This window comes from Arachis hypogaea, chromosome 8 (genome assembly GCF_003086295.3).
Source record: "Arachis hypogaea cultivar Tifrunner chromosome 8, arahy.Tifrunner.gnm2.J5K5, whole genome shotgun sequence".
In the NCBI taxonomy this organism is placed as follows: Eukaryota; Viridiplantae; Streptophyta; class Magnoliopsida; order Fabales; family Fabaceae; genus Arachis; species Arachis hypogaea.
In genome coordinates, this window is record NC_092043.1 from 13,271,220 (window position 1) to 13,340,056 (window position 68,837).

Consider the following 68,837-nt stretch of genomic DNA (forward strand, 5'->3'; position numbering starts at 1 on the left):
GATAATTAGAAGCTGAGATGTGATTTTTCTTGAAGACCAAACTATTGAAGATCTTGAGAAGACAGATAAGCCAACAGTAACTGTTAGACGTTCTGCTGATGATGAACCTGGTCCTTCCACTAGATCTCCTGTTGATGGGGGAGATGTACAAGTTGATAATGATGATGATGATTTGCATGATGAATCTACACCTCAACCTGAGGTGCCAGATGTTGTAGTTCCACCTGAACCACCAGTTGAGCCTGAATTGAGAAGATCTACTAGAGAGCGCCATCCTTCTCAGAAATACTCTCCTCATGAGTATGTGATGAACACTGAGACTGGGGAGCCAGAGAGCTACCAGGAAGCTATGTCTGATGAGCATAAAGAAGATTGGTTGAAGGCCATGCAAGAGGAAATGAAATCCTTGCATGAGAATCATACTTTTGAATTGGTGAAGTTAACGAAGGGTAAGAGAGCATTCAAGAATAAATGGGTGTTCAAGTTGAAAGCGGATGAAAATGTCTCACGGCCAAGGTACAAAGCTCGATTGGTTGTGAAAGGCTTTGAGCAAAAGAAAGGTATTGATTTTGAGGAGATTTTCTCTCCAGTTGTGAAGATGTCCTCTATTCGAGTTGTGCTTGGATTGGCGGCTAGCTTGAATTTAGAGGTTGAGCAGCTTGATGTGAAAACTGCATTCCTTCATGGTGACCTAGATAAAGAAATCTATATGGAGCAACCAGAGGGTTTCGAGGTTAAAGGAAAGGAGCACCTTGTATGCAAGTTGAAGAAGAGCTTATATGGGTTGAAGCAAGCGCCAAAGCAGTGGTACACAAAGTTTGATTCCTTTATGGAAGGTCATGGGTATAGTAAGACTTCTTCTAATCATTGTGTCTATGTTAAGAAATTCTCTGATGGTGATTTTATAATTCTCTTGCTATATGTTGATGACATGTTGATTGTTGGTCATGACGCTAAGAAGATTGAAAGTCTTAAGAAAGATTTGAACAGATCCTTTGCCATGAAGGATTTGGGTCCTGCAAAGAAAATCCTTGGCATGAGTATCACTCGTGACAGGAAGAATGTGAAACTGTGGTTGTCGCAGCAGAAGTACATTGAGAAGGTTTTAGAGAGGTTTAGCATGAGTAATTCCAAACCTGTTAGTACTCCACTTGCTAGTCATTTCAAGCTGAGTTCGCAGCAATGTCCTACAAGTGAGAAAGAGAAAGCGGAAATGAAGAAGATTCCATATGCATCTACAGTTGGCAGTTTGATGTATGCTATGGTTTGCACCAGGCCAGATATTGCTCATGTCGTTGGAGTTGTTAGTCGATTTCTCTCTAATCCTGGCAAGGAACACTGGCAAGCAGTGAAGTGGATTCTCAGATACCTTAATGGTACTTCCAGAGTTTGTTTATGCTTTGGGAGTGGGCAACCTGTGTTGGATGGTTACACAGATGCAGATATGGCTGGGATCTTGATTCAAGGAAGTCTACTTCTGGATATATGATGACTTTTGCAGGGAGAGCTGTGTCGTGGCAATCTCGACTTCAGAAATGTGTTGCTTTGTCTACTACAAAGGCAGAATACATTGTTGTTGTTGAAGCTTCTAAGAAACTCTTGTGGATGAAGAAATTCCTACAAGAGTTAGGCATCAATCAAGAGAAGTTTATATTATTTTGTGACAGTCAGAGTGCTATCCATCTCAGCAAGAATCTGACATTTCATTCTAGATCGAAGCATATAGAGGTGAGGTATCATTGGATACGTCAAGCGCTTGAGATGAAGTCATATGCAATTGAGAAGATCCATACTGATGATAATGGTTCAGATATGATGACTAAGAGTTTACCTGCAGTGAAATTTGATTCCTGCAAAGAGAAGGCGGACTTGGTAGAGCAGCCTATCCCCACTTGAGTTGGTGAGGGGGAGATTTGTTGGTGGGTCCCCAACCAAGTGGGGCCCACAAGTTTTAAAAGAAAAAAAAATAGAAAAACAAATAAATAAAAGAAAGTGGCCTAATAGTCACGAGAGAGGGAGAAAGAGTTTGGAAGCCTCTCTTTTCAAAAGAAATGAAAGAAGGAAACAGAAAGCGCGGCGTCGAGAGAAGAAGAAAATTTGGGGGAAAAGAGCATGCTAACCTTGATCACATTGACTTGGTAAACTTGCTCCATTTCTTATGAAATTTTAGTATGTTATTCCTGGTGTAGAGATAAACATTAGGATATAACTTGCTAGTTGTATTGCCTTCTCTTTTGCCTGATTTGAGATACCCACTTTGTGGAGGGTTTATGTTGATTCCACCAGTTTTGGTGATATATTTTGTTGGTTGTTGAGATGTCCTAGTATCACTAGGAAGACTGTTTGTGTACCCATTATTCTGATAGTGGAAGATTTTTCTAGACTAGGTCCCGTGGATTTTTTTTGTCTCTCTTTTGGGGGTTTTTCCATGTTAAAATTCTGGTGTCTGATTATTTAATTTCTGCCATTATATTTGCTGCTTGGAGTATTTTTGGTGTTGCCCATTTAATTGCACAGGTTGTGGGAAAATTATTTATGGTGCTTCCGCTGTTAAACAGGTTCTTGTTTTTGAACCTTTATTGAGTTTTCCCAACAGAAATGGGTTAATTACGATTTGATTCTTAACATTTAGGCAAAAAATTTTATTTGTCTCCAACCATTTTTGTTCAACTTGGTTTTAAAATCGTGATTCGGACTAAAATATCCTTCTCCAACAAACTTCTTCACCAAAATTTCTCTTATTCTTTTTCTTCTTCTTCATCAGCAACAAGAATTTTCACAGCATCAACAACAACAATAAAAATTTTAAAACAAAAACATAAGGAAAAAACAAGAAACACCAGTAGCAGCAACAGAACACAATAACAAGACAGCAAAAAAAATGTAATAAACAAAAAATAAAAGAAGAAATCAGTACTGAAAAATCAACAAATCAGCATCTTAAATATCAAAGAATCAACAAAATAAAAAAAATAGAATTAAAATCCTAATTTTGAAGTGAAATGAACCAGAAGTGAAACACACAGAATCAGATCTGCACTAAAAAGCACAAGCAGGAGGAAGAAACCGTAAAACAACAGGAATGAGAGTGGCAAGTGACGAGGAGCAGAGGCAAGTAGCATGGAACAACGATGAGCACGCGAGGAGCAGCGGGGAGCGAGCAAGGAGCAACGAGACCATGCTCATTGGGAAATAGAAATGGCTTGCGTTAAATCTGCTTGCATCGATGTTGTCTCCACCACGCCTGCTCATGGACGCGTTGGCGTAGGAGCAGAAATGGCGATGGCGACATGCGACATCTCCCTCGCCGACGTCATCGCCACCTTCTTCTTCCCCGTGCTTCTCTTTCGCTCTTTCCGGTGACTGCTTTTCTCTATTTTTCTATTGTTTTTTTATTTTATAATTTTTTAGTAAGGGTAATTTGGTCCAGAATTTTAATATTTAGGTAAAAATGATAATTTTAAAACCAAATTGAACCTTACGAATGAAGTTTTTAAAGAAAAAGTTAGAGGCGAATAAAATTTCAGTTTAAACTATAGGGATCGAAATCGTACTTTACCCTTAAAAAAATAAATGAAACGTATAATCTTTCATGGCATAGGAGCTTAAACTTGGATTTGGTTAATCTCTTTATTGTGCTTATTTGTTTTTTTAACTTTGAAATATTCAAGTTTTAACTCCTATACATATCATCTTGGGTGGCTATATTTTAGATTAACTTTCTCATCATTAAAAGTCTTGATAATAATTCTTTAGATACGAATAAATCAAATGAAGATTTGACTAGGATGATAGTGAGACGTCAAAGAAATCTATTGTCGATGATTCACGACTTCTATATCAAAGATTCGAGTTGAAGAGGTGCAATATTCGAAAAAGTGTTGTTGAAAAGGAGGTTTAACCACTACGAAAGTCAAATAGTTCTTGGTAGAAATAGTTATTGTTGAAGTAATTGTCCGTTGTTGTATATCATCAAGAAATTGGTCGATTTTGTTTATAAATAGGAGTTTCAGCAATAAGTAAAAGGTTAAAATTTCTTACAGAAATACATTTACTTTCTCACATGTCCTAGCACTTTATGTGATTTGTCTACATTAATCTTTTAAGTAAAGTTCCTTTCATAATTTTCTTTCATGTTCTTCACATTTTTATAGTTTACACTCTTACCAAGTTATTGCTTTTATTTTACTTTATCAAGTTCTTTTCTTTTTTACTTGAATCCTTAGAAATTATGTGAAGGTTTGATCCATGTACTAAACACTTTGGTTTTTCTGAGGAGTGTTATTATTATATATTCATATCATTTACAAATGACATTTGTTCATAGTTATTTTATATGCATATTTATGATTTTGTAAAACATTACATTATTATTTATATTTTTTTTTTCATTGTGAAACTAGAGATTTTAACACATTTTAAACAAAATTGGTATTCGTATAAAGGAGTTTGAATATACTTTCACAAATTTGTCTGAAAAAGATTTTAGACGAAATATAAATTAGTAACAAGTGTTTTGGGAAGAAAAAATTTGTCTAAATTTTATCTGAAAAAAAATTGTCTTTAATTCATTCGAAATTTATTTCAATTTCGTTTCAAAATCCATCCAAAAAATACTGATTTTTAGTAGTTTATATTGTTACCCTTATAATTTTACTTCAATTCTCATTATATCTTTTAACCTACCTCATATTAATGTTATTTTTCACTCTCAAACTTTACTACTAAATGATGATCTAGTACTAGTATCGGTAAAAGCGCTAGTTTCTCTAGTCTAAACAAGAGTTATGAAAAGTACAAAGTATTTTGTTGACTGAAATAGATACTAGAAGAATTGCTACAGTGATAATAGTTGAAATGGCAACACAATTGCTATTAGAGTAGACAAGAAGGTAAGCTAGCTAGAGGAATAATTTGGTTCTTCCATACTATGTCTGGAACAATTAGCTGTTAGGCCAGTCTATCATCTTCTAGCTCGATTCTCTTCTTATTTGATATTGTTTGGTCTTTGGTGGTGGTTGAATCAATGTCTGTGGACTTAATTGTTAATAGAGGGTTCAATTATATTCTTCCAATGCCTCTAAAATATTTGTTGTAGTACGATGCACTCTGTCTAAAGTACAAATTATATTCTCCTAATTATATTACTATTCAGTTTTATATTTCTTGTAGTTTAATAAAAAAGAAAAATATAAAAAATGTATACTAAACTTTTTTTTATATTGTTTTAAACTAAACTAGTGAATAAGATAATATTTAGGTTAAGTACGATTTTGATTCCTAAGGTATAGGTTGAAAATTGTTTTCGTCTCTAACTTTTTTTTGCATACAAAATCGTCTTTAAGGTTTAACTTGATTTTAAAATCGTCTTTTTTACTTAAATCTTAAATTTTATTACTAAAATTATTCCTAACAAAAAAAATTATAAAATAAAAAAAAGAGTTCTGGAGTTGAGAGAGAGAAGCAGAAACCCAGGGAAGGGGAGAAGAAAAAGGGGGGAAGGAAGAAGAAGAAGGAGGAAGCACCGTTTTTGCTACTCTTCCTCGCTAGTCGCCAGTTGCTACTGCTCCTCGCCGCTTGCTACTGCTCGCCGCTCATCGTTGCTCCTCGCATGTTGTCGTTGCTCTGCTCCTCGCCGTTGGTCCTTCCTAGGGTTTCGATTCTTCTTTTGATTTATTGATTTTGTTAATTGTAGGGGTGGCAAGCCGGGAAGCACCACCCCGCCCCTGCCAAAAATCCAAAAGGTTGGCCCATCCCGCCCCGCCTAATTGCGGGCTGGCGGGCTAAGCCCACCAAAACTCCTTTTTGTTTACTATTAACTACTAAATAATATATATAATTTGACAACCATCTTAATAAATTTATAATTTCTAAAGACATAAAAAAATTATATTTTTTATATTCACAAACATTAAAGTCTTTGTAATTATAAATATTGTCTCCAAAACAAAATAAACATAATTATAAATATTGTCTTCAAAGCAACATAAACATAATCCAAAACACTCAATTTTCATCTTCATACTCTTGTAAGTTGGATTGAGGGAAGTTAGATTTTGACAAAAAATTACAAAAATACCCCATTAAAAAAAATTAAGGTCGGCAGGGAAGCCCGCCCCCGCCCTGCAAAAACTGCCAAAACCCGTAGTTTAAGCGGTGCAAGTTAGGCGGGCTTTTGCTCTTTGGCGATTCCAATTTTGCAGTCCAACTCGCCTTTTTTAGCGGGTTACGCGGGCTGACCCAGTGGGTTTAGTCCCGTTTGCCACCCCTAGTTAATTGCATGGTTGATTCTTCTGTTTTTATTTTTTTTGTTAATTACATTGTTGATTTATGAATCACATTGTTTTTGATTCTGATTCTATTGTTGTTGATTCTGATTCCATTCTTATTCTATTGTTCTTTTGCTTTTGTTTCTTCTGCTTTTGATTTTGATTCTGTTTTTATTGTTGTTGTACTTCTAGTTCTGATTTTATTTCTTTGATTTCATTATTATTGTGCTTCTAATTTTTTTGTTTTTTTATTATTTTTTGATCTCTTGTATTCTTTTTTTTTTTATTGCACTATTGATGATAAAGAAGGAAAAAAAATATCCTGTTGTAATAGAAAAAAATTGAGTATTTTAGTAAAAAAAAAAGAATATTTTAGTTCAAAAAAAGATTTTAAAATTAAGTTAAATTTTAAAAATAATTTTATATATAAAAAGTTTTGAAAACGAAAAAAAATTTCAGTTCATAGACAAATAATACTTACACCTAATATCTAAGAATTTGCCGTTTTTAACACCCTCTTAATATCGAGGTAATACTGGACCTGTGCTGAACGAGTCTCTTTATTTTTGTGGTCTTAGAAGTTAGCAAAATCCAAAAAAGAAATAAATAAATGGTGCTGATAACGATGCAATTAATATCTGGCTTATTTTTTTCAGGTTGAATTGTTGAAATCGACTCTCAAAGTAAGGCTATTGAAAAAAAAGATTAAGATTAAAAAATAAAATATAAATTAAACTTTTATATTATATTTAATATAAAATATAATAAATTAATTTATATTTTAATATTATATTTAATTTAAAATAAATATAAAAATTAAATAATAAATTTAAAATTTTAAAAATTAAATATAAATATTTTTAAAAATATTATTAAAATTATAATTTTAATCTCTTAAAATATTAGAGTGTATTTCATTTGAATTTTTGGTTTTTATTTTTATTTTTAAATAAAAAATAATAACATTTTATTATTTTTTATAAAATTTTAGAAATAAAAATTATTATAAATAAAAATAAAAATAAAAATACAAACTTTAATTTTTTTTATTTTATAAAAGTATGATTGAAATTTAGAATAAATTCTATGAAATCGGTATAAGACCGGCTATGTTTTATTGTATTGAGTATTGGACGGTTAAAGGGGAGTATGAGCATAAGTTGGATGTGGCACAAATGAAGATGTTGAGATGGATGAGGATTGGATAAAATAAAGAACGAAGATATAAGGGAGAGAGTTGAAGTAGTATCTATTGTGAAAAAAATGGTTGAATCATGTCTCAGGTGGTTTGGATATGTGAGAAGAAGACTGATAGAATATCTAGAAGGGTGGATGAGATGGAAGATGGACAAAAGGCGAAAGGCAGAAAAAGATCTACATATAAATAGTCTCTCAGATATGATACATGATAAAATACAATAACGTCGTTTAATTTATATAGTTGACTCTACTTGGTAGAAGAAGACTTTGTTGTTGTTGTTGTAAGATTGAAATTTAATTTTTTATTTCTGACTATCTAGAGATGTAATTTGCGGTGTGAACAAACGCACCCTAAAAGTGACAAATTAATGTTCTCTCTCTCTCTCTCTTTCAATTTTCTATCTTTCTCTTGATGACAGATACAAATTTGACAGTTTGAGTATTGCAGTAAAACACCACAACCCCACCCCCTCACCCCCTTCCACATTTCTATTTCATCCTCCTGCTACCATTTTTCTTTCCTTCTTCACTTTTGTGTTTGCTAAGCTTCTTCAACCTCTTTCCCTTTTTCTTTCTTTCTTTTTCTTTCTTTCTGTAGCCTTAGCCTACATACACGTACGCCTTTCATTTGTGACCGTGTCTACTATTTCTACTTGCTGCTGATTCTTCCTTCAAGCTCAGAGGCTACCTACCTAACTAGCTGAACCTTTTTTAGTCTTATCTCTTTCTCTCTTCTTCTCTCTCTCTCTCTCTCTCTTCCCCGGTGCATGTGGCGGATCAACCGGTCACTGTTTCCATAATTCAGCTCCTAGAACCCAACACTTTCCACTGGGAAAATCTCACTTCTTTTTCTTGCATGTGAGTCATTTTATTTCTCTCTCTCTCTCTCTCTCTCTATATATATATATATATGTATATCTATATGTTCTTTTTTTTTATATTTTTTATTTTTGGTATATCCCTTTTGTTTATTTACAGAGGAAATTGATGACTACCCAGAAGAGAAAAAAGGGAAGGGGAGGAGGGGGGGATAGGATTTTTCAATCTGGAAAATTTTTAATTGCTCAGATTTGCTCTCTGGAACTAAAAACTTGATTTTTTTTGTCCCTCTTCTTTGCCTACAAGTGATTTTTTTTTTAAAGGAAAAAGTTTGGGATTGTTCTCTCTGCTTTGGGAAATGGCATGGACCTCTTTGGGGTTGTTGGCATTGTCCCACATGATCTCTACCTTCTCTGTTTCTGTTATCAATAAATAATGTTTCTTGAATTTCTAATCTCCCAACTTCAGTTTGGTGGTTCCCTTTTCTGTGAGATGAGCAATGTCTTGTAAAGCCGAAATTTTTCTTGCGAAAATTCAATTTCCCAAGTATAGTATAGTAGTATCTTGCTATTCTAGTGCCCATTGATTCTTCTCAGATGAATCTTTCCTTACCAGTTTTGAAATGAAGCATGTCTAGTTTCAATTTCAATTTTCAACTGTTCATTCTTATGCTTGTGGTAAGATTTTTAATGTGATTCATGGTTTTTGCTATGAGAAGTTGCATTTGTTAATCTTGCTTTCAGTATTCAGTTGCATATTTAGTTCTTGTACCTCAATCACAGACTTCAAAATACAGATTCTTCATCTTTGTTTTGTAGATTGGATGGAAGAAACTTCTGATTTTCGAAATTGGGATGAGTTGATTCCTGATGCATTAGGTGTAATCTTCACCAACCTCTCTCTGCAAGAGAGGGTGACTGTGATCCCAATTGTATGCAAATCATGGGCTAGAGCAGTAGCTGGACCTTACTGCTGGCAAGAGATAGACATCAAAGAATGGAGCAGCCGGTGCCAGCCGGAACAGCTCGACCGGATGCTCGAAATGCTAGTCGAAAGAAGCTGTGGATCGCTCCGAAAACTGTGTGTTTCTGGTCTCCAAAATGAGAGGATCTTCACTGTCATTGCTGAAAAGTAAGCATAGATTTAACAGTTTCAATTAAGGCTAGGCCATTGCTTAAGTTACTGCAATTATTATGTGGATATATGCTTTAGTGATTGTTAATATTATGATGCTAATTGCTTAAATCCTAAATGTAGGACTTCAATTTTACACATTCTCATTGCAATGTTTACTAGGCTGCCTGATGACATTAAAATTCAATTAATTAGTCCTTGTTGTGTCTCTCCTAGGCTACGTTGTTGGTTTTTGTTTCTGGTAATGAGGATGTTTTGTTTGTCCTCTGCTCATTTTGAATATTCTTCTCTTGTTATTAAAATTCCTTCTGATAACAATTTCTATGCACCGAGTGTTAGAAAATTTTACACTTTCAATCAATAGAAAGTTGTAATGATAATAGATACTTACATATCATAATCTGGCACTTTCTTGAACTTCTTTTGGTTGACATGGTAAAACTTTTTACATCAATCAGAGTAAAAAATTTAAACACATTGTTTTTTGTTATTATTCCTTGTTACTTATACAGTTGTTCTTTTATCATTATACAAGTGCCTGCTCCCTCCAGACTTTGCGACTGCCGCGAAGCAGTATGAGTGATTCCATTGTGGAGCAGATTGCTGGAAGGCTTTCCATGATTTCATTCTTGGATGTGAGCTACTGTCTCAAAATGGGTGCGCACGGGCTAGAGATGATCGGCAAGAACTGCAAACTACTAGAAGGATTGTGCAGGAACATGCACCCATTGGACACAGCTGGGAAGCCCTTAAAAGATGATGAGGCAAATGCAATTGCCTCCACAATGCCAAAGCTGAAGCATCTCGAAATGGCTTACCACCTAATCAGCACCTCGGGTGTTCTTCAAATCCTCTCAAACTGCCCTAAGCTCGAGTTCTTGGATCAGAGGGGGTGTTGGGGTGTCACACTTGATAACTTGTTCTTGAAGCAGAAATTTCCAAAGCTGCAGGTCTTGGGGCCACTTGTTCTCGACACCCACGATAGCGATGGATGGGAAGACTTCTCAGATATTTCGGATTCTTCCGAGTATTTGGCATGGGATTTTGTGGCCGGTGGCGAGGGCGAATACTATGTGGATGATGATAGTGATAGTTATGAAGGGATGTGGAATGATGAAGATGAAAGGTTGTTAGATGAGCTTCATTTCAGGTTTTATGAAGGGATAGAAGATGCTGGAATGTATTGGCCTCCATCTCCTTAAGCTAATCTTGTGTTGCATCAAATGTGAATGGCATGCTTTACTAGTTGTAACTTTTTTCATCTGTTCTTGACTCTCCTATATGATGTCCATTTCTATGGACAAATGAAGTTTGGTTTTTGCTTTCCCTGTATCATATAAGTTCATAACCGAGTAGCACCAGAAATCTTAACTAACTTGCATGCTTTGTGACAATATTTAATGGGTGTAAAAAACATTTTGCATCCTCAGATTTTGATAAGTATATAGAGTTAAAACAACTTAACAAAATATCTAGATTCACATACATTGAAATAAATTAAAGTGATATTTATATATTAAAAATAAAAGTAAAGTGACAATTAGGTCTTTGAAAATTTTGATTTTGGACTAATTAGTTCTTAAATATAAAAGGTACCAATTTAGTTTTTCAGGATAGCAGACAGTGTTTTTCTATTAATTTATTAATTAAATTTAACGGTGATGTTTATATGTACTGTCAATTGTCTATCTACTTGTTTTGATACGATTTGTGATAAATAGAGAACATCTAATAAAGAATATATGAAAACTCAAAAGATAATAAATAGTTCATTGCATAAAACGATATCGTTTTTTTACTTATAAGACAATAACGATACAACACCATTGTAAATAACGAAATACATGAACAATTCAGTTTCGTTTAGTACTATTCATTGACAGAAGAACATATATGTCTATCGTTTGCTATTTTATAGGATCTAATTGATATTTTTGTTTTTAAAGACTAATTAATCTAAGGTAATATCTTCTAATATCTAATTGTCACTTTACTCTGAAAATAAATAAGCCTTATCCAAATCATTTTCAAGCTGAATCACACACTTGGATGACTCTGGAGTCTTGAAAACTACATTAGAAACATTTTGTTAAGGAAATAGAAATGGCAAACTTGATCATGATTTTCATCTTGTGCGAGTATCCCTGCCCTACTTTATGAATTGGTTTGAAAATATCTATCTGGTATAATATATTTATGGCCTATATTATCGGTGTTGTTGGGAGGAAAGGGAAAGAAAGCACCAAAAATGGATGACGTAATTAAAAAAAAGTTGTCGGTTTAAGACGTGGCAATTGTTAACAGGGTCCATGACTATGAACTTCATTATAACATACAACCTGCTATCATTCTTTATCTAAATTGGCCCCGTGAATGATATTTTTTCTTTCTTTTTTGTTTTGCTTTGTGAGCCTTCTATTTTCCTGTTCCCACTACATCAAACATGGTTGGAAACAAGGACATCTTGTTTCCACCTATCACCTTCTCTCCTTTGCTCTTTGGAGAAAGTCAAGGCCATTTTTTTTTTGTGTGTATCTTTCAATAGCTATGTTAATTTCGAACGCAACTAGCTAAATTTCTGTGTTACATTAATGCTAGTACATATAATCTATTTGGTGGGTACAAGTAGAGTGTAAAAACTAAAAACAAAAACCATTAAGTTAATGAATTAAGAAACAAAATTTGATAATTAGGATTTAGGCACTTTCCGCCTTACTCATCCCGCTTAATAAAATATTTTAATGTACATATTCTGACAGATATAACATAACACGAAATATATAAATATATAAATTTTAAATTTTTATAAAATATAGAAAAATAATATATATATAAAATATAAAGTTAATATTTTATTAATATTAAAATATAAATTAATTTTAATATTTTTTAATTATATAACATATTTAAAATAATTTTATTTTAATAAATAATAATATAAACTATTTCTAAACTCATTGCAGGAAAATATATATATATATATATATATTAAGAAAAAGAGTAAATACGTTGATATGTGATGGTATTTATGTCTAAGTATATTTGGAAAAATATTTTTTTATTTTTTATTAAAATAGAGTTGGACACAAAAAATACATTTGTCGGACGAATGTCGAATGAGTATCATGTCTAAAATATGTTCAATATACTAACATATTAACTTAGCAAAATGTCCGTATTTTATAAATAAAAAGATACATTTCATGTGCAAAATAATATTATTATTAGATGAGTAATGATTGAAAATCTTAATTCATTTTTTAATTTTTTAATATTTAAATAAGAAAAAAATTTAAATAAATGTTATTTTTTAAAATACTAAAAATACAAAAAATTCAAAATTGTTTATTTAAAAATTAAGAAAAGAGAATACACTACAATAAAAATTATTTTTAGTAATAAATTTTTAGTAATAATAACATAATAACTACTATATATCTTATTTAATTTATATTTTTTCGACAATTATATATTTGTTATTATTATTATGTTATAATTACAGTTTTATATTTTTTACGATCATTAAAAAAGACGTTACAGTAATTATATAATTATTTCTAAAATCTTTTAGTAATTGATCTTGCCTGGGAAATAGATCGGCTTCAACTCCTCGAGGCCGGCCGAGCTATGTGCTACAAAGTTGAACGTCCGTCTCTTAGAATCCGAATTTCTTATGTTCGTTGTGGGTGTGAGAGCACGAGCAATACAAAGGGGGTAGAGTGCACCTGCAAAGGCACTCCGAAGCTTAAGTCAGTGTATATTCTAGCTTATTTAGAAAAACTTAGGTCTTTAGAAATAGTCTACTTCCCTTTTATATGTGATGAGTTCCTTGTCCGTTATATTCTCGGTATTAACGTTTGACTGAGTGATATCGTAACCGACCTTATTTTGTCGTTGGAACGTCGGTTATGATGGAAACGTTAATGTCGCCGAGTTATAGCTCATAATTTCGAATAGTAACAGAAAATGACGAGGTATATTATGTGTTGCTAATGGTTATGGGGCCGAGTTATAACGTACAGTAATGACGACCATTATTATGAGATAATGATGACCATATCACAGCCCCCAAGCTTAGCATGAGGAGAATTTTAATGAAGCAGGTTGAGCTTTTTTGGATGAGTTATAACTCGGCTTGCGTGGGTTAGTAGATGAGCCCCCAGATCAACTTACTTCATTAAAAGAGGGTTTTGTGTTTTATATTTTTGTACGTGGGGAGTCGTGTCCGTTAGTTTCTGATGAGAGAGAGAGAGAGTAATGGTTTTATTTAATTTTTGCTGGTTCCCAATGTTGGGTTCACTATTTGATGTGGCTTTGGGAGTGGGAGTTATCATTTGGAACGTTTTGTTCCTTTAATAGCTTTAATCCTTGGAGATATTTGTTGGTTGTTGTTGGCGTTTGGTTATATGCTTGCTTCTTTGAAGAATGAGTAAGAGAGGTATGATTCTGCTTCTTCATTTTTGATCCGTTTCTTCATCTTCCTCTCTGTTTCTTTTTGTTTCTGTTATTCTGATTATGTTTGGTGAACAGATGGGTTTTGAGAAAGAGAAAAAGGATAAGGTGGATTGGTCTTATGATTGGGTAGGGGAGGATGTGAAATCGCGGGTGTCACTGTTCTCTGATGAAGCGGCGGTGAGGGAGGTTGATGTGAATAAAATAGTGAGGGTGGGTTCTGGAGTTAAGGTAGAGTTGTTACCATGTAGTGTTGATGATAGAGTTTATCACCGGGAGTGGGGGTTTGGGTTCTTCTACATGCATAGTTGTGTGCTTGAAGAATTGCGGGTTAGGCTACCGTTTACGGAGTTTGAGTGTCAGATTCTGAAGCAGCTCAACTGCGCTCCATCACAGCTTCATCCTAATGGGTGGGCTTTTCTTCGATCTTTTGAGGTTTTGATGGAATTTCTTGAGGAGGTGCCGTCTGTTGATCTATTCTTTTCTTTATTTCAAGCTAAAGGGGTGTGGAAGGGGGTTGGGTGAATTTCAATAGTACTCCGGGTTTTGGGATTTTCAAACTTTACAAGTCTTCTTTTAAAGACTTTAAGGAGATGTATTTTAAAGTCAAGGGTTCAGAGAAGGATTTCCCATTTTTTATTGATGAAAATCTTGCTGAGAAGTTTCCCCTATTTTGGTGCTCGGAGCCTCAAAATATACTCGGCTCAGAGGTGATATCGCCGAAGAACGAGTGTCTGATAGAGTTTTTGGTGGAGAATGTTGATCGTAAAAATTTGATATCGATGTATGAGTTGCTGAAGTGGGAGGAGGATAAAGGTGCTGTTGTAGAGTATTTGGGTGAGTGTTTAGTGCTTGCGCTGATGTCTGTGTTATTTTCTTAAGAATCTAACATGAATTGTTTTTTGTAGGTGGGAAGTATCCTGGTGTCTCTACTGCATCTTTAAGGTCTCGTTTTAAGACTAAAGATTTGGACAAAGAGGTGTCTTCTTCTAATGCTGATAAAGGAGCTGGAACCGGGGAGGTTACTCAACCTTCCCGTGGTCGGACTAAGGTAATTGTAAAAAAGAGAAAATCGGATGTTGTAGAGCTTTCTGAGAATTCTGATGAGAAGGAACATGTAGTTCCTTTGGAAGAGATACAAGCTTTTATGGGTAACCATAAAAAACTTCATGAGATTTCCGAGCATAGTGAGGGCTTTTCTGTGTGGGGAAAAGAGTACCCATACATGGCTGTGGTTGATGAATACTACCAGTCTTCTGCTGATATTTCGCTTGCCAAGGAAGTTGGTGATATGGCTATTGGGCAGTATATGCAGGTAATTGCCGAATTTGTTTCTGTATTTATGTTCTAATTTTTGTAATATTGATGCTGTTTGTTCTGTCTTAGGTTGTCGGACTTCATCTTGCCAGTCTTGGACGGAGCCAAGAGTTGAAGTGTAAGAAGGCTTCTCTGGAGAAAAGTGAAATTTCTTCGTTAAAGGAAGAGCTGAGCAAGGAGAAAGCTGTTTCTTCTGGACTTCAGAATCGGCTTAGTGAGACAGAGAAATTATTAAAAGAGACAACGGAAAGTTATGTTAGAGATGTGGAAGATTTGAAGAAGAAGGAAAGTGATCTGGCGAACATGCAAACTCGGCTTATTGAGGTCAATGCTCAATTTAAGGATATGGAGAAGAAAAAGGCGGATGAGATATTGGATTCCTTTGTTGAAGGTTTTGAAAGGGCAACGTTGCAAGTAAAGTTTTTGGTACCAGATGCCGATCTCTCTGGTATGGATCCTGGAAAGATAGTGCAAGATGGTCAGCTGATCGAGGATGATGGTGACGCAGAAGATGAAGCGGATAATGCTTAATGTGTTTTGTTAGAAACTTTTTTGAATTTGTTTTGCATATGTAATAGTTAGTTCGTGTGTTTTGAACTTTTTTGAATTGACTTGTTTGAATTTTGAATGTGATGCTTTTTATAAAAGCTGTTTGTGATTGTTCGGAAAGTGTTCCGATTTTATTGGCGTTGTGGTTGATGATGTTATCTGATAATCGTAGTTTGTAGCTTAGACGAGTATTGGCACTTGTCTAAGCTGTATTGATAAAGTTATATTTGATTGATAAGATCATCCATATAGTTATTTGAATAAGATAATATTCGTCTCCTGTATACTCGGAGTCTTTTTGGACCTTTTAAATACAAAGGTGCAGGTAGGCTAGCCTCGTTAAAACCTCTCCAAGCAAAACCCTTTGGGATAAAATCTTGGTAGTAGGAAAAAGAGTACAAGCCTGTCCCTGTCTTTTAAGTATAAAATTTCTTTAGGGAAGACACATTCCATGTATTAGGCAAGAGTTTACCATCTAGTGATTCTAGCTTGTATGCTCCTTGGCCGAGTACTTTTGATACTCGGTATGGACCATCCCAGTTTGCTGCGAGCTTTCCATGTGAGGTTTGTTTCCGAGCAGTTTCTGTTTTATGAAGTACTAAGTCTCCTTGCATGAAGGATCTGCTTTTAACCGCTTTGTTGTATTAGCGAGCTATTGCTTGTTGTGCTGCTCGTTGCCGTAATGTTGCGATGTCTCTGACTTCTTCGATGGTATCGAGTTCGGCTCGCCGAGCTTCTTCTTGATTGCCGAGTTGTGTTCTAAATGAGCTTTGGGAGATTTTCACTGGTATCATAGCCTCGGAGCCATATACAAGTCTGAACGGTGTTTCCTTTGTTGATGTTTGTGGGGTGGTGTTATATCCCCAAAGGACTTCAGGTATAAGCTCGGCCCACAAACTTTTGGCATCATCTAGCTTCTTTTTAAGTGCGTGCAGGATGACCTTATTTGCTGCCTCAGCTAGTCCATTTGTTTGAGGGTGTTCGACAGAAGTGAAATGCTGTTTTATTTTGAGGTTCTGCAAAAAAGATTGAAATTTCTGATCGGCGAACTGGCGACCATTGTCAGTTATGATATGTTCAGGTATGCCGAAACGGCAAATAATGTTTTTTCAAACAAACGAAATCATTTGCTGGGATGTGATTTTTGCTAAAGGTTGGGCTTCTACCCATTTGGAGAAATAATCAATGCCGACAATAAGAAATTTTACCTGGCCCGGTGCCGTAGGGAACGGACCGAGTATATCTAAACCCCATTGGTTAAATGGCCAGCTGATGTCTGAATGATGTAATTGCTCTGCTGGTATGTGTATCAGTGGTGCGTGTCTTTGGCAGTTGTTGCATGACCGGATTTTTTGTTGGCTGTCGTGCTTTAAAGTAGGCCAGAAAAATCCAGCTCGGAGGACCTTTGATGCTAAGCTCCGAGCACCTGTGTGTGTGCCGCAGATTCCTTCATGTGTCTCAGCTAAGGCTATCTCAGCTTCCGAGTTGCTAAGGCATTTTAGTAGAGGCCAAGTATAACCTCGTCGATACAGTGTTCCATTGAATATGGTGAAGGAAGATGCTTGCCGTCGGAACTTTTTATTGTTCTCGACCCCTTCTGGTATATCACCTGTTTGTAGATAGTGTATAAAGTCGTCCCTCCAATCTTTTGTCTGTGTAACACTTAACACATTTGTCAGAGTAACAGTGGGTGATGTTATTGTAAACTGTTGCAGTGTAGATAACTCGGACTGTGTACTGCCGAGTTTAGATAAGATATCTGCCCTTTAATTTTGTTCACGTGGTATATGTTCTATTTCAAATTTGGCGAATTTTGTTGATAATTTTTTTACTAATAGCAGGTATTTAGAGAGTAGAGCATCTTTTACTTGAAAAAGGTCGTTTACCTGCTGTACCACTAACAAAGAATCACAATATACCTTGATCACCGAGATTTGGAGATCTAAACAAAGTCGGAGTCCGGCGAGCAGTGCTTCATACTCGGATTGGTTGTTGCTGGCTTTGAAAGCTAAGTGTATTGAGTGTTCCAATATGAATCCGTCCTCCGCCTCCAGATGGATTCCTGCTCCACAGCCCCCGTGATTTGAAGAGCCGTCAACATATAAAGTCCATTGTTTTGTATGATCTTCCTCTGATGGTACTGTGAGTTCGGCGATGAAATCTACCAGGAATTGGGACTTGATCGGTCCTCTGGATTGGTATCTGATATCGAACTCAGATAGTTTGACGGCCCATTTTATAAGTCTCCCTGCAATTTCTGGTTTGTGTAACACTTGTCTTAGTGGGTGATCGGTTCTGACGTGGATAATGTGGCTCTGGAAGTAAGGTCAGAGGCGTCGCGCCGAGAATATTAGTGCCAGTGCGAGCTTCTTAATCCTTGGATAATTGAGCTCGGCATGCTGGAGAGTTTTACTGACAAAATAAATTGGATGCTGAACTTTGTTTCTTTCTGTGACAAGGGCCGAACTTATCGCCCAATCAGTAACTGACAGATATAGAAATAATTCTTCCCCTTGTAGAGGTTTTTGTAAAATCGGCGATTGTGAGAGAGTTGTTTTTAATTTTGAAAAGGCTTTCTCACAATCGTCGTTCCATTCAAATCTGTTTTTCTTTTTAATTGTTTGGAAAAAAGGAATAGTAGATGCTAGGGAAGGAACAAATCTGGAAAGTGCGGCAAGTCGTCCTGTGAGGCGCTAAACTTCTTTGACTGTTTTAGGGCTGGCCATGTCCAGCACTGCTCGGCATTTTTCTGGATTTGCCTCTATTCCCCTGCATGTTAGCAAAAACCCCAAAAACTTACCCCCTTGAACGGCGAATGCACATTTCTCGGGGTTGAGGCGCATGTTGTATTGGCGGATCTGGCCGAATATTTCTGTTAGGTCACTGATGTGATCATGTCCGACTTGTGTTTTGGCGACCATATCATCGACGTAGACTTCGATGTTTCTGCCGATCTGTTTGGCGAACACTTTATCCATAAGGCGTTGGTAAGTTGCACCTGCGTTCTTTAATCCAAATAGCATAACTTTATAACAATAGTTACCGAAGTCAGTGATAAAGGCTATTTTATTTTGATCGGAGGGGTGCATGAGTATTTGATTATACCCTGAATACGCATCCATAAAACTTAAAGTAGCGTAGCCTGATGCATTATCTACTAAAGAGTCTATAGATGGTAGAGGGTAAGAATCCTTTGGGCATGCTTTGTTTAAATCAGTGAAGTCGACGCACATGCGCCACTTACCGTTTTGTTTTCTTACCATTACCACATTGGCTAACCAGGTAGTGAATCTGATCTCTTTGATAAATTCGGCGTTGATGAGTTTTTGTGTTTCTTCTAGTGACGCTCTCTTTTTCTCTTCACCGAGTTTTCGTTTCTTCTGCTGCACTGGTCGGACTGCCGGGTTTATTGCAAGTTTATGACTGATAATTTTTGGGTCGATGCCGGGCATGTCTGAAGGTGTCCATGCGAAAAGGTCGGCGTGTTCTTGCAGGAAGGTCGTTATGGCCTGTAACTTAGTTGTGTTGATTGATGTACCTACATATGTAAATTTGTTAGGGTCATTATTGAAATACACTTTTTGTAGGTCATCGGAGGGTTTCGGGCGCTCGAGAAAATCAGCTCTTGGGTCCAGGTCGGCCAGTGTGTGCTCCTTTTGTTTGAGGTCGACATTGTTGACTTGTTGCGTCGAGCGGTTTTGGAATTTCATACTGATGTTGTAACATTGTCGTGCCTCTTTATGGTCTCCATGGACTGTTACAACCTGATCGTCCTGCAGTGGAAACTTTACACAGAGATGAACGGTAGAGACAATGGCGTCGAACTTATTCAAAAAAGGTCGGCCAAGAATAAGGTTATATGGACTGAAACAATCAACTACTAAATATTGAATATCATTAGTTTTTGAAAGAGGATGCTCACCCAGTGTGGTTTGTAACCACACTGATCCGAGTATTGGAACTCGTTCTCCTGAGAAGCCGACCAAGTCTCCTCCTGTGGACTGTAGCATGTTGTCGCTGAGCTTCATCTTTTGAAATGTGGAGTAAAACAGAACATCGGCACTGCTCCCGGGGTCCAAGAGCACTTTTTTTACTAACAGATCCCCTAGTTGAATGGTGACTACCACAGGGTTGTCCAAATTTTGTATATTGGAGTTGAAGTCGGCATGTGTGAAAGTGACTTCTGGTTGTGGATTAGTGATTGCTACATCTTGCTGTGGTCCGTTTACCGAGCATATTGCTCTGAACGATCTTTTCCTTGCCGAATTTGAGTATCCTCCACCGGCGTATCCTCCTAAAATACAATTGATTATACCTCGTGGTCTTTCGTATTGGCTTGAAGATGCCTTCTCTTTTCCTCGATTTGATTCAGAGAGGTCGTTTGTTGTGGAACTAGGGCCGCGCTTTTGGATGTGACCACCAATGTATTTGTCGAGGTGTCCTTGTCTTGCTAGTCGTTCTAAAAGGTCCTTGGCGACCACACAATTATCAGTATTGTGGCCGTGTTTCTAGTGGAAAGCGCAGTACTTCGATTTGTCCACGTTCTTTGCATCTTGGTATGTACCGGCCTTTCTCGGTGGCTTGATTAGTTTGGAGTTCAGGATCTCTTTGATTATGTCTTCTCTCTTAGTGTTAAACTGCGTGTAAGAATCAAATCGAGGTGTTAGTTTAAAACTTTTCTTAGTGGTGGAGCTCTTATCTTCTTCGCGGAAGTGTGACTTGTCGGACTTCCGAGCTTGTCTGAGCTCCTCGATATCAATTTGTCCTTTTGCCTTCTCCCGAAATTCTGCTAGAGTCTTTGGTTTGGCTACTGCGATTGTCTCCTGGAACTTTCCGGGTCGGAGGCCACTTTTAATTGCGTGTAGATGGACCTCGGGATGGAGGTCTGGTATGCTGATCGCGACCTTGGTAAAGCGGGTCATGTAGTCCTTTAAGCTTTCGTTTGGCCCTTGCTTGATAGTGTTCAAGTAATCGGAATCGTGCAAGTATATTGCGGATCCGGCGAAATGCTCTTCAAATAACTTCGCCAACTGGTGAAACCGTGAAATGGAACCTGCAGGCAAAGCACACAACCAATCAAGTGCAGGGCCGTCTAAATAATTTGGAAAACAACGACATAAAACTGTATCTGATGCACCATTGACGATCATTATTGATCGGAACTTCTTTAGAAACTTCCTCGGGTCTCTGAGTCCATCGTAAGGGGTGAGGGTCAGCGGCAGAGTGAACCTCTTCGGCAGTTCGAAGTTCATCACTTCTTCTGTGAAGGGACCTACAAGGTCGTCGGACTCTTCTTTTTCATCTTCGGATTGCTGCTCTTCGCCTCGAGCGGTCTCCGAAACATGAGTGGGTTGGGACTGATGCTCCTCGTCTTCTGCCTGCTGGCGATGAGCATCGTTGTGCTCAATCCGAGCATGATTTAGTTCAGCAATTTGGGCAGCCATTATTTGGTTCTCGTCAGCCATTCGTTGATTGGTTTGTTGTAGCTCAGCCACCATTCATGAGTTCGGACAGTGAAGGAGGCGGCACGTCAGCCATGGATGCAGATAGAGGTAATGGGACCAAAAGAAAAAGTACGATTTCCTCGGCCCCACGGTGGGCGCCAATTGATCTTGCCTGGGAAATAGATCGGCTTCAACTCCTCAAGGCCGGCCGAGCTATGTGCTGCAAAGTTGAACGTCCGTCTCTTAAAATCCGAATTCCTTATGTTCGTTGTGGGTGTGAGAGCACGAGCAATACAAAGGGGGTGGAGTGCACCTGCAAAGGCACTCCGAAGCTTAAGTCAGTGTATATTCTAGTTTATTTAGAAAAACTTAGGTCTTTAGAAATAGTCTACTTCCCTTTTATATGTGATGAGTTCCTTGTCCATTATATTTTCGGTATTAACGTTTGACTGAGTGATATCGTAACCGACCTTATTTTGTCGTTGGAACGTCGGTTATGATGGAAACGTTAATGTCGCCGAGCCGAGTTATAGCTCATAATTCCGAATAATAACAGAAAATGACGAGGTATATTATGTGTTGCTAATGATTATGGGGCCGAGTTATAACGTACAGTAATGACGACTATTATTATGAGATAATGATGACCATATCAGTAATAAAATATAAAATAATTAATTTTTAATTTTTAATACATAACAGTTATTTTTATTGCCGTTGAAAATCAAATAAAATTAAAAGTAGTTTTTCTAATCGTGATAAATGACCAAGCACAAAGTTTTTTTTTTTTTTTGTGTTATACTTATAGATAAGTTCTGAAGCTGAACTCGGTATAACAGCTAACTTTTTTGAGTCCATACAAAGAACATCTTGATCTATATCTGAAATCTGAATCGTATTGGTATTGAATATTATAAATAAATGATTTGATACATACCTAACGTTTCCGATCTAATTCCAATCCTTATATCCCACTAGGGTATACATTGGATCATCGCTGTCTAAAATTACTCCATCATGCATCTTCTCTCCAAGTGATCAGGGACGGACATATGGGTTGAGTGGAGGTTTCGATACCCAATTTTTTTAAAAAAAATTAATAATAATAAGTTATTAAGTATGTTTTAATTTTTTAAAAAAATTTATTTAATATTTAGTCTAATATAAATAAAAATTTAGTTTAATATAAATATTAATGATTTTTAATATTTAAAAAGTAAGTAATAATATTAAAAAAATTTAAAAAGATATTATTATTAATATTTTTAATTAAAAAAATTTTTAAATTTCATAAAGTAAATTTTTTTTTGTGAATATCCTTTTAGATTCATTTGGTATTAATTCTCTCTGTTTTAACTATTATAATTGAGAGATCTTTTTCAGTTATGAATATTGTGAAAAATAAATCAAAAATAAAATGAAAGATGAATTTCTTACTAATTAGCTTTAATTATATTAAAAAAAACTACTGAAAAATTTGACATAAACTCTATTATCGATAAATTTTATGATATGAAGAATCAACCACTTTACTAATAAAAAGTACATATATATTTTTTATACTTTAAAATATATTCTCTATTAGTATATTTTTGTAATATATTTTATATTATATAATTTTTTAATATTATATATATTATTGATCCCATGATAATATTTATGGATGCGTCGTGGAAGTGACCCATATTTGGATCAAAGCTTAGCTCTTTCCTAGTCTTTTATTCAGGACTAGTTTGTAAACACCTAAATATTTTAAGAGCTAAAATAATGGTTTATTCTAATTTTGTGTGTGTTTTGATTTTAGTTTTATGCTTAATTTTTTTTGAAACAAAACGTTCAACATAATAAAATGGAATAGTTAAAAAATAAAAAATTATTAAATAATAAAATAAAAAATTAAACTGTAATCATATTCGATATTGTCATCAACAACTGAAATAGGAATATTTTACTATATAAATTAAAGTGGTACAGAAAGAAAAAATAAATTTTTTATAGTTATTTTTGATTATTTTATAATTATTTAAAGTGTGGGTCCTATCTTTTTTAATTTTTCTTTTATCTCGTAAAAAAATCTGTAAACTTACATCTTTACCGTATAATTCATCACTAAAGTATCATGAGTGTTTATTGATGCTATCATTCAGATATACAAATATTATAATAACACTCTAGAATGTAATAAGTACTAATAACATTCCTGTAGTAAAACTTTAGCTCCAAATTAAAGTATTTTTCACAAAAAAAAAAAATCGCTTATACTAATGTGAAAGATGAATTCCTTTTCAGATATGCACTAGGGACCTGCAGTGTCTGCTTCTTGGTTTGCCTTGTTTTGTTCCCTTCAAAATGGGGTTCCGATTCAGTGGAAAAAGATGACATTTTTTCACTGTCTTTGGTTAACTAAACACCATGTGTATCAGTCACCGTACTTTATTCTCTGGGTCCCAAACATATATATAACTCATTACATTATTGGAGTCATACATCAAATTCATTTCTATATGCTTTTGATTTTGCAATAAAGAACTAATCAAACAAAAAACAAATATTAAGTATTTAAATAGCAAATCTATCTCATGTACCAATATATATATTAAGAAAGGTATAAAGAACAAAAGTGGTCTGTGTATGAATATTTTGTAAAGAACATTCACGATTCATGCACTTATGATGATAGCTTGTCAAAGGAATATGTTTTCAGCAAAATTTAAGGAAAACGGTGTTTCCAGGAATGTCTCTCATGGATCATATACTTATTATTATTATTATTATTATTATTATTATTATTATTATTATTATTATTATTATTATGCTAGGTTTAAGTTCAACGTTGTACTGTAGTATAATAGTAAGTAGTCACATGATTACATGTGATGATGTTTTTGGATCTTGCAGGCTATCATGACTTCAATCCATCCTTTGAAACTTGTGTCCAACCATGCACATTGTTTTATGGAGTCGAGATAGAACCGAACTTCAGACAAATAAACCTATTAATTTGATGGCACGTGGTTAAGAAATTCCAAATTAATTAATTAGGATGACTAATGTAAATTATAGTAGTAGTAGTAGCCTTAGTAAGTACAGATGAATGGATCAATTATTCAACTCCACTAATTAAATTAATTAAATGAATTAGGCACACGCTGTGGTACTAGTGTTAGGAATTTGTCCCATGTTATTTTATGTACAAATTTCCGTTTTGTAGTTTCCATGATTGTGAATGAATACTAATAAGGTGTGAAGGTTTCGTCTTTGTCTAGATTGTCCAATAGCGAAGGCAAGGTTCTAGGACCACAAAAAGGGCACAGTCCTCACTTTTTAGTTTTTACACATATGGTGCCTATGTGCTTTCTCCATGATCCGATTTGCAGGAATATACAATTTTGCCACTCTATGTTTTTGTGTTTGTGTTTGTGTTTCAGCTGCTTCATATATAATTCTTCTTCATACTTCATGATTAAATAAGCTGTGGTCCCCAAACAGAACACACTACTTAACTCACTCACACACATGCATTGACATCAACATTTCTCCCCCCTTCTTTTCCCTGCTTTAACTTGATTGCAAATTTGCAATGATAGCCCATGTTATTTCAGTTTTAAAATCTTGTGCGAGTTAATGCTTAAATTCGTCGTTAAAGTTATATTAAAATTTTAGTTTAACCTTTAAAATTTTAATTTATTTAATTTAGTCTTTTAATTTAGTATTTATGACTTTCGTGTTAGTCTCTAATAGAAATGACAATACTATTAGGACTTGCGAATATTTATCATGCTTCAATCCGCAGAACGGAATCTTGGAAAGGGTCAGATGTAGGTAATACTCGTCCTGATCCGCTCTCGATATATATAATATATGTAATATATGTAAAATAATTAGTAAAATGATTAATAATATTGTATCATCGTAAAGCTTTTACTTTAATTTATGTTATGTATATGGTGATGGGTATACAAATTTTAAAATTTAATTTTATTTGTTAAATTTTAATAATGCATGATAGAGACGAGTATGGATGAGACGGATACCTGCAGAGGCTAATTAGGATTAGATTTTTACTATTCGCAGGTAAGAGTAAGGGTGAATTCTATGCGAGTTATTGTAAGACAGAACGGGATCAGATAGTTACGGCAAAAATCTGTTCCATTGCCACCACTGGTCTCTTATCCTATTTTCATCATAAAACTGTTAACTGCGGGTTAAAATAGACTGCGGCTACACTCAATTTGTTCTTTAAGAAGCCTTTAAAACCTTTAAGTAAGATTAGTAGTAGGACTTTAAATATTTCATATGAAATAAATTGAGGTAAAAAAGTTTAAGATAACCGATAGGAAGTCTAGCGCAATAGCTGCTAGTCCATTTCAATAAGTTAATGGTTCAGTGATAAAAATAAGGCTACAAACTAAATGAGTCATGAATGTTAAGTTAGGAGACTATTTGAATAAATTGAATGTTCAGAAACTAAAAATTTAAATTTAACATCTATAAAAATTCAAATACAAAAATTAAAACATGAGGTTTTAAAATTTTGGAGAGATGAGTCATACCAAAATTTATGAGTGAAGAAAAATCGATAAAAAGCATGATATTTTTCTTTACAAGTATATATTTTACAATAATTCTATATGAACAATTTCATAGTTTGCACAACTAAGGGTGATCATTTTTTTATAATTGTAAGAAGTGTTCAAGAAGTGGGGTTTATAGTGCAAATTTAAAAAATATGGGATTGAGAAAAAAATAAAAAAAATTGAAAATGAAATGCAAGGAAAAACTTGAAATACCTTTGTTACTAATTTTGTTTTGTTTGTGACTCTCCTTCCCCACAAAAAATGAAAAAAAATTACAATTCTAACGTTTTCATATAAAAGTTCGTCCTCTCTCTTACCCACCTAAAATCATTTCCTTCTCATGGCACAAATATGCTCCTCCAAAATAAAGTCGATCCATCCTCCATCAAGCAAATTAGTGGATAGCGGCAAAAAACTATCTTCAGTTTTCATGATATTTTCTTTTTTCTTATAAGAGTTTTGTCTTTAATTTATTTTTTAGTTGAGAAGCCTTGTCCTTGAAGTGTCTTTTTTTTAAATGCTAAAATAAATAGGTCATGATTTGAATGGTACTTCAATCATTTGTGTTGACTTGAAGGTTTTATTTTCTCATAAATGGTGAGGATAGCACCAAATAAATGTTAGATAAATTGCTTTTTTTTTTTTACATAATAAATTGCTTTTTTTATTTTTATAAACTAAAGGGTTGGATTTTGGGCTTTGTTCATCATGGTAAAAAAAAAAAAAACTAACTAGTTCTTTTGGAGGAGAGTCAAAAAGTGAAATTCTATCTCTTTCTGCTTCGCTAATTAATCAGCATAATAATTGGCTTTTTCTATAAATGCATTTTGTAACGACCCAACTCTTAACACATTATGATCGTACTAAAAATAAGGTGTTACTGATCTGTTTTTCTTTATTATCTATTTAATATTAAACCTTTATATCGATGTCGCATTTTAGTTTTAAGAAAATTCCAATTTTTTTTTGCTTTTATTCTTTAAAATCATATATAAAAGATTCTCTAGGTAATAATAATCGCATAAATACTAACAGTAATAAATATTACACTAGTGAAATCAAATGAAACTCAAATACAATACCTACTCCTCTGTATAAAATAAAATCTTAAGCAACAAGAGCGAGGGGACTCTATGAAGATAATTAGGTTCATGAAATGGAATTCACTATCTGCCCGCATCTTCACACTAATTTTTCAAGCCTGTGACATTGAAAAGGGTGAAAATTTTGGGTGAAAACTAACCACTCATTCTTAGCAGAGAATGAGAATGTCGTAAAAGTAAAAAATAAAATACAAATAATCAACTTATAATTCAAGAATGATTATCCTAATGAAATCCTTAAAATTTCTCGAGTCCTAATTTAAACAATTTAGTTATTTATTTTCCTTCAAATTACATTATTTGATCAATTTTCAGTTACATTAATCAATCCACAATTATATCAGTCCTTAATCATCCCAGTTAATAGTCACATTTATAAACTAACAAACACAGGCCAGGTACATAATACAAACGTACAAATAATTCACGCAAGTCAAATAGCAGAAAATTTCACAGATAGCCTAACAGAGCAATAGAAAGTACACTCAAGCAATTCATACAAATGCATACAATGAAGGTCTATTCCTATACAGGCCATGAGCTCATATGTCGGTTCGTTGCCCATTACCTGACAGTGGTTCTGAGATAGGCGTTACGAATTACCGTCCCTACCTCAGCCAACATCCCTTCCATGAGCGTTACATATCACTGTCCTCATGGAGAACTTTCCTTCTGGTCTCAAGTGAGCGTTATATATGGCCATCCCCACTAAGTCTTATCCTTCGAGTCTCAAGTGAGCGTCCTCATTGAGCCTCATGCACAATATCTCAAGTGAGCGTTATATTTTGCCTTTCTCACGAGATTATGCTCAAAATCAAATTCTTTAATTCAAATCATTCAATCTTTTTCAGTCTTTTCCTCAATCTTTATTCCTCACACCTTAATCCTTAATTCCTTAAACCTTTAAACTTTATTTCTTAATTCTTTAAGCCTTAATCCTTAAATCTTAAACCTTAATCTTCAAATATTTCTTGACCTTATCTTTACCCTTTTATTTATATATATATATATATATAAACTTTTAACAATATCATATTAATAATGTAAATGTTTAAATTAAGAAGATATAGAGTGGATAAAAGTACTGTTAATAGGATAATAAAATCTAATAAACCAATATTGAACTAAATATTAATACTCACTTGATAATGAAGTAATATGAATTTATATTATAATTCAAAAGCTTGAACAAAATACAAAAGGTGAAACTTTTGAATACAAAGATTGCAACGAAATCTTTAAAAGTGTTTTAGAGTATGAGAGAATGTGTGTGAAAATTGCGGATGATCTATAACCCCTTTCTCCCTTTTCTTTTATAGTGGGCTATGCACTTTATTCTTTTACAATTTAACTTCTGGTTTTGTTAATCTGTTTACTCTTTCTATGTGCTGATTCAGAGGCTCTGTCTTTGAGTTAATGTCTTTTGTTTTAGTTTTTTGAAAACTGGTAGCTGCTTTTGTCTTTTCTACTGTGATTTTGTTAGAATTTTGCTGAGGACTTTTGTTCTTTTCTGCATATGATGCTTTTGTTGTTCTCTGAGATTGTCTTGACACCTTTTTTTATTTTTTTAGTATTCTTCAAATGGATCTTGGGTATCTAGTATGTACAGTCCTGGACTGGACTGAACTTCTTCATCTTTATCTGTTGGTTCTGCTTTTATTGCTTTTAGATAATTATGGATCTCTTCTTCTGAGGTGGCCGCTGCAAGGGTCGCCATCATTTATTTTTTATGGGTTAGAAAGCGGGTTTCTTTTTCGAATGATATTTTTTCGAACCCTGAACTGTGACTTGGGGGTTCTGCTCTTTTTTGGGATATAGTCATCCACTTATCAATTGCTCCTTTACTAATTAAGTTCAGATCAAATTTATTCCACCATTTCACGTTTATGTTTCTAATTAAATATTTCATGCTTGGAGTGTCTTCATATCCTACGGAATCATATTCCCAAGTCATTATCCAGCATATTCCCATAGTGGGAATGAAGAAAATTAGCTTATATCCATCCAAAAATGATGTTTTGCTTTTGAAATATTCATAAGCCATGTTGGCTTCTTTTGAAAAAATTGCTTTTATTGGTCCAAACTCTTGAAACCATATTTGGAACCATTTGGAAAACTGTAGAGAAATCCTTTTGTGGAACCATATGAACCAAGAGTGGGGATTTAGAGAAAGATACAGGGCGTTCCACCAGACATCTATGTAATCATAATAGGAGTAGTGTTGTGGTTCAAATTTCTAGTAAAATTTTTATAATAAAAGGGAGGTTTTTCCCATTCTGATAAAGTTATTACTTTCATAATCTTAATTTTTGAGAATATTGTATCTTTTGTGGTCGGGTCTTTATTATGAGTTAATTCAATGGATCCAGTGTTTACTAAGATAAATTCATAAAAGGTTCGGATTTTTTGGATATTTGTTGGAGGGTAATGATAAGTATTTGGAAAAACTATTTTATAAAGGGTTCTTCTATCCATCTTAAACCACTATTTCTCTAAAGCCATTATTTTTAGAGGTATGGGTTTTCATGGTAAGAATGTTCTTTAGATAATGATTTAGTTTTGAACAAATCTGATGGCTGCAATAATGTATATCTGTTAACTGTAAGAACCTCATATAAGCTCTTAGTTGATGCTGATGATTTTCACTTTTAGCAACCTATGACATTGTCAAGGGTTTAATATATAATTGTTTAGCTTGTATTGAAGTTGGTGGTTGGTCAAGAGGTTAACCATAATCTTCACTGCTTGCTTGTTTCTTGCTCAATTTTACCTTGCAAAAATTCTCTCGTTATTAAATCAGGTAATACATTTGATTCTCTTTTAATATGCTCAATAGTAAAATCAAAGTATGATAATATAGCTTGCCATCTAACAAATATTTGTTTAGAAACTAGATTTTTAACATCATTCTTTAATACACTAGGAGCTGCTTTGCAATCAGTTCTGATCAAGAAGGTTTTATTGAACAAATCTTCTTGAAAATGTGAAACACATAGGACAATGGCTAATATTTCTTTTTTAATGGTAGCATAATTTTTCTGGGTTGAATTTCATACACCCGAATGATATTTAACTATTTGTTCTTTTGAAAAGTTTGGAAGAACTTGTTTAAGTATTCCTTCATACCCTAATTTTGAAGCATCTGTTTCTACGATTAGACTTGTGTTAGGGTCTGGTATATTCAAACAAGAAATTTCTTTTACTAAAGATTTAATCTTTTGAACTATTTTAGACATGTCTTCTATTCAAGGAGGAGGCTGTTTTCTTAGTCTTTTATATAAAGGTTCACATAAAGTTCTTATTCCTGGTAGAAATTTGGCTACATAATTAAGACATCCTAGGAATCTTTGTAATTGTTTCTTGTCGATAATTTTATTTCGAAACTTTTCTACAAATTCAACAGATCTTTTAATTAGAGTAATTGTTTCTTGAAAAGTTTCATATCCTAGAAACCTTACTTTTGTTATAAATATTTTCATTTTCTTTTCAGATAAGACAAGACCATTTTCTTTTATAATATTAAAATTTTTTTCTAAGTGTTGAATATGTTAGTTTATTCCTTTAGAGTATACAAGTACATCGTCTAAATAGACTATGGTAAAATCTACATATGAATAAAAAATATTATTCATAATTTCTTGAAATTTACTTGGTGCATTTTTTAATCCTTGGAGCATTACATTCCATTCATAATATCCAAAAGGATAATATAAAAACTATTTTATATTTGTCTTCTTCTTTTACTGACATTTGATAGTATCCGGATTTTAAATCAAATTTAAAAAATACAGTAACTTTACTTAGTCTTTTAATTAAGTTGTTTTTGTTTGGTAAGGGATATCTTATCCATTTTAAGGCTTTATTTAAGGGCTTGTAATTAATTACTAACCTTGGAGCTCATCTTTCGATTTCTGAAGTTTTCATTACATAAAATTCTGTGCAACTCCAAGGAGATTTTGATGGTCTGATTAGTCTTTTGTCTAAGTATTCTTGAATTTCTTTTTTACAATATGTCAATAATTCTTTATTTATTTGTATCGGTTTGGCTTTAGTGGGGATTGGAGTAAAATTAGGGTTAGGATTAAAAGGAATAATGGTAAAATAGGTATTTTGGTACAATTAGAAAATAGAGTAGTAACTGAAAATCAAATATAATTCAATATAATTATTTTTAAAAATATTTTTTTTTTATCAACTTACAAATTATTCTCAAATAAATACTCTAATTTTAAAATTAGAGATAATCAAATTAATTTTTTTATTCATAAGATAAAATTCAAAATATCAATATTCAAATTAAACTATATAAAATTTTCACTATTTTTTAATTGCTAAAGTTTTAAATTTTAAATAAAAAAACTCAATTATTATAAAAATTATATTTTAACTAATTTAAACTTAAAGTCCCATAACTTCGATTTAATTTTATTCGGTAAAATAATTTTCTAAAATTAAATCATAATTAAGTTTAATAATTCACACATAACTCATTATTTAATTTTCCAAAATTCGGAATGTAACACATTTGAATTTCAGTTCCCATAATTTTTATTTCATTTGAAGTATGTTTTTGATGACTGTGTTGTATATTTGCTCTTTTTCTCGCTCTTTGGTGATGCTGTTGAAAACTATTCTGGAGTCCATTTTCACCACCAATCTTTGCATCCTTAACTCTCATGACATCTGTAATCCATGGAACACTCTTCATAGCTTAGCCTGTTGAACCATACAGTATTGTAAATTCGCCATGAATCCTGTAACCTTCTTCCCCTGATAAATTCTCATAATCCCTCCACAACCTGCCTTCTTTTCTATGGAATTCATTGCTTCGTCAGTATTTAATTTTATCTATCTTCTTAAAGGGAGTTTCCATTTCACCTTTATTTGGATTTGGAATTTTTTAGGTTTTAATAGAATTTTTTTTGCAAAGGTCTCTTTACTATTTTTTAGATATTTCTTTCTGATAACAATTTCATTAAGTGGTCTATTGTATTATGAATTGAAAATTTCTATACATCTTCACTTCCGAATCTACCAGTAGGTGCTTAGGAATTCTTTTGATCAATCAAATGAACTTGACTTTTCTCAGGTTTTGTGCATATTATCTCTTGTACAATCATCAAAATTAGTCCTAAAAATTTGTGTAAAAGCTCAAGAATTTAGAATCCTCATCCACACCCTTATAGCTTTAGAGCAATCTCTCATGGCATGAAGAGTTGTTTCCTCCTAGTTCTGGCAGAACTAGCACATAGCAAATGCTTCCAAAACTCTCGCCCTTCTACTATTGGTGAAAAGTCTATTGTTAAACAGTTGTCATTTAAATACTGTCCTTTCCAATTCCAAAGTCTCTTCCATATGTCATTTTTGCTCCATTCTCAATACATTGTTAGAGAAGCATCTAGAAGTCTTTGCTACATTAACTTTTAGCCTCAAAAATAACAAAATCTATCCATTATGTCACAAACAGTCTTTATTTGATCTAAATTAGCCTTTGTAAATATTAGAAGATCATCTGCAAATAACATATGCGTGCGAGATAAATAGACCTTGTCTTCCTACCTTCATAGGTCGCCAAATATCCTGTTCCACATCTATCTCAATTAGCTGCAAGCTTGCAACAATTTATCCATGGCTATCATGAATAAGTAAAGGGAGATTGGTCCCCTTATCTCTAGCCACGAGAAGGTCTAAAATCTTCTATTTTTCTGTCATTTCATAGCAAATTGTAGGTCACTATTAATATACATTCCATTATTAGATTGACAATCTGGCTTGGAAGCCCAAAATCCTTTAAACACAATCTTAAAAAATATTAATTTAACTGGTCATATACTTTTTTGAAGTCAAACTTAATAGCAATATAACCTCTTCTCCGTTTATTTTTCTTCATAAGGTTCACTATCTCCTTAGCTATTATTATATTGTCTTGAATTCTTTTTTTTTGGAATGAAGCTCGACTGATTTGGTGAAATTCTGTCATTTAATAGGGGTTTCAGTTTCTCAACCACTATCTTCGTGATACATTTATAGTCAACATTACATAGAGTAATAGGCCAAAATTGAGAAATAAATTATGGAGCTATGACTTTAGGTTCTGTTTGGTTTGTGTATGTATCAAGACATAGACATTGAGACATAGAAACTTGGGACAATGACATGAAATATTTGTATTTATATATGCTGTTTGGATATGATAGACATGATATTAGTATAATGTCTAATATTATATTTGATTATAAAGAACAAGACACTACATAATTAAAAATGATCATTTTATCCTCTTAATTTAAATTAAAAATTAAATAATTAAAAAAAGCAATTCAATTTCTCACTTCCCCTAAATTGGTTCGAGGGTCCCCCGACCCCAAAGAGTACATTTGCAGGGATAAGGAAATAACAATCATAGTTGTTATTAGTATAGTTTAACAAATACACAATTGTTTGTTGGGTCCTTCCCTTGTAATGAACTTATATGAATTAAAAATTCAATGAAAAGTGATTTTTTTGATATTTTTTTGGTTTGTTGTTTCTTTCCTTAGCTAATAGTATGTGGAGTATATTTTGTTTTCTTTTCATAAATACGTCAAGTAATAGCATCTCTAAGTATCTTTGAATTAGATGTTGATATCCTTCCCAACCACTAAGGATATAGACGAAATTCATGTTCCGATTGCAAACTCCTAAGACATTGGTAAATATTCTAGATTTCCTTGTCCGATATCTAGATTTATCACTCTTCGGGATTGTGACATCTATGTAAGTTGCATCTAATGCTACTAGACAACCCTATCAAATGTAAAAAAAAAAAATTATTACACACAGAGTAAACTTGACCAATAAAAATTTAAGCTACATACACGACTTACCTTGAACTATTTTTATCTGGGATCTACACAATGTTCCGGTACAAGGTCTGTCTTTGCAAATAAGATACTTTGGACATACAAAATCGAACACAATACCTTGTGAAAATACCTACTAATAGTTTTACCAGACCTATAGAACCTAACTTGTACGCTGCGATTTTTGGTATGGTGAGCTAATATGATTAAGAAAGTAGCTACTTGCTCGCCGATGCCAATATGACCATCTTCGTCTAATCCACCTTGAACTTGTAGCAATTCACATAAATTTTGCAAATGCGTTCAAACTCATTCTTAACTCACATATGCAATTTCTATCTCCACCCTCCCCAATGATATTATCTAATGTATCTCGCCTTAATGGCAATGTATTCACTCTTCGACCAATCGAAGAATGATCCCGCCTTCTATTCCTAATATACATATATAAAGTAACTAAAAAAGCAACATTAACATGTCAAATTGCATTCTCATAATCCAGTAATATCTAATACATAACTTAATTTGTTCAGAACGATCCATCATCACTTTCTAAGAAACAATAATAAGTAAATGCATAAATGAAGAACTCTAATAGTTTATACGAATAGGAAAAACACTCAATTAAATTAAAAATAGAAAAAACACTCATTACATAAGCATATACTTACATAATCAAAGTTAAAGCATACTAATAGATTTCAAAGCTAAGTAATCAACCAACTGTCTTAGATGCCATGAACAAAATAAGAAAGACAAAATTAAAATCTAATTAAATACATATGTGAGCTGAAACATAATTAAAAGTTTTAATATGTAATTTTATTAAGTAAAATAAGAAAAATAATGATTTGAAATAGGTGATTGATAACTTTCTAAAACAAAATTGACTCTGACTACTATCACAATGAAATAAGATCCAGACTTATAAATTAGAGTAAAGTATCGTTTTTGTCCCCAACGTTTGGGGTAAGTCCTATTTGTCTCCCTAACGTTTAAATCGTCCTATTTTTATCCCTAAGTTTATAAAAGTGATTCAATGTTATCCTACTATCAATTATATAAACAAATCAAATTATATTTTTCAATTATTCTCACTTGGATGTATTCATTTTTAATTAGGTCTCACTTGAATGTGTTTGATTTTAATGTTATACCCACTATTTGTGTTTAGATTCAATTATGTCCCTAGAAAAGTGAATTATGTAAATGTTGTAGGAATTAGTTTCAACTTTTGATGAGCTATTTTTCGGAGTGGATCATCAATTCTATCCCAAACACTTGTATTCTAACTTCAAGAACAGATTTTTAAAACTCAAACTAAAGTGTTCATGATGTGTAATTGACAGCAGGATAACATTAAATCACTTTTACAAACGTTAGAAACACAAATAAGACGATTTAAATGTTAGGGACACAAATAGGATTTACCCCAAACGTTGGGGACAAAAGCGATACTTTACTCTGTAAATTAATATGTCAATTTCTACAAACAATTATCATCCAATTTATTCAATTTCTACAAACATATAATACAAACAACTTGGTCAACAATTTGGTAAACAGTTTGATAAACAATTTTATAAACACAATACAAATAAATTGCCCTCTAGCATTTCTCAAAAGATAATAATTAAAAATATGACCTATTAATAATTTGATAAGCAATTTTATTAACATATTAATCAAGAATTTGAATAACATTTTTATCACTAGTTTTATCAACAATCAGCACCAATAACAAGAGTAAATCGATAATAGAATGTCATTTATTGCAGCAGCAACAATAGCACTTAATCAACAATAACGCATCTGATCAATAATCAAAATTAAAACAAAAATAGCACAAAAGTAAAATAGCAGAGGCAACGAGGCAAAGCACACCGATGGAGTAGATGTTGTAGCGGCGGAGTATAAAAGACTCAACGCGCAGCAGAAACACAACTAGGAGGAGGCTAATGCGGTTGCGAGATGGAGAGACAAAGGCGGCAGAGTAGCAACACAAGCTCACCGCCAACGGAGCACATCACACAGTAATCATAGAGGAGAGCCATTGGAAAACAGAGACGATGTGCGGTGGTGGTATAGTTTCAATGATGCAGAACCAGAGTAGAAGAAATTATCACTGGTTAGGGTTTGTAACAAAAAGAGGAGAGATTTGAAATTTCAGAAAATGAACGAGGATAAAATAACTTGAAAATAATGATTCAGATATGTGTCCATCACCCAAAATCTGTGTCTCACCATTTTAGTAAAACATGAAATACATATATCTTGTGTATATTTATGTGTAAGCATGTCCTTTTTATTTTTGTGTCTCACAAACCAAACAATAAACACGTCTCACTTTATTTATGTCTTGACAAGACACGGACATCAAACAACCGAAATATTAGAGATCAATGTAATAAGGGTCTGATCATCGTGTTTGATATGGTTCGGATCCAACCACACCTTCTCTATAAACTTATGCACACTTTCTTTTAGGATGTTCCAGTTTAGTTTCTTTTTTTTTCAACATTGTTGGAAATCCGTCGTATCCCGGGGCTTTGAAGGAGCCAATGTTAAACATTGCTCTCTTAATTTCCTCCGGAGTAGACCTTGCATTTAAGTTTCTGATCTATTCCTTGTGATATTCAGATAGGCTTTGCTCCAAGGTGGCTTGGGTACGAGTCCATTCCTCATTGTATAGCTTCCTAAAAAATGTGATAGCCATGTTTTCAAGGATTTCTTGATTTTTCTCGCACTGTCCTTGTGCATTTTTGAGTTTTGCCACTCTATTCTTCCTTCTACTTATGACTATTCTTGTATGAAAATATCTAGTCTCTTTGTCTCCCTCCACCAACCAAATGTCTCTAAACTTCGGCATCCATAGAACTTCCACCCTGTTAAGTAATTCCTCAAGCTCCTTATTCAAACTCTTTTCAAGGTCTTCTAGGAAGGGATTGTTCCCGAAATTGTGTGCTCTTTGAATTCTTCCTATCCTCCTAAACATCTCTTTTTCTTTTGTATGTGTCCAAAAATCTCCCCATTCTACTTCTTCAGGTGTTCAGTTAATTGAGTAAGGGTTGTTTTCCCACCCTTGCTTAATGCATTCCTCAAACTCTGGCTATAAATTCCACATAGCCTGGTATCTAAAAGGTCTGTCCCTGTGATGTATAAGAACAGGTTCAACGTAGATTGAGAGAGGGTGATGTTTTTGTTTTTGTCAGTGAATTGGACAATTTCCAATGTTAGATACTCCAATGAGAGGGTGATGGTTTGCGTTGGTTCTAGTCAAAACCTCTGCCTTGTCTTCAGCAAATCTCATCCTCCACGTCATGTTGGGTTAGTGGAACCCAATTGATTCTTGTAGTCTAGGCTTTGTTTGGCATTTTGTAGTGGGCAAATGTACCAGGCCCATTTGAAAGAATATAGAAGAAAGAACCCAGCCTCAATCAAGTCTATAGAAAACCAATTAACAAAAATCCTTTTGCAATCCTGGTTAAGCACTTAACCTACCTGACGAATTTAATGGGAGTCAAAGCCCGCTATGAAAAACTATTAGAAAATAAGAGGATTTTTGGTCTGGGCGGTCACCAAAAAGGAGGAGGAGGAGAAGAAAGCGAGAAGGGTGACGTAGCAATAACGAAAACCGCGCACACGGTAAGGAATAAGGATGCGCTTTCAAAATACGCGGTCGGGCAACGCTTAACCATCAATAAATAAATTCAAAACAATTTCGGTTGTCGTCTTGACGGATAATTCTGATTTCTGAAGCTCCGCAGCATAGCATAGAAAGTTAGAAACTAAACTTAAAGAGAAAGAGGTCATATTTCTTTTTTGAATCCGACTTGTCGTTTCGATGGATGATTCTTCAGTGCATAGAGATCGCAGGCCAGAAGCACTCGGAGACCTTGGGGTCCTTCCCGATGAAACCCTCTGCTCAATCTTAGAGTCTCTCTCTCCCCGCGACGTTGCTCGCCTTGCCTGCGTTAGCAGGTATTCACATCCATACCTACCTTTCTTTCTCTCTTGATTTTGCTTCATGAACACTTGATTCATCATTTGAGCTTCACATTACTCATTAGCTGCCATGCTCTGCTTTCTTTCTTGCCGAATCATTTTTACAGAATCTCGATTCATACCTGAAATTCCTATACAGCGTTTCATTATTCATTATTCATTTACTTCACGGTAGTTCTGCAATGCTTATGCTACAAGGCTTGATTTAAGAAGCAATATTTTAGATAAAAAAAAAAAATCAGACTTGGGTGTTCATCTGAACTCGAGTAGGTTAGGCTCGTAACCTCAATTTAGGGACCTAAACTTGTAACTCTGTTAACTCGAGAGAGTCCGATAAGGTTGACTGAGTAGTGAGTACAGTGGATTCTGGCCAATTTTTTATTTACATTCTTCGGTTAATCTTTGTGGGCAGTGTCATGTACGTGTTGTGCAATGAGGAACCACTGTGGATGAGTCTATGCCTTAAAGGGGCATCTGGTTTACTTCAGTACCAAGGCTGTTGGAAGAAAACTACCCTGCTGCATAAGTATGATTCTCCTGTCTTCCATTGATGCTTCTAAGTTAACATTTATTATCCATTTTCCTTTTTGTTTTGGTTTGTACTTTTATGCTTACATATTCCGAGTTGGGTATCATGAATGCAGTGAGAATCTGCCAGACAAATACAAAGAGTATCAACCACGACCACTATACTTTGATGGTAACAGTTTTGATTCTGCAGGGATCTTATGAGCCATTTTATATGTTTCCTCTAAACCAGGGATATTTACCTTCCTGCAGGGTTCAACTCTTTATTTTTGTACAGGAGATTATACCGATGTCATACCACATTGGAGTCGTTTCATGCAGATGATGGAAATGTGGAAAGAAGGAAAGACCTATCCTTGAAGGATTTCTATGACCAGTATGATGCAAAGAAACCGGTACAAAACAAAAATAATTATACTAGTAATCTACATTAGTTTTTTCCCTCATCATGGTTATGTTTCAAAATTTCAATGTCTATCTTTAAGCTATGTAACCAACAAAAAAATGGGTGTATGCTTCAGTTTTTGTTTTGTTTCTTTTTTTTGCTCAGTGATCTATATGCAACTTTTTCTTTTTTCAGAAGCAACTTTTACAACTTATGAGAACATGGGTGTATTTTAGGTTTTACTGTTTTTTTTCCCTTTCAAATATACTGTCAAGCCTTTTTGGCAAATATCTTTTAATTAAAAATCACTTATTTTCTTAATAAAACTAAAGTAAATGGACCACCCAATGTCTTCAAGCTCTATCTTCTAATTGTTCCTTTTTGTTTCATAATTTGTTTTGGAGGAATAGGAGCTATCTTTGGTCAATGATACTGTTTTTCTTTTCTTGTAAAGATGGAAATTTGAGAGATAAGTAAATATTATCTAACTCAAGGGGTCCATTACACATGATGTTTTGTGTTGTAGTTGACATTATTTCTGTTTCTACCGGGATTTTATTGTTGATGTTTACAAGTTTGATGAATTACAAACCCCAGGTTATGCTTACTGGATTGGCTGAGACATGGCCTGCCAGGCATAAATGGACAACTGATCAGCTGTTGCAAAACTATGGAGACGTAGCATTTAAAATTTCCCAAAGGAGTTCTCGGAAGGTCTCCATGAAATTCAAGGATTATGTCTCATACATGGAAGTTCAGCATGATGAAGATCCCTTATATATTTTTGATGAAAAGGTGCTTGGATAGGGATATTCATGTATCAATAATGCTCTGGCTGTCTCCATCCACCATTTCCATATCTTATTCTTGTCCTTTCAATTTGAGAGCTTGGGAGTTCTTTTAATTTTTATTTAATAATTTGTGTACAGTTTGGTGAAGTTGCACCTAGCTTATTGAAGGATTATTCTGTACCTCATCTTTTTCAAGAAGACTTCTTTGATATCTTAGATGCTGAACAAAGACCATCCTATAGGTGGCTAATAATTGGACCACAGAGATCTGGTGCCTCTTGGCACGTTGATCCAGCTCTTACTAGTGCATGGAATACTCTTCTTTCTGGCCGTAAAAGGTAAAAAATTGAGCTACTTGATGCGAATTTTTGTGTTCTATTTGGTTGTGTAGCACAGACATCTACTGTAACATGGTATCTAAGGAAGCTACATGCATTTTCTGGTTTTAGTTTAATCCTTAGCTTATGTTTGGTAAGGATGTCAAACTAGCCTATTCTCGTGAATTAGCCCCATGAGTAAAACTTACATGGACATAAATCATAAAAAAAAAAAACCTAAACCATTAAACATATTTTTTTCCTGCTTCCAGATTATTGCTATTGTTATTATTGAGTTACACTGGTTGGATATATCAAGCATGCTGTGCTGATATATACAATGATACTTGCAAAAAATGTTAACTTTTGGACCAAGTTTGGACAAGAATAGTAAAGGATACCTTAACTCCTTATATAGATATCGCAATCCTTACAGCTTTTGGGATTCTTGGATGTTTATGTACAGTAGCCATAAATAAATATAAGTTTTGTGGTTTCTGTATTATATTTGGTTTTGTGCGTGCCTACTGTGGCCTGTGGGCGAGGTAGGAACTGCTAGATATCCGTTTTCATATAGGAAAATCATTGATTCCTACATCAACTTCATGGCAAAGCATAACACTAAGTGAGGGCAGACGTGGCACTGCTATGTTCAGTTATTTAACTTAAAACAATAACAACAACAAAACCTTGTCCTCTAGGTGGAGTCGGCTACATGGATCAAATGACATCATTGAACTCTATCATGTATCATGTCTACAGAGAGACCATTTACATGTAGATCTCGTTTGACCACCTTATGAATGGATCCATTTTTCATCTCATCCACTCTCCTAACTGAGAGCTCTGTGGGTCTTCTTCTCACATGTCCAAACCATTTGAGACGTGATTCTACAATCTTTTCCACAATAGGTGCTACTTCAATTCTCTCTCTTATATCTTCGTTCTTTATTCTATCTAATCGCATATGATCACTCATCCATCTCAACATCTTTATCTCTGTTGCACTTAACTTATGTTCGTGCTCCTCTTTGGCCGCCCAAAACTCTGTACTATAAAGTATAGCTGGTCAGATAGCAGTGCGATAGAATTTACCTTTAAGTTTTAAATGCATTTTTTTGTCACGTATAAAACCAGACACACTCCGCTATTTTGACCGACCTGCTTGGATCCTATGATTTACATCCTGGTCAATCCCTCTATTATCCTGTATGATGCATCCAAGATACTTAAAATTTTTAACTTTTCGTAGGATGTTTTCTCCAATTTTCACTTTTGTTGGGGTTTTCCCTTCGGCGGCCGAACTTACAGTACATATATTCCGTCTTGCTACAGTTTATGTGTAGACCATACACTTCTAGAACTTCTTTCCATAAAGCCAACATTTTATTTATGTCTTCCCTTGACTTTCCCATAAACATGATATCATTGACAAAAAGCATGTACTATGGCACAGACTCTTGGATATACTCTATGAGTACTTCCAAGAGTAATGTAAAAAGTTATGGACTTAAGGATGATCCCTGGTGTAATCCTATACCAATAGGAAATTTCTCTGTCACACCACCTTGAGTCTTCATACTAGTTGTAGCCCCATCATACATGTCTTTAATTGCATGAATATAAGTGATCATTACTCTCTTCCTTTCCAAAACCTTCCATAAGGCATCCCTTGGCACCCTATCGTACGTTTTTTTCAAATCAATAAACACCATATGTAGATCCCATTTATCACTACGATACCTCTCCATCATCCTTCTTAACAAGTATGTAGCTTCAGTGGTAGATTTGCCTGACATAAAACTAAATTGGTTCTCTGTTATTTGTGTCTCTTGTCTCAGCCTCTGTTCTATCACCCTTTCCCATTACTTCATGGTATGACTCATGAGCTTGATCCTTCTATAGTTTTCGCATCTCTGTATATCCCCTTTATTCTTGTAGATAAGTATTAAGGTGCTATTTCTCCACTCATCTAACATTCTTTGATAAACATGAATTTTAATTTGATTCTTAGATATATGTATCTTAGTGCTTGATTATGTTTAAAATAAGCAGTGTTATGAGGCTTTCACTTGCATTTGGTAGGTGGGCATTATATCCTCCAGGAAAGGTGCCTTTGGGTGTGACAGTGCATGTTAACGAAGAAGATGGTGATGTCAATATTGAGACCCCGTCATCACTTCAGGTACTATAATTTTGCATTTACAGTGATTTATATATCCTCTTTATGCTGGTTCAGATCTATGATCATTAATCATGTCAAGTGTATTGTGTCCAACTACTGACGTGGTTAATCATATTTCTGTTTATTTAAGTGGTGGCTGGACTATTATCCTCTCCTTCCCGATGAAGACAAGCCAATTGAGTGTACACAACTACCAGGGGAGACAATTTACGTTCCAAGTGGATGGTGGCACTGTATTTTAAATTTAGAAACAACTATCGCTGTCACTCAGAATTATGTGAATTCAAATAATTTTGAATTTGTATGTTTGGACATGGCTCCTGGTTATCGTCATAAAGGAGTTTGTCGTGTTGGATGGCTTGCTTTAGATGAAGAAACTTATGAAAATGTCAGACAGAGCACGGCATGTTATTCTGATTTGTCTAGGAAAGAGAAAAGAGCCAAAACTATCAAAGATGTAGATAATCTAAATTCTGAAAGTACCGTAAATGGCGCATCTAGGAACTATGGTTTATGGAAAGATGGATTTTCCTATGATATAGAGTTCTTATCCATATTCTTGGATAGAGATAGAGACCATTACCTTTCCCCGTGGAGCGTAGGCAACAGCATTGGTCAACGAGAACTAAGAGAATGGTTGTCGAAGCTTTGGATTCAAAAACCACAAATGAGAGAGCTTATATGGAAGGTTAGTTTCTTGTCCCCCCCAAGTAGTGGTCACCTTATCAGATTTTATGACCTCATTTTACATATATATCTAGGGGGCATGTATTGCACTAAATGCTGACAAGTGGTTGGAATGTGCATCAAAAATTTGTGCCATCCACAATTTGCCTCTTCCCAGTGACGATGAAAGGCTTCCAGTTGGCTCGGGTAGCAATCCTGTGAGTTTTCATTCATCTATTTACTAATTGTCATCTCACTGGTATTTGTTTAGTTTTCTTAGGCTTTTGTGAAAATATATGGTCTTTATTGTCCTAAACATATTTATGGTCTTTTCTGGGTTTGTGTTGATACTGATTTTCCTCTTGCATTCAAGAATATTGTCACATTCTTATTGATCGACTACAATATGCAACCCAATTAGTTAGTTGCCATCTATGCCTCAAGGTTCCCTAGTTAAATTAGGACATGATGATGGCATGTGGTATGATTATTGGATTACCTAATAGAGTACTTGTGGAGTATGAAGCTTCTTTTTAACTACAGTAATATGTTTTGTTCTCTAAATAGGTTTATCTAGTGGGGAACTCTGTTGTTAAGATTTTTGTTGAAGGAGGACTGGAAGCTTCTCTTTATGGTTTTGGCACAGAGGTACTTTATTGCCATTCTGTTTCTATTGCATCTGCCATACAAATCTAACTTGGATTTTGTGCCTTTTACAGCTAGAGTTTTACAGCCTACTTCATGAAATCAACTCCCCTCTCAAGAAACATATTCCTAGTATTTTGGCCAATGGGATCATTTATGTCGAAGATGGATCTTTTAACAATTTTACTTGGGATGGAAAAGGAGTCCCTGACGTCATTTCAAAGAGCAATCTCATCAAGACAAAATGTGATGTTCATGGTTTCTCATTTGGGGTATGGGGCAAGAAACAACTTGAGTATAAGAATGCTGGGATGGAAATGGATGAATCGGATAGTTTAGCAGGTCACTCAAGTATATGGCCATATATGATAATAAAACGATGTGAAGGGAAAATGTTTGCAGATTTGTAAGTCTTATCCTTGTGATTCACTGATAATTTCACCATCCCGCTGATCAACTCTAAATCTTTGATTTTGTCAAGTAGAAGTTCTCTTCTCTGAATGTTGTTTATGTTCTCCTGCAGAAGAGACACACTGTCATGGGAAGATGCAACAAACTTGGCCTCCTTCTTAGGGGAGCAGCTGAACCACCTTCATCTCTTACCACATCCACCTTTGAATATTTCATCTTTAACAGATATTGAACATGAATTGAGCTTCACTGGAACTGATGGTTGTGGTGCAACTGTTAATTATAAATCAAATACTGCAGCAGAATGGGGAGTCTTCCTAAGAAACTTAACAATGATGCGGAAGAATGTTTCAAGCCGTTTGACCAAGTGGTATAATTTACCTTCTTTTGAGCACCTTAATTTCTTGTTGAAGAAGTATGAATTTGAAGATATGTAAGAAGTTGCTAATGGAAAAGTACCGTTTTTGTTTGTGCGTTCAATATAATGATCTTCTGATCAATTTGGAGTTTGAAGTTTCATGGAGAGTATTCACTAACTTTATGCTTTTCCAGATACAGTGAATGTCAATTTTAGTAGCTGTGTTTATGAAGCATTTATGAACTCCCTTTTCACTTTTGCTTCACCATGTTTAGATTGTACCTTATCCATGTGTTGCATTTGCTGCTTCTGAGTTTGTGCTTCCATAATATACTAATTTTTTATGATGAATCTTCAGTTTCTTATTCGCTCTCATTTGTCGTAATTTTGTAGGGGAGATCCAATCCCTAGCAGTTTGATAGAGAAAATTGATGAATATGTCCCGCCTGATTTTGCTAAGCTGCTAAACATAATTGAGGTTTCTCCAAACTCACTTCTTTCCTACTGGATACAGCAGAATAAAATTGGTTTTCAAATTTCTTACTTTTATTTGACTTCAGAATCTCCCAAGGGGTGCTTGTAAACCTTGCTCTTGGATACACTCTGATATTATGGATGATAACATTTACATGGAACCATCTTCGGCTTATTCTATCTCAAGTGGGAATGCAGAAGATGCTGCCAAGGTAAATGGTCATTTGAGCAGCTATGATGAAGTGAAATCCTGGCATCCTAGTTATATCCTTGATTTCAGTGATCTTTCAATAGGTCAGTATGTCTTCCTGCCTGTTCCGAGAATTTTTATCCGACTTCTACAATAATGTTCATCTGTTTTATAATTTACTTTTGAGCATTTTAATTATATGGCATTATCATTTATAAACTTCCAATATCTACAAGAAACTTTTGTTTGTACATTTGAACTGATGATGCGTTTTCTCTAGAACAAGACTAATGTTATCATCCCTAAATACTCTTTGATGTTCCTCGGTCTTTGCTTCCTAATAGTTTTCAATCTATCGTATGTATACATTGCGAGCATTCTGACATTCTATTTGGTTGGTAGTGATTTAACAAACTTTTTTAATTTCTTTTACAGGTGATCCGCTGTTTGACTTGATACCAATTTATTTAGATGTCTTTAGAGGTGATTCAGATCTCCTTAAGCGATTTTTAGAAAGCTATAAACTTCCTTTTGCAAGTCCCATATCAAAGTATGCCCGACTTTCATATGTTGCCATGTAAGTAGTTATCATAATTGTCTTGCATACTAGTAGTTCTTCCACTACTTTTGACCTTTTATTTATTGCATATTTCAATCTGGGCGTGTGGGTTATATGGAAATACGGAACTAGCCACATATAAATGAATAGAAACAATCAAGCTCTCCTGAAAGATCTAAGCATGGCAAAGATGGATACCTTGTCAAAATTATCATCAGTACTTTCAAGAATCAGGAATGTTAATGGTTGTCTACCTTGCACATGGCCTTAATAAAAGTATTCAGATAATTCATAACTGAAACTCTTGAAGTAGTCTGTAGGTGCAAAACTATGCATGATGTTAAATTGATAATTCTGAACCTTTCGAATGCTTGTTAATTTCTGAGAGCAATGAACAGTTTGTTCTTTATATGCATATGAAGTTATTTGATTGCATTGAAGTGGAAAAGCAACTGATCTTTGCTTGGATTAAGATACATCAAGATTCAAGAATATAATGTTTGACTTGAGTTATAGATGGCGTTAGACATATTTGTGTGCCTGCATTCTACAGAAATAGAGATATCTTTTTTGTCCTTCCTATCAAGAAGGAGCAAGCAATTTCAAATTAACTCACGGACTTCTTAATTTCCTTTTGAAAATTGTAGGTGCTATTGTATTTTGCATGATGAGAATGTGTTGGGAGCAATTTTTACTATATGGAAAGAATTGAGATCAGCAAAGTCATGGGAAGAAGTTGAGCTAACAGTGTGGGGCGAGTTGAACAATTACAATGGCTTTCCTTAACTTGTCTAGTAGCCATAAATTTATTGTTCGACATCTTGTAAATTTGTATTATTGGTTGCCACTTGCCAGTGGCCTTTCATTGATTATATTCTGTCTAATAATTCAACATAAGTGTATCCCTTTGCTTCATGCAATGTCAAGTCATTATATAGTTTTTGGTCGGTTCTTAGAGAATGCAATTCTAGTGGTTTTTGCCCACATTAGAATATAATGCAGGATGTTGAGATTTCGAAGACGAAAAGAGACAACTTGGATAAGCTTGATACCGAATTGTCCATTGTTCATGCAATCATACCCACACGTGTCAAATCATGGCCGAGGAACCAAAACAAGTGAATAAGAAACAGAAATGCTCTTTTGGACCGACAAATTTCGCACAAAAATCTCGAATAAATTTAAATGATGACGTGCCTTGAATTTCATGGATGTTTTTGCTTTTGAATTTGAGTCCACATCTATCGAAGGACACATTATTACTGAAAGGGAAACGTATGTTGATCACTTGATTGTTGTTGAACTATGGTGTGCAGTTATTCAAGCATTCTGTTCCTCCAACAACAAAGATTCTGTGGTTACCTAAACCCTTGTAGCTGGTCGGAATTCGCGGATAAATAAAACAAAATTCAAATTTTAGAGATCATACAAAGACCAAAGTACTTTACAGGATTTGAGAATCTGTGAACTGTCCCCATTTTCCGCTGGGCATGCTCATCAATCATCAATATGAAATACCAAAACGGGCAATTTTTAGTTGCTTTTGGGGATGGCAAAGAGACCTGCTTAAGCGGGAATATGTGGGGATGGATCCGTTATGATATAATACTTTATTTTATTTATACAAAAATCTAAAGTTAGAATTTAATTCAGATTATCTTACATTTAATAAATGAGTTATGGATATTTATTTTTATTTTATCTTACATTTATTATTGAAAAAGGTTCAAAAGTTAATAGAATTTATTGTTTTTTTGGCAGCACTTTTAACTATTAATCTAATTTTTTTAATTTAATAATTTAATAATATATTTGTAATTCACACCTTTTAAATATTGATGGTTTATTGCTGACCAAAAAAATAAATTTGGCTGGCTTTTTAACATTTGATCTGAATTTTTATGACAATATTTGATCTAAACAAATATTTAGAAGATGCACAAAAAAAATTGTAGCAAAATTTGATCTCTAAATTTTTTTTATTTTTAAAAAAATGTGATAATTTATAATAAAAAAAGCTCTTTAAAAAAATTTACTTGACATAAAATTACTAAATTTAAAAAATAAAAAAATTTTATTTTCCTAATAATGATTGTAAAAATCTATATTAAAATCTGATCTCTAAAATTTTTTTAAAATATATATTTAATATTTAATTTTTTAATAATGCTTTTTCAATCTTTTCGAAAATTTATTTATTATTAGTAATTTTTAAATTTTTTTGTCAATTATATAAATTTTTAAATATTATTTTAATAATTTATTCTTAGTTTATGTAATACGAAAATGGTTATATAAATTTTAAAATAGATTTTAATAATAATAAAAGCGGATATCCATATTACGGATTAGAGTTTGATTTTTATGAATGAAGTCAAAAATGACAAAATTTGCCCCTACTCACCATTGCCAACCCTAGATTGGAAAAGCGCAAGTGGGGGATACCCACTTTCTTTTCTTTTTAAATTTGGGTCGCCGACTTTCCATGCATGCATGTAGCTTCCCCCCAAGATGCTTAGAATTTAGAAAACTGGTTTCAAAATAAAATAATAAATTTAGAAGTATATATCTATTTTGGTCCTAAAAAAGTTTCAGATTAGACACTTTAGTCTTTAACTAAAAGTAATTATTCGATTAGTCCTTAACAATTAATTTCGTCAATCACTTAGGTCCTTTACTCCGTTAACTCTAACGAAAGACAAAATAGTCTCTGACAATTCTAACAGGGGACAAAATGATCCCTGACAACTCTAACAAGGGACAAAATGATCCATGATCCCTTTATTCGAAAATGACATTATTCTTCTCCAATTTTTATCATATCTTGCATAACACTGACATTCATACTCTCCTTCTTCACTTTCACAGTCTTCTTTTTCATCTTTTCCTTCCTCCTCTTTAGCTCCAAGATTAAGCCATGGTGTAATTGTCACACGTGTCGCACCTATCTCAACATGTCATGGACCACACACTTCTTAAATCTTTGTGATTGGTACATCCAACTCCTCTGCACTTCACCCACCAAAAGCATTCACTTCCACATCTTCGATAACATCACCTCCAACCCCAACACGTCCACGACATCCTCAAAACCAAGTTCCACAACTACTTCAAGGGCATGCCTTTCTCCACTCTCTGACAAGCAATATAGATTGTTGGACATTAGAACATCATGAGAAGATTCTCCTTCGACATCATATGTAAATTCTCATTTGAAATAGACATCGAGTGCTTCATTCCTTCTTTTCCAGAGTCCAAGTTGGCAGACAGCTTCGACCTCGCATCCAAGCTATCAGTACAACAAGCAATGTCACTGTTGCCGCTCATATGAAAACTGAAGCGATTCCTAAACATTAGTTCGGAGAAGAAGCTGAAAGAAGCGATCAGAGTGGTGGACAATGTGGTCATGGAGATGATAGGACAGAGGAGGAGGGAGATGGCAACGACGACGACGGGTCTTAACAAACCAGACTTGCTGTCTAGATTCAGGGGATCCATCGAAGACGATAACTAGTTGAGAGATATAGGCATTAGTTTCCTAAGTATGAATTGGTTGAGAACAAGTTGAGGATTTTTTTTCTTGTGAACATTAAATTTATAGAGCGTGCATTGTGTAGTTTGAAGTTATAATGTTAGACTACTAGTGTTATGCGAGATATAATGGAAATTGGAAGAGAACAGTGTCGATTACGAACAAAGGAGATCAGAGACCATTTTATCTCCTGTTAGAGTTGTCAGGGACTATTTTGTCCTCCGTTAGAGTTAACGGAGTAAAAGACTTAAATGACTGACGGAATTAATTGTTAGGGACTAATCGAGTAATTAATTTTAGTTGGAGACTAAAGTAGTCAGTCTAAAATTTTTTGAAGACCAAAATAGGTATATACTCTAAACTTAGAAAATGTAGTCTCAATGCATTGTACATGTTGTTTTAATCAAGGTTTTAAAATTTGGGATAAGATCCTGTGAAATTAAAAAAAATATATAGTAAAGAAATAAAATAAAAAGTTAATTATTTTTAAATTAAAATTATGAGATATATATTTTATAGAAGTTATAAAATTAATAATAATTTTTATTAATTTCTTTATTTTTGGAGATATAAATTCTTAAAAATTAATTATCTAATTATTCTAAATACTGATTTACTAATTTAATAGTTCACTTAAAATAATAAAATTGTAATAAAATAATATATAAAATTATAAGTAAATATATAAAATATAAATATATTATAATATAAATCATAAAAATTACAAATTAAAAATAATATAACACAACCAAAAATTTATATTTTTATACAAGTACAATACAAAAGTCAAATATAAAAGAAAATAGCCAACTATCAATGGTTAATAATATCATTTATCATCAATCATCAAACTCCAAAAATGCTATATGTGTGTATGTTTCACTTTGTTTAGACTCACAATTAAGCAATAAAATGTTACCATACTTAAGGTTGATGACTTCAATACTCACAAGGAACTTTAAAAAGGTATAATAGGGTAAAATCTCCGATAATCATATTTATGTCAAACACAACAGCCTTTTGTCTAAAATTAAAAGTGAGTTAAGTGAGTTCGAGTGAATTTAACTTTATATATCTGTTTCGAGAATTATCTAAAACATTGATTTGGGTTTGAACGTGAGGTCTAGATCCCTTAGTTTGACAGCGCTCGACCTCTTTGGTGTCGAGGTGTCGCTTGTCCGAATTTTTTATGAGGAGGTGGGAGGTGATACCTGCAAGAGACTCTGATGCTTAAGTTAGCAAGAATTTTAAGCAAGTTTTTAGTAGATTAGAATGTGAGTATACCTGAGGGGTATCAGTGTATTTATAGTAGAGTAGATAATCATCTTTATTAGAGTAGTTCCATCTTTTCTTATGAATAACTGTTCCCTTTATCTTGAGAGTTTGTTAGGACTTGTCTTGTTAGAGAAGATAAAGATTCCAGTCGAGATTTTTGTGGGTAGTTACCTACCTTGAGTAGGTAAAGCTTTGCCCCGTTTCGCCGGTGTCCAACCTCTTTAAAGAAGTCGGGCTTATTGTGAAGGTCACCCTTTTTGGTAGGCCTTTTTGTCTTATTGGGGTTGGCTTTTATTTATTGAGGCAGGGTATGAACAATGTCCTTGCTTGAGTCCTGAGCTTTCTGTAGGTCGGACTCAAGCAATTTGTGGCTTCTGCTTAGATATCGGGTGTCCCGCCCTTCTGTAGGTCGGATACTCGACGTATTTTAAAAATTTTTGAACGTTGCGCACCAGTTTTTTCTTTAAATCTGTGCACGTTTAAAGAGGAATAAAAGAACCATTCACTCTTTGTCCCTTGTAAAAAGGCTTTTCAGCGCTTCTTCTCCCTTTTCCTTGTTTCTGAAAAAACTGTTTCATTTCTCCTTCACAAAGAACTTCTCTTGTGCAATCCGATCATTTTTGTTCCTTCCAAGATTTCTTTATCTTGGATTTTGAAGATTTTTTGCTTTCGCCAGCGTGAAGAGGAACGTCCACATTTTTGCTGTTTAGACGTGCCCACCCTTTTTCTACAGTCTTCATCGAGGTTGGTTTCATTTCCTCTTTTCTTTTGAATTCTTATTTCTGTTTGTCTGGAATTGCTTTGTTGTTGTTATTGACTTTGCTTATACTGTCTTTGCGCTTTTTGTTTGAAAAAAGTCTGTTTTGATTTTTTTGTAAGTTTGATGTGGAACGCTTGGAATGTTAAAAACATTTGTCATCAAAAGATTTTGAAAGACTCTCTTTTCTCTGAAAGAATCTTCTTTTGTATTACAGTAGCTGTTACTCTTTATGTATTGTGTTGTCCCTAATGGTGTCGCTTTAATGTGACGACGTTGCATAAGAGAGGCACCATTTGGTTGCTCTATAGGAGAAGTTTTGAAAAGAGTAGCTTTTTTGGCTTTGTTGATTTACCTGACCTATTTTGAATGAGGTCCGACTTCTTTTAGTAACGGTCTTCTTTACTTTTGCATTTGTAGGTGTAGCCTTTATGTCTCGCACTGTTCTTAAGAATATGTCAACCAAAGTCCCCCATAGTCTTTGAGTTTGGGTAAACACCACCGTTCTTTCTTGTGTCTCTGTGACCGATAGGGAATATTTTGAAGAATTTTGAAGGCATCATAATATATGTGAGAGTAGTGTGAAATTTATAACCCACAAACTAACCGGCAAGTACACTGAGTCGTACCAAGTAGTACATCAAGTGAATGAGGGTCGATCCCACAAGGATTGATGGACTAACCAATAATGAGTGCATGATTTACTTAGTTAGACAAATAGAAAATGGTGTTTTGAGAGTTCAAAAGTATTAACAGTAAATTCAAAATATTAGAAAGCAAGCAGTAAATTGGTGTGAATAATATGGGAGAAAACAGTTAAGATTTCAGAGATATTTATTTTCTGGATTAACTTTTCTTAATAACTATTTTAATCATGCAAGATTCAATTCATGGCAAACTATATGTGAGTAAACCCTAATTTCTTAGACCTTTTTAGTCTCCTCTAACCTTCATCAACCTCCAATTCCTTGGTCACTTGATTCCAATTAGAGGGTTAAGTTCAATTCTAGTTTATATGTCACAGAAATCCTAATTATCCAAATATAAGAGGATTTATATGTCACGTATCCTGTTAAGTCCAGATAATTAGAAAATTAGGAGAAATTATTTTCAAGTTATTATTCAAGTAAAGAGTTTTTCCAAGTTTTACAAGAACTCAATTAGAATAAGGGTCATACTTTCGTTCCACCCAGATTCATAAGATGAAAAACAAAAACAATTCTTGAAATTAAAATCAATACATGAATTAAAATAGAAAAGTAATAGTATCAATCCATACAATAAACAGAGCTCATAACCTTAACAGTGGAGGTTTAGTTGCTCATGATTTAGAGAGAAAACAAGGATTCTGAAAAAACTGTAAAGTGCGGAATGAGGTTCAAGAGAAGAGATCATCCCGAAAGGCTGATTCTTTTCCATTTTATATCTAATCCTAATTAATGTAAAAATATATTTTCTAAAACTAAATAATATCTTTTCCTATTTATAAATAAAATAAAAGTTTAAATCAGAAATAAATAAATCTTCATGCGGCTTCAATTGATGAATGGGGGCCACTTGATTCATTGAAGTGGCACATAACTTGGAGAATCCTAAGTTAGGCGCCACCCTTGCAGCCTGCTTTGGAACGCTGGGATTATGCCTTGGCGTCTAACTTGGGAAAAGCCAAGTTAGGCGCCACCCTTGCAGCATGCTTTTGGCGTGTGAAGTCTCCTTTGGCGCCTAACTTGGAAAATCCCAAGTTAGGCACCACCAAGGCCAAATTTCTGGAGAAAAAGTGTACACTATTATACATTGTTAGAAAGCTCTGGAAGTTAGCTTTCCAATGCCACTAGAATCACGTCAATTGGACCTCTTTAGCTCGAGTTATTTCTTTTGGAGTACAGGGAGGTTAGGGTTGACAATATCATTCACTTTCTTCTCTTTTTCTACAGAAACTCCATCAAATCCATATGAATGCTACCTAAAATAAATAGAATTACACACAACTCAAAGTAGCATTTATAGTGGCTAAAAGATATTTAAATCTTGATTAAACTCAACGATTTGAATGCAAATTCACTAGGAAAAGATAGAGAAGATGCTCACGCATCACAACACCAAACTTGAATTGTTGCTTGTTCTCAAGCAACCAAAACTAATATAGGCTTAGGATGTGAATTTGCATGAGAAGTGAGTGTTCAATTAAGCTCCTGTCTCTTCCTAAAGTGGGGTTTATACACTGCAATCCTGAATAGTTTTGGCATCTCACTATCCTTTGAATCAGAGAAATGTCACTGTCATTTGGAAGGAGAATCCGAATAATATTATGAATTCTCTGGCCCTTATACTTGGTTTAATCCTTTAAACACAGCAAAATTTCTTTCATTCTCTTTTCTTTGGTGCTTTGCACCTTGAGCCTAACCGTGACTTTAAATGTTTTGTCTCAAACTTTACTTGACACAAAAATACCACAAGCACTTAACTGGGGAACTCTCTTTGAGTTCTAGTTTTTCTTTTAATTACTCACAGGCAGTAGTGCTCAAAGCCTTTGGCATACTCTGCTAAATGCACTTGATCTCGACTCTTAGTGCTCTGTCTCAAGGATTACTTGACACATTTACACCACAAGCACATGACTAGGAAAACAACTTTTTGAGCTTTTAATCATGTCTGACCTCCCTAGTTATTGATGCTCAGAGCCTTGGACCTTGCTTTTATTTATTTTTTTTTTTTGCTGTTTCTTTTGCTTCAAGGATTAAGCTTTTGTTTACTTCATAGAATTCATAATAGTTCTCTAAATTCTTGTTCTTCATACATCAACATCTTTTGATTCAAATTCAAATATGTACTGTTCATATCATGCATTCAGAATCACAGATAATACCACCACATTTAAGTAAATAAGACTACTCTTTTAATAACAACTCAATTCCTCATGTATTACATCACTTCTTTTTTTTTTTCCTTTAGATTCAAGTCCAATGAGCGATACATGAGACATCTCTTCAATTAAAAGATAGATAACTGAAATTTTAAAATAATAGAATTAAACTAGAAATAGGACTCAGAATTACTAAAGATCATGCAGACATTCAAGTAGAATAGTAGAAAACAGGAATACAATATAACAAGAACGAAATGGAATATAGAATGAAAGGAACTCAACCACCTCAGTTATTCTAGTGGCCATCTCATTCTTCAGGCTGTGCTCCTCTGTGAAGATGATTTGCCTCCCTTTGGTGCCACTAAAATAAATAGAAAAAAACAAGCGAAGCGACAACACCAAACTTAAAAATTTGTTTGTCCTTAAGCAAAGAAAAACTGAAAACAGGGAGGGACATAAAAAATGCATAGATGAGTAAAAACAAAAATTATTACAGAAGAAGAAGAAAATGATAAAAGGATAAGAAAAGTGAAAATGAATTAATATATATATATATATATATATATATTATTTTTTGTATATATATTATTATTTTATTTTATTTTATTTTTTTGTATATATATATTATTATTTTATTTTATTTTTTATTATATATATATATATATATATATATATATATATATATATATATATATATATATATATATATATATAGGGACAGATCCAAATGTTCTGTTGTGAGGCAAGTGCTCCCACTACATTTTAAAATTTTTTTGAGTAGTACATAATAATAATATTTATTTGTCCCTGTTAGATTATTAAATTTGACTCCACAATAATTTTTTACTCAATTATTGGTACTTAATTGTTAATTTAAAAATTTTTTATTAGATATTCGTTAGAATGATCAATTCTCATATTTAAACGAAATTAGTGTTCTTTCTTAAAAATCAACTCCAAAAAATATTATTTATCCTTTTCTAAAATTAGCTTTAATTTTTGCGTAGCAACTGTATTGATTGAAAGAACTTTTTTAACTATAAATATCAATAAAAGTCGGCTTCTAATTGCGTTGGGAAATGAATTTTTAAATAATTGTTTAGTAATACATAGAAAGAGAAAAATTTTGATGGTAGTGTTAAAAGAAAAATTACTTAATTTTTTAAAAATATAAAACCTAAAACAATAAAATTTTAAATTATATATTACTATTTAAGTTACTATTTTAGTGTTTTAATTTATATATTAGATCTTTTGAAGGCTAATCGTATTTTACAATAACAAAATATAATTATAACAATAAACATGTTATATATACATAAAAAATAACTATACGTATAAAATATATATTGAAATATAAAATACACATTAAAAATAAGTTAAACAATATATATATTTATACACAGATATATAGTAGTTAATAAATAATTTAATATTTAATTTTGTATGTATACATACTATTTTTATTATAAAAATTATTATCATGTTATATAAATTTTGCCTCCACTACTAAAATTTTCTGGATCCGTCACTATATATATTTATTTGGAGTATATATATATATATATATATATATATATATATATATATATATATAATGGGGTGGGGGTTACGTATATATAGGGGGTGGTCACATTGGTATATAGAATTGTGGGTAAGGTAATGGACGCATGGGATTTTGCAATCCAATATTTGGTCATGAGCCAAAGCGGTTTGGGAATATACAGGATTTCGTTTTCTTTTATATAAGGCCCAGTAAGAAGAGTGGCGTCTTCCACACCTAACTTGGTGCAGACCAAGTTACGCGCCCCCTCCTATCCATTTTTTTTTTTTTTTTTTTTGATTTGAGTGGCGCGTAACTTTAGAATTTTTAAGTTAGGCGTTACCCATCCAGTGGCTATTCCTCAATTCTGTACCAGTGTGACGCTTAGCCTCTCGAATGTTTCACCAAATTGGCGTGAGATGTGGTGTTTAATTTGGGCTACTCAAGTTAGATGTCACCCAGCCTGAAGCCAACTCCTTCGGGGTGTCCAAAATTTTGTCTTAAATTCTTAATGCACTTGTTTCTATTCTAATCACTCTGCATAATTAAAACATATATAAAATAAAGGAAAAGCAGTAAAAGCTCAAACAAAACTAAATAAATAGATAAATAAAAAGAATCAAAGAAGAAATCAAATTTAAGGATATGAAAATATTGGGTTGCCTCCCGACAAGTGCTTCTTTACCGTCACTAGCTTGACAGTCAGCTCCTCTAAGGAGAAGGATCCTAGAGGCTTAGCTCTTCACCCTTCACTATGAACTTCTTTTCTGTGCTCTCATGGATCAACTCTATATGCTCAAGAGACGGGATCCTGTTCACTATATGAAGTAGGATTGGGCATGCAGTGAATACCACCTTCATTCTTGGGGAGAAGTCTTTAGTGGGAATCCTTTTGTTTCTCCATTCCCTGGGTACTTTCTTCTTTTTGATAACCTCCTCCTTGGTGGATGATACATTCTCGACACCAAACTTAGGTTTGATGTCAGGGAGAATTTTGTTGATTGTCACCAAAGGAGGTTTGGACTACAGATCTTGTGGTGCATCATCAGGGGGCTTTGAAGGTTTGGATCAATAAGCTCAGTCTGTATGCACCTCTCTTCTTCACCTGATGAATGTACATCTTCGAAGACACAAAAGACCAGTTGTTCATTATGCACTCTAAGCACTAATTCGCCTTCTTCCACATCAATCAGAGCTCTCCCAGTAGCTAGAAATGACTTTTCTAGAATTATAAAGGCATTCTCATCCTCCCCCGTGTCAAGAATCACAAAATCTACTAGGAGGAAGAACTTATCCACTTTGACCAAGATATTCTCCACTAATCCTTATGTAGGCTTTAGAGATTTGTCTGCCATTTGTAATGTTATCCTTGTGGGTTGTGCCTCTTGGATTTGCAATTTCTTTATCACAGACAATGGCATTAGATTTATACTTGCACCCAGATCACATAGAACTTTCTCAAAGGTGGTGCTCCAATGGTACATGAAATTTGAAAGCTCCCTGGATCTGGCATCTTCCGACCATGTTCATTTTTTGTATAATGTGTTTCATTGGTTGGTTAGTGCGGATTTTGATGGTATGAGCCTGAAAGTACGGTCGAAGCATGTTATGAGAGGACATTCTATGAGACCAAAAAGACAATTAGAAAACTAGGAATTGAATACAAGAAATAGATGCATGTCCAGATAATTGCATGTTATACTGGGATGATGATGAAGACTTGACCAAGTGCAAACGATGCAAAACTTCAAGATGGAAGCAAAAGACGTGGAAGGGTTCTATTCTCAAGCTAAAAACTCATGCCAAGAGAAATGGAAAATGAATACCAGCAAAGACTTTTCGTTACTTTTTTCTCATTCTGCAACTGTAACGGTTATTCATGTGCAGCAAAATATCTAAAGACATGTTATGGCATAAAGAGGGTCACAACAACAATGGTCTTTTGAGGCATCCAAGAGACGCTGAAGAATGGAGAAAATTTGATGCGAATAATACTTTTTTCATTGGATCCGCACAGTGTTCGCTTGGCCTTAGTTAGCGACGGATTTAATCCTTTTGGGAACATGAGCACAAAGTATTCCATTTGACTTGTGATTCTTATCCCATACAACTTTTCTCCATGGCTTTGCATGAATAAAAGCTCTTTTATTCTATCTATGATTATTCCTAGGCCAAAAATGCTAGGTGAAGACAGATATTTACTTGCAGCCATTGGTTGATGAGTTGAAGCAATTATGGAATGACATTTGTAAGATCCAAAACTTTTGAAAATTTTATTATAAACTAATGTCAAATTTAATTATCTTTTTATATCTTTAATTTCAAAAATTTCTTTATTAAAGATAATTAAAGCAAGTTTTGATTAATTGAATTTGAAATAAATTAAGATTCCTATCCAATTTTATAATTATTAGTTTATTTTCTATATTTAAATTATAACGTTAGTAGTTATGAAATAATAAGAATTTGATTTAATTTAAATAGTTGATCTCTTTATATAAATTAATTTTATTATCTTATATTTTCAATTAAAATATTTGATTTTAAATTAATTAGTATTTTGGTACAAAAAATAATATTTTTAGAGTAATTTTTAAGGATTTAATTAGATTTCAAATTAATATCCTATCTCCCAATTTTATTAAAATTACCAAAAACACCATTATACCTATTTTCACCCAAAACAAACCCTAACCCTAATATCACAAACACACACAACACACACAGCAGTAGCAAGGGCTGCAATAAGAAAAGAAAGAGAAGAGAGGAGAGGGGGAGGCCGCAAGAAGAAGAAAGGAAGGGGGGAAGGGAGAAGGAGATCCGAGAGGAAGAGGGCACCAGTGGAGGGGAGAAGTTGTCTGTGCCGCCACCGTCTGGTCCGTCCATGAGTTGTCGCTAGAACCGCGCGAGGAGAAGGAGGCGTCGCCATCCTGTGGAGCCCGCGTCGTCACCATTCAGTCCATTGTCAGAGCAGAGACGGGTCGTCGCGCCGCTGCTGCTCTCCATGCCGTCTTCGTCGTATCTCCGCCATCATTGACAAGCCTAGCCACAACCGTCGCGTGCTCCATTGCCGTTGACAGAGATCAGACGCCGATATGATCTGAGGGAGAGGGAAACGTGAACAGAAGAGAAGACGGGGAGCCACCACCGCTGTTGTTGAACCCCCGGAGCTTCACGCCACCTCTGCCGTCCGAAACCTCGTTGTAGTTGCCGATGACCACTTTTGGTAAGGGTTTTAAGTTTGGTTTTTGTTCTTTTGGGTTCCGACAAGATTTTGATACTACGTGGTTGTTATAGTCGCCGTCCCCGGGGTTTTTACTCGCCGCTGTCACTTGGGGTTATTATCGGAGCTACTATCGGGTCGATTCGGAGTCGCGTCTACTTTGTTTTGTTATTACAATAAGTGTTTATGTTTGGTTATAAAATCTGAGGTTTTGGTAACGTAAGGTCGTGCTCTGAATGTTTCATGTTGCTTTAATGTTGTTGTGGTTGCTGCGAATATGGTTTGAGCTGAGGTTGTGGCTTCTGCTGACCGCAGGCTGAGAGAAAAGACTTTCTTTGATGCGTTTGGATTATGGGTTTGTTTATCGAGATAGGGAGTTTTCTTAAATTCATTTTACTTTCAAGAGTTGTTATAAGTCGATGATAATATAAAAATATATTTTTATAATTACGTGAGTCTTACGAATTGAATTGGACTGTTTAAATGGCTGTGATTATTTATTTGATTGATTTACTGAATTATTGAGGAAGCTAGTTATTCTTATTTGCTATTTTGGTTTGTTAAGTTGGTCATTGTTGAATTGATTTTCCTTGAATTATTGGAAGAGGTTTAATGTTAGAATTTAGTTTCATTTTAGAAATGTTTGATTTTCAAAAAGATTCAAAACTTGAATTTGTTTTTATTTTGGAAAGGATTTGATATTTGAAGTTAGTTGGGAACGGGTTGGAAATTGTGGCTTGGTTGGGACCCGTAAGGGTGGCATGGTCCGAATTTTAGAGAGGCTGTCCAAATTTTTATAAAAATTTAAGACTTCATTTAAAATGGTTATTTAGAAAGATTTAGATTTTTAAGAGTTTTATAATTTGATTTTTGCAGTTATTAAGAAAATATTACGTTTTGGAGTTTACTTTATTTAGAAGAGAATGAATTGTGTTTTGAATTTGAATTATTGAAGGAAATAATAAGAGATATGATGAGAATGAGTGCGAGAATGAAGATTGATTTTTGAGTATGATTTTTGAATAATTGAATGATAATGAGAATGAATGTGAAAATGAAATTGAATTTGATTGAGATACCTGGGTAGAAGTAAGGATTGTGGTTCGTTCCGCTTGCTTCAGGTCAATGCTTGAAATTTGATAATAATGATGATTGTTTTTATATTGAATGAATGCATTTTGAGATACTTGGGCAGTAGTAAGGAATAGTGGTTCGTCCCGCTTGCTCCAGGTTAATGATTATGATGCCTGGGTAGTAGCAGCAGCAGTGGATTATTCCACTTACTCCAGGTTGAGCTTTTAAACACCCGCATGGGTAGTAGCAGTAGTAGTGGTTTTTTCACTCGCTCTGGGTTATACGGGGGTTGTAGCTCAAATTCACTTGCTCCGCAACGTATGTTTTTGTCCATGGTTTAGCTACCAGGACATGTCGGGTTGGCTATATAACCGACAGATGATATCATCAGTTGTAGGACATGCATGCATCATATGCATTTTCATGTTTTGTTTGAGTTTGAATTCGTTTTGGTTTGCCTAATTGCTTATCTGTTATTAACTAGTAATTGTAATACTTGCTGTAACTGCTCCTTAAATGTGTTTGTCTTGTATTGTTTGTGTGTGTGTTTGGTTCTATTTTGAGATTGAGTATTGGTAAATGAATTGATGCCTTAGATAATAGTGTGGTTAACCATCTTTGGGTCGGAGGTCGAGGTTGATTATGTTTGGGCCGGAGGCCGAGGTTGATTAGATTAGTGGTAAGTATTGGCTAAAATGTGATTTTACTTGGAATTTTTGTAAGAGAAATACGAATTTTAGATTTGAATAATAAATTGATAATCACTATGTTTTGAAAATAGTTTTTAATTACAATATCTTCTTATGACAACTCTTAAAAAACTCTCTACTGAGAACCCTTTCGAGGATGATGTTCTCACCCCCTACAGACTTCTCTTTTCAGGAAACGAACGTAGAAGCTTATGAAGAATTGTTGAGTATAGCTTATGCGATATGGATGTATTAGTTTAGTTTTTATTATTATTCTCTCGCCATTAATATTATAATTTTGTAAGAGGGATAGGATTTGTATGAGTTGTATGTATATAATATGTATCAGTTACTTGAGTAGTAAGTTATGTATATTGGTATATGCTTGTTTGTTTTCAAGATAAAGTAATTTTTTCAGTTTTTCAAAGGAAATATCGGTACAGTTTTGAGTCAAATGCTCCTATTATATTATTAAGTATAAGAAGTCGTCGTAATACTTCTTACTATCATAGTGGCGTAGTCAGAAGTGTGACATTCTGATAGTGTGGGTGTTACAACATTGAAACGTACGATGCTAATAAGAAAAGCACTTTCAAGATGTTTGCGGCATTAATGTGGACTATTAGCAATTTTCAAGGATTGGAAAATTGATCTGCGGGAATACGCACAACGGGTTGACATGTCCTACTTGTAATTTGGATGCTAAGGCACAGTGACCCACGTTTAATAAAAAATGATATTTTATGGGTCATCATCGTTTTCTATGTCATGGACATAAATTTAGATTGGACTAGTTAAGATTTAATGGCTAAGTAGAGAACATGGATCCCCCAAAGATATTGTCTGGAATAGATATCTTGAAGCAAAAATCAAGTGTTCACGTATCATTGACAAAAAAGATGTAGTGGTGAAGATGCCAACCAGGGAGACTTAAATTGGAAAAAGAGTATTTTCTTTGACCTGCCATACTACGAAGATAATATGCTGCGTCATAACTTTGATGTTATGCACATAGAGAAAAATATTTGCGATAACGTTGTGTTCACTATATTAAATTATAGTGGAAAGTCAAAGGACAACGTGAAAGCTCGAAAGGATTTACAATGCATGGGCATAAGGCCAAAGTAGTGGCCGCGCGAGAGTGAGAAATATCCTTTTGCCATATGTACCATGTCAAATTCATATAATGATATATTTCTAAATACTCTTCAAAAAGTTGTCTTTCTATATGGTTATTCCAGCAACATTACACGTTGTGTTGACTTGCGACAGCACAAGTTGTCTGGGTTGAAAAGTTATGATTGTCACATTCTGATGGAACATTTACTTCCAACATACTGCCTGTCCCAGTGGCCACCGTAATTGTCTATCTTTCATCATTTTTTTCGAGCACTTTGTGGAAAAGCCATTAACCCTCTACAGCTTAATGAATTCCAACATCATGTTGTTCATACCCTGTGGATGGAAATGAATTTTCCTCCATCGTTCTTCATAGTCATGGTACACCTTATCGTGCATTTTATTGAAGAAGTAAAACTTGGTAGTCCAGTACATTTTTAGTTGATATATCCAATAGAGAGGTTAGTTCCTATATAACCTCGTCTATGACATGTGGTTTGATCAAATTTTTATACTAAGCGTATCATTTAATTTTATTTGAAAGGTATCTGGGTCGTTTGAAACAATATGTGCCCAACAGAACACAAGCAGAAGGCCCAATTGCGGAGGGTTACTTATCTAAGAAAATTTTAACTTTCTGCTCTAGATATCTGGATAACATTAAGACTATGATGAATCGATCGGTGCGAGTTGATGATCATCCTAATGGCGTGAGCCCTAATGCAGGGGAAACTGTGTTCTCGAAAGTTGGAAAGGCTGTTTCTGAATAAAATAATATCAAGTTCATCGTCATGTGCTAGTCAACTGCGAGGCTGTTTCTAAATTTATTGAGTAAGTAATCTTATGTTATATTTCAAATTAAAGCTCGGATACAAATCTTTATGTTATATTTCAAATTAAAGCTCGGATACAAATCTTTTCATCTGTCCACTATTTGCGAGTAATGTTTTCATATAGTTCATTTAGAGAAAAAACAAAGAGAAGGCTACAAGATCAAACAAGGTCGCAATAAAAAATAAACAGCATTGTTCATAAGAAATTTACTCAGTGGTTCAAGCAAGAGGTTAGCATAGAGTATGCATTATGCCATTTGCCTTGTTAGCATAAAATATGTATTACAATATACTACCTTTGATGATATTAAGAATGATTGTTATATGGTAGTAGGTTCCAATGGAAAGCACTCAGTATTCAAATGAAATTAAATGGCTTGCAAGTAGACCCATACTTCAAACAAGATGTTTTGAGGCGTACAACATCAACCGGTATAAGTTTAGAATTATGACAAAGGAAGAAAGGATGAAAATCCAAAATAGTAGAGTATATGTCTCATCTAATACATGAAGTTATATAAGCATGTGTGACAATAAAGTGGTTGTTGGTAATGTTCCATATTACCGCAAAATAGTAGTCATAATTGAATTGAATTACAGCTGTCATTTCATAGCATGTTGTTCAAGTGTGTGTGGGCGGATATGACTACCAGTAGAGGCATCAAATAAGACCATTTCAGTCTTACTAGTGTTAACTTTTCTCGTTCGATACACACCGGTGATCGAGAAGACCATGAACTGTACATATTGGCATCAACGGCTCATCTCGTACACTATGGATGATGAATTAGATAAAGAATGGAGTGTAGTGGTTCATGTGAAACCACAAGACTTGTATGACATGGAAGAAGAGAGTGAAGAAGCTAAATTTGGTTTTTCTCCACAGCTAGGGTTAAACATATCAGCGGCAGGTGACATTGGAGATTTATAATTGACAAGGAATGATGATATAGAAAACCCCACAGCCAATGCTTCTAAAAATATCGATGAGGTTGCATAATGGAAATATAATAAAAGTCAATGTAATTTAAAAAGGGTCTTTGTATAATTAAAAAATTTAATAATCTTAATGATATATGTAGTTTGCTAGCTTATCATGATCTGTATTTTCGTATTTCAATTAAGTCTTTACTGATTTGTTGGGTTTAATGAATAAAAGCATTTTCACATTTCTTTATTATAAGTTTTTTTAGAAAAAGTTAGTTTACAATAAAGTATTAATTTTGTTATTATTGTTGTTGTTCTAAATGTCATTTTATGATAATCATGATCTCTAATAATTATTATCAATTTTAAGATTGTTATGACTAATAAATATTAGTGAACATAAAATGATAGTGTAACATACTAAATGAAAACGGAGGACTTTTCATTATGTTGTGCTTAGCACAACATTCACTAAAGAAATGGCTATGGTCTCTCTATTCTCGTCATTGAAATATGCAATTTTTATTACTAGAGACATATGATTTCGTTAAGTGAATATTAGGTGTTGGTTGGAGACTATATCAGAACGCTCTTGTTTAAACCAATACTTGAAAATGGCGAACAAATCTATCATGCAGGTTTGTTCCTTAGGCATATCCAAAAAATTTGTGCTAAACTATATTTGAATAATATTTATTTTAAGTTGATATATGCTAACAAATTTGGTACAATAATATTTGTTATGCTAACATTCAAATTTGTAGGAACTTCATGAATGGAACCAATGTATGAGAAGAAATTTAGGTATGTTTTTGTGACATGCATATGGGAAGAGCTCTGAAGACATACTTGCTGAATTGAAGGTAAAAAAATAAATATCTAATATAGAAAGTGCATCAGGAAGAAACAATGTGTTTTACGAAAAAGACCATGAACTATATTTTTTTATTATGTAAACGCACTTTATAAACAAGCATGCTGTTGAGTTGGATATTGCATCACAGGAGGAAATGAAGTTTATAGAATTGCACATTACAGAACTTCTTTCTAAAAAATCTATCCAAAGTCCCAACAAGGGAGATGGTAACTATTGTTCAATTTTGTTTAGTTTTAAAATTGTCTTTACATATTAATGTACCTTAATTCTCTAAATTACTATCTAATAGCTTGAGAGTTCTCAATTTCTTTTGAATAGACTCAGATTGTTGTATGCATGTTGATAATTTTAGTATTAGTTGAATATTCAATCGAGATAGTTAATAACAGTGTAGATGGGCAAAGACTAATTCAAAAGACAATTTAGTTGATATCTCATCCGTTGGAATTGACATTTCTATGCAGTTTGATATCAATAAGGTTCCGAAGAAAGACAATGAAACTTTAAATTATCAACCAAGACAAGATGATGTACATGTTACAAATAGGGGCTTTAATCTAAACAAAAGTCATGGTTTGGAGATGACATATCAGATCCTGTAATACGTGAAGGCAGTAGATTCTTGACATAGTATTTTTTGCTAGATCAATACAATGTTGAAAAAAATTTGACATTTTATTTTAAGACTTAGGTTGATTCCCTTAGTTTAATGGTTTGGGTTGTAATATTACATATTTGTCTACTTTTAGAATTTCTTGATTTAGGTTTAGTAAAGTATAACTTCGAAGAAGCTAAATTAAATTTATGCTCGATTGAATTTTATTTTAATTTTATAAATTCAAACGTTGACTTATTTTTTTCTTTTATATTTATGCTTGAATGCAAACTTAAAAGATCTTATAGTAACTGAGAAAATTTAATTACTAAATTTGTTCACATGATTAAACAAATATATTTTTTTAACTGATTAATTTTTTTATGTAAAACAAATATAAAAATAGTGATTCAAACATATTTCATAAAAAAAATTAGTGAGAACTTAAGTAGATTATACCCTGTTGGTTTTTTAAAAAGAGATAACATCCAAGTATGTGTATAAATGTATTTTGTGGCGAAAGAAAACGTCGCTAATAGCTAAACATTCTTTTCTAGCCGCACCAACTAATGCTAAATGCCAAACTAATCGCAGTCCCACTCTTTTCCGCTGCATCAACCGCCATCATTATTCATTTTGCAGCGATTTTTTTAACCTCCATAAAAACACCACCGATATCTGCCGAATTTTTGTAGTGATGATAAATGTCGTCAATGTGATAGTGCAAATATAGGAGGTGTTGCCCAAAATACCTGATATATATGATTTGGTCTTATTTCATTAATAGTGTTGTCCTATTATGTTTAAACTTTTGTTAAATATATCCTTTAATTGATCACGATGTAGATTGAGTTTATATCATGCATAGTTGATAAACAAATTACTTAATGATGCTACATATCACCATTTTAAAAAATTTAATAAACTACAACAACATGAGTTAAACAAAGTACAAACATTATATTAGTCTACGCTACTTTCTAATTGTCCACTTTATATCTTTGCAAAAATTGTTTGCACTTCTTCGCAATATTGTTAAATGCAGATGGGGCGAATTTGTTTGCATTTTGGTGTAGGGATCAGATCTAAGATTATATCCTTTGCCTTGAGATTATGAAGTTGGAGAGTCACTTGTGGTTGTACCTATACCATTTACATAAAATATAAAGACAAGATATATATCAATCAAATAATAAAATACTAGACGAAAAAAATAAATGTACATTCATTATAATACTAACAACAGACAAATGAACCAACGAACAAAAATACAATTAATTTTAAAGACTTGAATAAACACAAGTATAATACATATACTCGGCTCAAGGTCATCACCATGGTCGTCATCGTCATCACTTTTGTCATGACCATCTTCATCCCCCTCCAGGGACTCAACTAGGTAGTCATCATCATCACCCTCAACTCCCCTTGTGCTCTCCTTGATGAGACCTATTGGGATACGACAGGATTTCTACTATTAACAATCCTTCGACCCCCGTCATTCCTACTCGAATCAACAGATAGTCTTCCTATAGAGTTTGTTGAGGGAGTACGACACCAAATTCTTGAATCCAATTACTTCCTTTCCTAGGTCAGCACACTCGAGTGCATCGACATGGGTGGGGGGACTTCGCTCTGGTTACACGACTGTGATTGACCTAAATGTATCGCCATGAATCCAAGCAGCTGGCTAAACCATGTTGGTCCCTTGTTTCCAATTGTGATACACTTCAATACTGTTGATGCCGTGGATATGGTGGTGTAAAATGTGATGTGGAATATGTTTGAGGAACATATGGAATCAAAGACTACTGAGATGGATCTTGCAGTGGTGTTGGCTGTGGGGTTTGTTGTGGCTGTGGCAGTGGCGGTGACTTTGGCTAGGGTGGATGATTCGCCATAATATTGCCCTCTTAATTTTTTTTACAATACAAGATCGAACCAGTACGAGTGTCATATTTCATGCAATACCAATACATGTAAAGGTCCAATGGATGTTGCAAAGGCATAGGATCTCATATAGGACATGATTATATCGATTGGTCCATTACATTATCCAAAATGGATGGTTGATAGACAAATCAAAGTTTTTAGTCCAGTCAAAACCTCACCATATTGATCATCTAGAATCCTCTCCTGATGTAGGACACCCATTGTCTCCTGCACCTTTCAGTTGCATGCCACTCAAGAGTCTCAAATGATATCAACGGTATCGTTGTTCTCCAAACTAGTGAGTGAAGATGGATGTCCTCTTTTAGAATGACGTATGGATCTGTTCAATCAACACCATAAGCTTCCCAAACAAACTGGACAAATACAAAAAAAAAATATTCACCAAATAATACAAAGGTTCAACATACATGGATATCAAGATGATGTTATATTATTCAATTAGAACATACATAGCCTTCTTGCACCTCATCTAACAATCTCCTAAAGTGAGCAATAGTATGATATCTATACGGCCGATTAGCACGCTCTCAGTTACGCCATTTGACATCATTTTTTTTCACTAGTAAACTTTTTTACTAGACATTATAATACAATGTAAACACTTTGTAAAGTTATTAATAATTAATATTACCAGTTAGCAAGTGAAAATTATTGTAGGAAGCTAGGAATCAGGAGAACAAATGGCAAACAAACCCAAGCCCAGATATGCAATAATGTTAGTGGACCATCGATTTTCTTATAGTCAAAACGAGATGCCTTACATAAGGCTCTATACAAGGGTGCTAGGATGTTGATCCCTAGCTAATTTCGCTGACCCAAAAAAAGTTATGGAGTAGCGGCATAAATTTCCAATGAACTACTAAACCAAGCTTATTAGTAAACAAAATTGACACAAACAATAGCAAGATATGGCACTTCACATACCCCTTGATGGCAACTTGATCGTTCAAATGTAATTCATCTTTCACATTCTAATCTAGGTAAATTTGATGTAACTTTCTCTGCAATCATTGGTCCTAGGTACATCCCCAAATTGATGCATGCATTCAGCTTCCATGACCTCATAACTACTCATGGTTACTCTTGTAATAGAAAGACTATTTATTGAAATACCTAGAATTATAGTCATATCTTCCAATATAATAACGTACTCACCAGTTGAAAGATGAAAGGTATGCGTGTCTGAGTGTCATCTCTCAACTAAAGTTGTTAATAAAGCCGACTAACTTTGGATCTCTCCAATCTGAGATACTTGATAAAAGCCAGTGTCTCGAAAAAAAAAGCTCAACAATTGGATTGTATTCAACTAATGAATTCATGTGGACACATCTTAACATTCGTAAATCCTATAAAACATAGACAAATAGTAACTCAAGTAGTCTCAGTTAATTAATCAATAATAAATTAAAACACTTATAATTTCAACTTCCATTAACATACTAACAATTATTATTAAATCAACATGAATATTAAAAAAAAACAATTTAACCTCTATACTAAACTAACTAATATAATTAATAAAATTACCCACTAGATTAATTTTAACTTAATTATCATAACAATTAATTTTATTATCAACAATATCCAGACAAATTTAATTCTTATTTCTAATGATACATACTAACAAATATAATTAATAAATAAATTTTCCCTATAAATACACACATGCATACATACAAAGTGAAATAATTAATTATATTTTAACATAAACTCTAAATAATTATAATTTTTATTAGCTTAATTATTAAGATTATGGAAATAACTAGTTCTAATCCCTAACAACAATTAACAACATTAATATAACTACCAAATATGTAATCATTTATTTTCATTAACATTTTAACTTTATCATTAAGATTAACATTATCGAAAAATTAAAATTCTAATTGCTATCTATTACAAGTATAGTTAATACATTTAACCCATAATTCTAATTTATATTCTCATACAACTAAAATAATTAATTAAATTATCGACAAACCCTAAATTAAACACCATTAATTTAGTTATTAAAATTGCTTAATTAAATTACTATAGCACTGAAAATGACACTAAACAAAAACTACCCAAGAATCAAATATCAAATATTATGATTAAAATTAACCAACAAATTAAATTCTAATTTCCATCCTACTCTAACAAATTCAATTCAATTAATAAACTTATAAAATAAATCTAATTTTTATTAAGACATAACTAATATATCTCTAATTTTTATTATCATACTACTAATTATCATTAATATAAACTAACTATATAACTCTAATATTTATCTATACATAATATATCTAATTATACCATTTAATCATTATAAATAATATCAATTTACAGTATTATTATTTTTATAGACACTG

General features: G+C 33.7%; 3 protein-coding genes across 5 annotated transcripts; 2 read left to right on the forward strand and 1 right to left on the reverse strand.

Moving 5' to 3' along the window:
- Nucleotides 1-7,732: 7,732 nt before the first annotated feature.
- On the forward strand, nt 7,733-10,754 carry LOC112706190 (F-box protein FBW2). Of its 2 annotated transcripts, XM_072200726.1 has the most exons (4): nt 7,803-8,327; nt 8,448-8,965; nt 9,107-9,419; nt 9,958-10,754. In XM_072200726.1, exons 3-4 carry the CDS (start codon nt 9,112-9,114, stop codon nt 10,622-10,624), a joined length of 975 nt encoding a protein of 324 aa, XP_072056827.1. In that variant the 5' UTR covers nt 7,803-8,327; nt 8,448-8,965; nt 9,107-9,111; the 3' UTR covers nt 10,625-10,754. The 2 variants fall into 2 exon arrangements, with proteins under 2 accessions (XP_025613144.1, XP_072056827.1); XM_025757359.3 differs by lacking the exon at nt 8,448-8,965 and having other exon boundaries at nt 7,733-8,327.
- Nucleotides 10,755-16,384: 5,630 nt separating this feature from the next.
- Nucleotides 16,385-21,205, reverse strand: LOC140174662 (uncharacterized). The gene is made up of 6 exons (XM_072200150.1): nt 20,305-21,205; nt 19,001-20,199; nt 18,541-18,745; nt 17,660-17,997; nt 16,949-17,392; nt 16,385-16,738 (listed from the first exon to the last, which is right to left on the reverse strand). The coding sequence occupies exons 1-6, from the start codon at nt 21,203-21,205 to the stop codon at nt 16,385-16,387; spliced, it is 3,441 nt and encodes a 1,146-aa protein (XP_072056251.1).
- A 14,990-nt stretch (nt 21,206-36,195) lies between these two features.
- LOC112706191 (lysine-specific demethylase JMJ21) lies at nt 36,196-46,157 on the forward strand. Of its 2 annotated transcripts, XM_025757361.3 has the most exons (16): nt 36,196-37,687; nt 38,124-38,237; nt 38,356-38,411; nt 38,492-38,634; nt 39,222-39,419; nt 39,554-39,753; nt 41,818-41,917; nt 42,048-42,605; nt 42,679-42,801; nt 43,151-43,231; nt 43,303-43,634; nt 43,752-44,009; nt 44,391-44,475; nt 44,558-44,765; nt 45,097-45,238; nt 45,868-46,157. In XM_025757361.3, exons 1-16 carry the CDS (start codon nt 37,551-37,553, stop codon nt 46,004-46,006), a joined length of 2,874 nt encoding a protein of 957 aa, XP_025613146.1. In that variant the 5' UTR covers nt 36,196-37,550; the 3' UTR covers nt 46,007-46,157. The 2 variants fall into 2 exon arrangements, with proteins under 2 accessions (XP_025613146.1, XP_025613147.1); XM_025757362.3 differs by lacking the exon at nt 43,151-43,231 and having other exon boundaries at nt 36,202-37,687.
- The last annotated feature ends 22,680 nt before the right edge of the window (nt 46,158-68,837 follow it).

Bases quoted from the DNA above. Each gene is read 5' to 3' on its own strand.
- LOC140174662 (XM_072200150.1), bottom strand. From the start codon at position 21,205: ATGGCTGACGAGAACCAAATAATGGCTGCCCAAATTGCTGAACTAAAT. The intron at 20,200-20,304 runs GTACATACCAAG...AGGACCTTTTAG, and splicing joins CAAGCCACCGAGAAAGGCCG to AACGACTAGCAAGACAAGGA. The intron at 17,998-18,540 runs GTAAGTTTTTGG...TACACAAACCAG, and splicing joins TGCATTCGCCGTTCAAGGGG to AAATTGCAGGGAGACTTATA.
- LOC112706191 (XM_025757361.3), top strand. From the start codon at position 37,551: ATGGATGATTCTTCAGTGCATAGAGATCGCAGGCCAGAAGCACTCGGA. The intron at 38,635-39,221 runs GTACAAAACAAA...TACAAACCCCAG, and splicing joins AGTATGATGCAAAGAAACCG to GTTATGCTTACTGGATTGGC. The intron at 42,606-42,678 runs GTTAGTTTCTTG...ATATATATCTAG, and splicing joins TGAGAGAGCTTATATGGAAG to GGGGCATGTATTGCACTAAA.
- LOC112706190 (XM_025757359.3), top strand. From the start codon at position 9,112: ATGGAAGAAACTTCTGATTTTCGAAATTGGGATGAGTTGATTCCTGAT. The intron at 9,420-9,957 runs GTAAGCATAGAT...TCATTATACAAG, and splicing joins TTCACTGTCATTGCTGAAAA to TGCCTGCTCCCTCCAGACTT.